Raw genomic sequence first — 61,675 nt, forward strand, 5'->3', positions numbered from 1 at the left:
GATATGTATAGATTTTTCACTGTGCCTTTTTCTTATACAACTGCATGAGAGTGTCAAATAGATTTACAGTCAGTTTCCTCCCAATGCAGAATTGCTGACTGCCACAATAATAACAGGCCACAGTAATTATTTCGAGTTTGTATCGACTGCAGTGGGGCAAGTTTCTCGCTTTGATGTGAGGCACCATTTACACCTCCTTATTATAATTTCTTTTATATCACCAGGCAAAACATTAACAAATCATTTTTTTTAAGTTTTAGTGGTGGTGTAAAACATTTTCTGTCTTTTTGTATATTGCAAAACAAAAAAAACAAAAAACTTTGTGCTGGGCATCGAATCATAAAGAATTTGTCTTGATGTTGTATTGGGGAGAATACTTTGGAATTGTATTTAGATACAGAATACTGAATACTCGACTTGTAAAATGTATTTTGTTATGCATTCCGTTACTTTGTCCAGAGTGGTGTATTCTGAATATTTAGAATACTTTCATGTTGATCTCAATTGTATTTAGAGTATGTAGAAATGTTGACTAGTTTCTTGAAACTTCTGTTGTGCAAATGCACCAGGAACAGCACATCAAAGCACATCACATGGTGCATAGTGCACATGAACCGTGACTTAAGGAGTTTTGAAAAATTTATTTGTATTTTGGAGGAGAGACAGACCATGGAACGTGATTCATTACAAAGCTAAACATTTCCCTAATTCTTTATTGTTAATGTTGTGCAATATGCAACTGAAATATAATGATTGAGCACTGCAATGTATTCCTTTTCTTTTAGCCAAGTACATACGTTTTCTGTATACAAGTATTCAGTTACTACCCAGTTCAGTTGTTTACAGTGACAGTGGATGTAATGAAACATGACAAACTCATCCTTGTTCAGAACTGGGATGTTACACATGTGTTAGGAAAGTTACAAGTGAGTTTGAACCATAGTTACTAAGGCCTACCCTCAATTGTTTAAATAAAAGAAAAAGTCAGGGAGAGGTTTTGATCATGTACTAATGTCAAAACCTGATCAAAATGGGCATAGGTGACATAGGCGGCACATAGGTAATCTAGGGGGCTGCATAGGGCACCATCTCCTGGAGGGGGCGTTTCATTTCTAAAAAGGCCATTTAGTTGCCTTGTGTACGAAATGCGAGGTATAAATATATTTGCCTTGCCTTACAGCATCGAAGACCTTCGAACATAACTTTGCAAAGCGATGGAGACTTTTGGTCTTTTGTGTCGGAAACACAAGCTTTCAAACGAGCTGGTCCTCCTACACCTCCGGGGAGCTCCCCCTCCATCTGCAGTGTGTGCACATTTCATGATTGCACATGTTCCAATTTAAACAAAAGGGAAAAAAAGGGTGATAAATATATACTGTATATAAAAATAATAATAATCATAATCATAATAAAATAAAACTGGGGTTATCCATATCCACAGTGTTTCCAAAAGGACTGGTATAGCCAAAAAGGCTTTGTGTGCTAGAAAAAATAAATAACTAAAACAGTAATCCTTCATACTCAGCCCGTCTCCCTCTTTCGCACTAAAAACTAATTCTGTCTATGGCCAAACTGCCTTTCTTGTGCAGAGTAGTATGCAGTGGCGTGTCCAGACTTTTTTCTGGGGTGGCCCAGGGGTGGCACTTGGTTTTCTTAGGGTGACATGAGGACCTGGACCAGAGGCACCGCATCAAAGATTGATGACACTAAATATTTCTGAGGTGAAATCTTACTGGACCAACCAACCAAAAATCCAAGCAGGGCAATAATGCTAACACTATAAAAACTGTGTGATTTTGTCTACTTATGAAGTGCCGGTCAGAATTAATATTTGCTTAGTATAAAGGGGTATAAAGTAGTTATAAAAGCCATAATGCTAGTGTGCTATCATTTTATGAGATGCTATGTATTTTATAAGACGCTTAACTGTCAATGCACTTAAATATATTAGCACTGCATAACAAAAGGCAGTTTCTATGCAGCCCCCTTGAGTGGGGTGGCACCTGGGACCAGAAGAAATCAGAAACACCCCGGTAGCATGTTAACTCGTGCGTGGATGTTTTAAACTTTGCCTTTGCCCTGCCACTCTGGTGACTGTTGCGCAAAAAGAGGAAGTGCACTTTATCATACCATCAAAAACACGCATAATATTCCTACGTTATTCTAATGTACAGTAAAAAAAAACCCATCAAGGTTAAGGGGTATAAAGTAAAAGCCTTAAAAAGAAAACGTGAAAATGTCTGAGTGGTGAAGTAAGGAGTGATGGCACCTGTCTCGCGCTGGAAACAGGGGGCACGGCAAACTCGGCGCGCGTAGAGAAGAAATACAGTTTTAATAAAGTCCCCTTCCCACATAATCAGATGTGTTTTATTAAATAGCTCCTGGGATCCATTGGGCTTATTTATGAGTGGCAGACGACACTAAAAGTGAATTGAGTTTGTGTGCTGAGGGCGTTGAGAGAGAGCGGGAGCGCAGCCTCATGCCCTCTACTTACCCTGATGAGCTCGACATGACTGTGGGCCAGTGGAGATAGCTGTCTCGCACACTATCCATTAGCTGACATTTAGCTCGCCCCGACAACTGCCCTCATTAGGGAATAGGCTTCAAAAATTGATAGCCGGCTCCGGAATTGGACTATGTTTTGTTGGCGTATCTAATCATTCTTATCGCGGGGGGAGATAGCGCGCATGGCACGTCTCGAATGGAACTTGCCGCTAATCCATTTAATTTGCTCCTAATGCACATAATGACTGGCGCTTTCCCTGGCGCAGAGCTGTCCGCTTAGACCTCTCCATGACAACAACATAAACAGCTCGCCCTCCCTCAGAGATTGGACCAATATCGAATGTGCTTAAAAGGGCATCTGCTTTGCTCCGGGTTTAAAGCATCTTTAAATTTTGAAATAAATGCCAAATGAGTGTCGGCTGCAGCATCTGGCGGGTCAAGTGAATGGAGTACGACTGACTCACTAACACCACACCCTATATTTTTGTTTATTTATGTGCAGTTGAGTAGTAAAGAGCAGGTATTATTCTTTTCGCAGGAACACAACTCTGAGAGGACTGAGGCTGCGCGATCACATTTATAAACACATTAATTTCAAGGGCTATGGAAATACCTGCACACACATTCCCTCCCTAACCACGCCCTAATCCTTCTACATCTGCGTTCATGACCTTTTCTCAACTCCCCCGCCCTCCAGTCCACACTTGGGTGCCCCTCCCCTCCCCTACAAAAAATTCCAACACGTGACCACGTGCACTGTGTATTTCCCATGTCTTGATGTTTTTATGTATGTGCTCTGCCTTAACTTTAACCTGATTGTAATTTTGCATATCTTCTAAGGCACATTGAGTTGCCTTGTGTACGAAATGCGCGGTATAAATAAAGTTGCCTCGCCCCCAGGAACTGTATGCTTAAGTTAAGTTATGTTATACTTTATTAATCTCTGTAGAGAAATTAGTTTGACCCATCCTCAAAGTCACTGGGCGACCTGTAGGAGCAGTGAGCTGGCGCTCGGGGATCCATCTCCATGATGTTGAGCAAGGTTGGTGGTCAGAAACACCTGGCTGGAGGATTAACTTATTGCACATGTTTTTACTACTAACCTACGCAGCCACGGGGAGAACATGCACACTCCACACAGAAAGGTTCCAGGTGGGAATTTAACCCGGGACCTTCGAAGTGTGAGGCACGAACGCTAACCGCTGTGCCACCGTGCTGTTTCTAAAGAGAAAACAACTTTGTAACATGGCAAAAAGTTGTGAAAAGTAGATTGCTTCTTTTAAAGATTGTGAAAAGGAGGGCTGTGTACTGTTGCATTTTTTTCCGATCGCGGCACTTTAACGATACTTGGTTAACGGTACTGACACCTGATACTTTTTTGATACCTATTCAAAAATATTTGTCATCTAGAATTAGGAAACATGACGATATTCATTCCATAAAAAAACATTTTTTTCAAAATTTGTATCATTTATATGAGCTGAAAAAACCTTCCTTATGCTGTCCCTGCCTCAAAACTTGGTCTCTGAAGATATCATATTTTTTTCGATCTCATGCTGGCATCGTTTAGCGGTACCCAGCCCAAGCCAATAGACACTAGTTTCATTCAATATGGTGCTGACTGTCCTGTGCAAGTCGGCAGAAACAGTTGGAGCTGACGATCTTCAATTTTTAGTCTGAGTTTGAAAGACCTGCACCACTCAAGATTTGCAACAACAACAAAAAACCTACAAATACATTCCCATAATCAAAACATTTCTGCATTTGATTGCATTTATAATCACGCTAAAGAAAAACAATGGCGTATCAGAAAAGCAATATCCCGAGGCTTTTCCAACTAAAGTCACAACTAAGCATCATTACAACAGTAGATCAGGGCGGCCTCAACGGAGCCTGAAGTTGCAGAGTTTCTCGCAGCACCATTAAATACTGGGAGGCGATATTTCAGTTTAATTGTTTGGTGCGTTTGTGTTTACCTTTTGCGCAAAGCTCTGCAGGCACGCGGGTTCCTCACACTGCTGAGAGAGCAAAGCCTCTCGCCTTTGCTCCGACACAAGCTCCAGCGCATTGTCTCTGCAAAATATAAAAAGGTAATGATAAAGCCACACGCTCTGAGGCTGGGGTGAATAATCTGATTAGACAAAACGCTCCTTCGTCTGCATTTGAATGGTCACGGCGAACTTAAGCCGTCACTGCACAAACTGTAATCAGCTTTAGTCCAAACACGCCGCAGAATCAAACTATTTCATTAAAAAAGCTTCAGGAGTTTCACAGATGTTTGAACCCTGATAATTTCTCACAACTCGTACCTCAGCTCAGCTATTATGAGAGCGGCAGGCACTTCATTTGATGTGTTCATTTGCATTTCCTCCTCTGCCACCACAAATTGCACCTTAAAGGCTCTGCATCAAAAGCTAAGTTTAATAAAGAAGGACATGGCAGTAATCTCATTCCATCTGCTTTAATCGCTTTGTTTCCAGGATCTGTGCTGCTGGAGGCAGTTTTGGCACTCTGCTTTTAAACTGTAACACAAAGCACAGGTTAGATGAGACTACAACCAGTTGAGGAAAGCAGCGAAGGGAAGAGTAATAAATAAATTCAATGTCACACTAAATGCAGGATGCAAGCCATAGAACAGAACCAGAAATCCTTTTCCCCCATTGAACGATTTGAACAAATAATTCACAAAGTTGGTTTAATAAGAACAATATATACAGATACATCATTTTGAAATCTGCATGTGAAGCAATATGCAATATGTCTGCAATTTCTGATGCATTCCAGAATATAAAGCCTATGTAAATTAAAATGCAAACTACTGGAGTAATTATGCAAAAAAAAAAAAAAAAAGCAGCAGCATTTGGACCCTATGCTGTGTGCTGGATGTGTTTACCAGTACAGACTTGGCAGCTAACCGAGTTCTTCCACTTTTCTCTTTTTTTCCTGTCTCTGTTTCCTGTTTCTGGACAGTGTTTGCTTGTTCTCCCTCATGGCGGATTTCTGTGGTCACGTTAAATTTATAACATTTATTCCATCCCCAACTCAATTCGCCTTCAAATGCATTCACAAAGGAAAGATTAGCTTTGCCGATTCACTTATGCATGCATGTTACAGGACGGCAGGGGCACCTGTGGAGAGGAATGCGGACCCCACACAAAGATTGCCGATGGCGCGGCCAGACCAGAGATTGCATCCATAACCCCCCTGCTGAGAAGCAGTGGAGGCAAACCCTCTGCTTCCAATTCTGAAGTCATATTAGACATGTTATTTGGAGAATACAGTATGTGCTGTGACAAAACGGATGCATAATTTCAGACACATTGTGCTTGTTTGTCGAAGCCTAAACTGCAGGGTTAGAGCGTTTCATACATGATGCATAAAATTCAAACATTCGGTATGTCTAGCAAGTTTATGATTGAAGTTGATGCTTGAGTCATATTCTCATCAAAAACATGCCTTTCAGTGTAATCCAGCATATTTAGTCTGTCTCGCTTTTCCACCAGGCTTATCCATGAGGCTCCCCCTGTGATTATGAGTGCTCAAATTGTCTTTCCTGCGCCATTTTGCATGTTTGACGGTTGGTACCGTAGTTGTTGGTAGCTTCATTTTTTCCATTTTTTCTACAGAGCGCTCTTGCACCTTCTGCTGCCATTTTTGAAACTCATTACAACTTTGTCCAAGTATTTTGTAGACACGTTACACAGAAATAGCAGCGGGAATGGATAGTCCTGATGCAGCATTTACATTGCACCACCGTACCTCAATGATTAATCCTCAGCCACCGCCACCACAAATCGTAATATTACACTGACCTCACCCAATGTCAAGCTCTGCCAGTGGAAGCCTGTCTCTAGACGCCCGGCCTGGACCACTCCACTGAGCTGTAGCTGGAGGACCATTTGCCTCCCTGTGGATTGGAGTCACTTAGCATCCATTTATCACATCAGAAATGAGCTCGGCCCGCTGTCATTACACTCAACCACTGAAAGGTAATCAATCTGTAGGCGATGCCCAAGGAAGCCGAGCGCTGAGTGATTGATGTAGGTATGAAACAAGACATAACAAAAGGTGGAATTGAGAAAATGCAAATAATCGGTAGAGTCTGGGAGAGAGCGTGAGTGTGCGCGAGGCTGTGGAGCCGCAGCCGGGCCGCTTCTTAACAATGTGGGATCAATGTGCTCCCAGTCTCAGGGCTGTATGAAAGAGAATACTCTGCATACACAGCGGTGGGTTTGAATGAGTCCCAGCATGGAGACATGATGAGAGGAAGATAGATAAGGCCATTGTGTTATTGGGGGAAGATATGCACACAGCTCCGTCTCCCAAACTGCTCCTCTGAGACCGAGCCCTGTCTTTGAAGCTGGCAGGTGGAACGGCAGCTACAGAAGCGCTGCATTCACTGTCGCACAGCATCCATGGAAAAAGTGACAGTGTGTGTGTGTGTGTGTGTGTGTGTGGTGTGGGAGAAGAGCCCACAGCACTAATGAAAGATTTTAGGATAGCAGCAGATGCAGCCTGTGGAAGGTGAAACGCGCTCCGTGCTGTCATCGCACAAACAAGTTATATATATGCACATTTTTATTACAGCAGCCCACCACCAGCATATGCTCTCTGCTACAGTCATGCTAAAAAGACACCAATCCACAATAAGCTAAAAATAAATTCTGACGTGGACAATACTACTTCTGTTCGACATCTTTATAAATCATGAGTGACTGCATTAAAAAGATCACTGGCTTGTTTCCCAGACCAACAGGCCTTTCTCACAAGTTCTCCCTGTGCAGATTTCCCTTGACAACTCCGGGTTTCCCAAAACATGCACAACAGGTTTATCCTTCACTTAGGTAATTGCTTCCAAACCTAGTTCAAAATCTTGACTGTCTCAGCTCCTGAAAAGTTGTCACAGTGGCATTGAGAGATGGGTCAAATGACGGGGACAAGTTTCCCTAAAGTGACAAAACCCTCAAGTCTGTTCACACTTGTTGGTTCGCAGACTCAGTGCTCCTGTTAGTTATGTCCTGAGCGTCGACGCCAGCAAGATCCTGAAGGTTATCAAAATAACCCACAGCAAAAAGACAAAATATTCGCAGGAAAGCAGCAGCATCCCAATGGAGATGAGGGGGTGATATCTTGCTTTCGGCAAAATTACGAGTCAGGTCTGATAGGAGCCCAAGTGAAGACATAAATATTCACCGCTAAAACACCTGTAATTAAACAAATGCTTGTTTTTTTGCTCCATTAATTGGGTAAATGTTACGCAGTGTGCCTTTAAATTTGCCTTGAGACTCTTATTAACAAGCCAGTAATTGATTAAAGCATACTAAATTATGTTTGGTGAAAATTGTGCACACATTATGGCTATTCATATTAGATTGTCATTCATTTGTTGCTTTGGGACTTTCTGTAATTATCTTGGTTCTAGGCTAATACAAAAATCTAACTGAAAATTGCTTATGATCATGAATATTTGATTCTCTTTTGAATGTTATTCTGCAAAAATGTACTCATTTCTTAATCTTTTCTCAATAGTCTATTTTAAAACACATAGACGGTCATTTATCAAAGCGCAAAAGTGGATCAGACATTTTACGCATTTCTCTCATTTACATATCAGACTTGGAGCCCTATCCTGCACTCACTATTTAGCACCTTTCTGAATAAATGACCCCCATACTGTACTATACTTCATTCTTACACTGTATTTTGCAGTTTCATACGCTGCTCTGCTCTTCCCTCACTGGACCTAAAGTGCGATCGCTCCTACGGGAAAGTGAGAATTCCGTGTGAAGTGATTTATTGGCGGCAGAGCTGTCCGCTGTTAAAAGCTGGGCTGGATGAGGTGAAGTCTTTGTATTCTGATGATGCGCAGGGATGACCTTTGACGGTGCCAGGAGGAAACACTGGATGGTGAGTCATTATAACCTTGAATGACAAGTAACAGTGGTTGTGCTCACGCTGATTCAAGGTCGAAGAAGCCACTGGATGAATGCATGAGAGGCCCGCCCCCTTTGGAATTACTGTGAGGCCTTTTCTAAGAATAGTGCCTACAGTAACAAGGATGTCTCTATTGTAATTTCAAACGGAATCCTTCAGCCTCCACATCGGCTCTTATGAATCATGCATTAGCTTTGATGTATTCGGTAATCATTGGGACAGCGCAGCAGGCCCATACAGCAGGACCCAGTCAGTCCCTGATGTTCTCAGAAGGTTATGGAGACAGCCCTAGTTAAAGTGTAAGCACCTTCCCTGACACTCATCCCTCCGCCTGCGCATTCAACGACGCTGATTAATGGAAATGTCTATTGGTGTAAAAAGCAGCGGTAGCCTCAGAACACCGGCTGATTTAGCAACCGCCATAAAATCCAGCCATAAAAACGGACTGTGAAAATAGACTTTTGTGTTTCCTGCTTTTTCACATTGCCAGCTTTCCACCACCCTTTACTATCATGGATTCAAAACAAGAATTTCGGGCTCCCTGTAAAAAATGGTGTAAATAGTCTGACATAAAAATTGATTACATTTGCTTATTGGTATAAATCAATATCGGACCTTCCATCACCCTCAAAAGACAAGTCGTGATGATTATATAAGAATAATGAATGAAGAGTTCACTTACAAAAACATCTACGTTTTTTTTTTTTTTTTTTTTAAAGCGTTTTGGGTTTTTGTAAACTGTAGGTGACACTTGTCAAACCAAAGCTACACAGCTTCATTATTTTTTATGACTCTAAAGCTCTGGTCATTAAAAACACTTGTATGCAATAGAAAATTATAAGCATACTCTGATGTTTTTCAATGGCACTTATCTGGTTTTGCAAAGGGGCTCTTCAATTGCATTTCATAAAACACTTTCCAGTTTGAGTTTATTTGAGAATATTGTGCTTTCTCACCATATTTATTGATTTAAGCATTGAACAAACGTAAAAAGTTGAAATCATGATTAAAAGAGCTCAATTTCAGTCAGTTTAAAAGAGTAAAGTATTGGAAGAAATATTCCTCCCAGGAAAGACTCACGGATATTCTCGCTAGGGCCAGACCGATATGAATTTTTGGGGTCCGAACGGTAGCCGATATATTGGCCGATTTTCACCGTAATGTTTATCCAGTCCCCTCCTGGAACCGCCACCTTAACGTGGTGGAGGGGTTTGAGCGCCCGAATGATCCAGAGGGCTCTGGTGTCGGGGCTTTGTGCCCCTGGTAGGGTCTTCCATGGCAAATGTTTCTAGGTGACGGGTCAGGCAAAGAGCGGTTCAGAAGCCCCTTATGAGAGACCAACAGGCCCGGTTTGAATCGTGAGGCCGTCCTTCTGTGGACCCGCCACCTGCAGGAGGAGCCATAAGGGGCTGGTGCAATGTGATTTGGGCAGCTCCAACAGCTGCCCCCACGACCTAGCAACAGAAAAGTGAAATAGATGTCTCTCCACTCCCCTGAGGCCTATAAAGTTGTGGGAGGGCTTGAAGCTCTGACTCCGATAGCCGATATTGAAAATAGCCCAATACATTCGGTATATTGGGCCATAATTCTTTCCGCGATGCAGTTTTGAAGTCCCGAACTGCCAGTTGAGAACTTTAAATTATTTTGATAACCTTTAAGCAAATATAGAAAGTTTGAGAATAAACATGACAAGAGAAAACACAGATTTCACACCGACAAATGTTCAGACTTTAGACAACTGCTCTCAATCATTGCTGTGCTGCTTTTGAATCTTTGTAGCTCTTTTCACTATGAGTCACTCAAAGTGCTTCAAAAGGGGGACAGTTTATTCACTCGCTCCATGCTCGGTGGTGGTAAGCTGCGTATATAGCCACAGTTGCCCTTGAGGAAGACTGACAATACGACGTCTGCTGCACAAATCTGTGCCCAGACTTCTGCATAGTTTCCACGATCTGAATCAGCACTCACAATGTGGTTATCCTGACGGGTGGGAAATGATGAGTCATAATGTGGAAAGGTAGACCAAAAAACCCTGACACAAAAGAAAAAATCCACAGCAGTTCTTAAAAGATGAGTACACCCTGTAATGCCTATAATAACAATCTAAGGGACAAGGATGGACATAACAGTGGAGTGACGTGTGGAGCATTTGCTACTTAGTTCAGAGAAAAACGCTCCTTTACCCTGCCGTCTCCTGCAGCTATTGCCAAACCGAAAGGTGAAGCGTGAAAAAAGCTGTAATAAATGGGTTGCAATTACGTGTAGCAAACCATATCAATCAGGCTGTATTGTGCTCTCCGCTCCTCAGAAATGGGCTCTTTTGTGGTCGGCCCCTTTTTCAGCCCTGACGGATTCATGCATGCTATGTGTTTGCGAGCATGTGCTGTGATTTAGAAGACCTCTGTAACCCCTAGTGTTCAATGGCCGTGGCCCCATCAGGTATATCATCTGGTATTCATGACGGGAAACCTGCAGATAAAAATAGCCCTGCTCATATCGAGAGGCAGCTGCTCTGACAGGCATGAAGGCAGCACGTGTGAGGACAAATAATGGAGCATCATGATGAAAGTGACATGAAAATAGAGCACACTCAGAGCCGGCGTGTTTCGTACAACAGGGCAAATACAAAGGGCTATCATCGGACCGAGAGGAGCGGCACAAAAACACTTTATCAAAAAAAGACAAAAGCCAGGGCTGAGGAAATGAGCTGGGCAAATATCCGTTATTGCTCCGGTGACGCGTGGGTGGATCTTCTCTGTCCAAACGCGGCTCTGAGTGTTTGAAACTCAAGACTGAAGTTACAGGTTTTGTACACATTCAGCTTATCGACACGCTATTCCTGGACCATGAGCTTATTCATTGGTGCTAATATTAGAAAAGGCGATGAGAGATTGTGTGCTGTAAAGTTTTAGTAAGGGCAAGTGGATCATACAATGTTGTTAAAGATGTCATTTGAGAGCCACAATTGCAAGGACACCATCATGTGCTATGAGGTACAATTATACACACCACCGTTTGTTCCCGTCAGTGCAACGTCTCTCTCTGAGAACCGGTCGCTTTGTGTGAAACAAAGGCTCTCATCCAGTGAAATAAATGGGCAGAGATTAAATTTCTTTTTTGTTTTTTTTGTTTTATATATTTGTCAAATATGAAACTGCAAAGGAAGTGATCTGTACTTCAGCTAATTCAAAGAGAAGATATTCAACACTATTTTAGACTGAGCACTGAGCTCCACTGTGATCATTACTTCATCACATTTGCTTATGTAACTTTTTGTTGGATCATAATGTAATCGAACCTCAAATTCAGGCACACTGGACCAGCTCTATACCCTTTATTGGGTGCTCGAGGGTTTGAGGGAATTTGCCCAACCAGTCCACATGTGTTTTGTGGATCTGGAGAAAGTGTTCGACCGTGTGCCTTGTGGTGCTGATGACCACAGCAGGAGCATGGTTCGCATTGCCAACAGTGGGTCAGACTTGTTCCCAGTGCGTGTTGGTCTCCGCCAGGGCTACCCCTTTGTCACCGGTTCTGTTCATTACCTTTATGGACAAAATTTCTAGGCACAGCCAGGGGCTGGAGAGAGTCCGGTTTGGGAACCTCAGGATCTCATTGTTGCTGTTTGCAGCTGATGTTGTTCTGTTGGCTTCATCAAATCAGGACCTTCATCGTGCACTGGGGCAGTTTGTAGCTGAGTGTGAAGCGGCCGGGATGAGGGGGCAGCTTCCCCTCTTCAGGTCAGTGGAGAGCATGAGATCGATAGCCAGAATGGTGTGGCGTTGGCTGTGATGTTGTCGCTGTATCGGACTGTTGTGGTGAAGAGGGAGCTGAGTCGGGGGGCAAAGCTCTTGATTTACCGATTGGTCTACGTTCCTACCCTCACCTATGGTCATAATATCTGGGTAATGACTGAATGACTGAATGTTCGCAGATGCAGGTGGCAGAAATGAGTTTCCTTCATAGGGTGGCTGGGTACAGCCTTAGAGGTAAGGTGAGGAGCTCAGTTACCCGGGATGAGCTTGGAGTAGAGTCGCTGCTCCTTCACGTCAAAAGGAGACAGCTGAGGTGGCTAGGGCATGTTCCGGATACTCCTGGTCGCCTCCCTCAGGAGGTGTTCCAGGCAAATCCTATTGGGAGGGGGCCGTGTGGAAGACCCAGGACACACAGGAGGGACTATGTCTTTGAGACTGGCCTGTAGTTGCCCCAGAACAGCTGGAGAAGGTGTGTGTGGATCGGGAAGTCTGTGTATCTCTGCTGCCTCCGCGACCCGGCCCCGGATAGAAGCGGAAGAAAATGGATGGATGGAAAATGTAATCATAGCTACAGCCTTTATTCTGTCTCTTTCATAGTGTTATTAAATAAAAAGTATGTAGCTTATGATGTGCAGCTAATGTACTACCTGCTAATGTTACTGCGCGTTTTTTTACCCAGAGAATCATTAATTAGGCTTAATGCTGAGCACGTTTAATCAGGATGAATATTTACCGAATAATGACCCTTGACAGAGAGTAGCAATTAACTGAGAATAGCTCTTATTGTAAATAAAATGGCTCCTGATCATCCATTGACAGTGAACTGACATGTTTGCGAGTAAGACTGGCCATTTTCCTGTAGTTCTGATCACTGGCTCGGAATATTTTCTAACCAGAACGAGAAAAGATCAGAGATTTTGCATCTGCTCCCATAGTGTAGAATGTTTTCACCCAGAAGAGGCAGGGACTTGGCAGAAGCTTCCAGATGTTGCTCCCATCTATGGCAACATTCCATGAGTCCCAGGCGATTGAATATTAAATGAAACAGTTTAAAAAGAAAATATGACACTTTTAAAATTGTCAACAGTCTGCAAAATCACGTCCATAAGAAAAAAAGTCATGACTGAAAGCCTTGAATAGTGTAAACTTTCTATTATGGATTCTGTCGTGATCCGCACTTACTTCATCACAATGCATTAAAAAGCTCGGCCGCTGTGAAACTTTCTTTTCGTCTACGCAAGCTGGCAGCTGATCCAGAGCTCGTTATTAAACTTGAGAACACCATCTTGCAGCCTCTTCGACTTTCTTTTTCAACGCCCAGAAAGCCGCAACAACACTTGACCTTTTATGCTCTCTGATCAGTGCCAACTCTGCATGTTTTCTGTTCAGCACATTGCATACTTTTCAACTATTTCAAAATTGCAAATCTCTCCTTTTGAGCAGCAGCTTTACAATAACACGAGGCCACGGCCAACAGTCAATCACTCTCCGTGGGATTCTCCAGAGAGAGGATGTTGCCTTCTCCTTTTAGACACCAGCTCCCATCCACTCACTTTATCAGGGCCATTATTTCATTATATAACGTTCAGGAATAGAAGAATGGTGCGTCCTGCCGTGCATTACTAATTTTTCCATCAGAAGTCTCATTAAGCTCCCTGCAAGAGCAATTGCAATTAATCACACTGTATTTCTGGTAAACAAACATGTCAGATGGAGCAGATAGAAGCCCAAAATAAATATGATTCATCTCCATCACCTGGCCACTTACTGTACTTTATCTGAGAGGAGAAATGGAAAGAGTAATGGACATGTGATTTTGTACTTATACTCTCTCTAAACTTTGACAGCATGGTGGCTGAGCAGTTAGGATCTTCTTGCTGTGAGGCAGCAGAGCCAAGTTTGGTGGGTCAATCCTTTTGATACTCAAGATCAAGTCTAGCTGAAGATGGCACAAGCGCACCACGAGAAGGTTCGGAATCGGTGAAATATGACTGACAAATTGACCAACTGGAAATAAATTATACATACCGTTAAAACTGTGATTCAGATTCTTGCACTAAATTGTATATGGAGCAAAAATACAAACATATTTTATTTAAAGGGTTGCAACTACTGTGTTTGAGATGGGCAAAAACATAAGCAAAATAAAGATGATTTTCTTGCTCCCCGCTGAAAGCTATTTTTCTGACTACATATAGGGAGTCTGAGTGAAGATGAATCTAAACTGCAGTGCGCACGTCCATATGAATACAGAAGGTTTGAAGTGTCCTTTGCTCTTCCAGGCGGTCCCAGGGGCTCACAGGTTTGCGTGAGTGTCTGTGTGCTCAAGGAGCTGAAAAGGTTAGAGCGGCAGCTGAAATGATACAGACGGGAGAGAGCCCGCACAGTGGGAGCCTCGCAGATGAATAAAGAGGGGCCTCTTCATGTTTAAGTCATGCGGTACGATGCATAAACACTAGAGGCTATATCACTGAAGAGCTGAGCAGAAGACTGAGGCAAAGGGCTCACAGAGAGAGAGATGTAAACCCAGTTTCAAAACATGTCCTTCAACATCATCCCGAGAGGTCACCATGTGATCAGGGAAGCCAAACAGGTCCCTGCGTCTCATTCATCACCACCACCACTGCCTCGGGAGGAAGTCACACCTCAGACAACACCAGTTCATGATGAACTGCACAAATAAGCAGGGACTAGACAAACTCCCAGCTCCATCCCAAGGAAGCATTTGAGCTTCTACGCATCTTAATGATTACATGGTGATTATTTGTAATTTTGTAATTTCAGTGTGCCATAAGGTGCAATAATATTGTTGTTATGGAAAAGAATTGATCAAAAATATATGGATCGACACAAAAACTGTCGCCCTCTTTGACTGAGTGTTCCAGAACTTTAACCTAAACAATATATCAACCAAGAACCAAAAGCCTATATGTGACTCACCTCATGTAGAAGACAAAGACCGTTGTGTGGAGTTTTAAAACTAGTTGATATCCTGTTAAAAAGATGACACTGATATTATGTTGTATATCGTTTTTGTAATATGAATGTTGTGTTTGGATAAAATGTTGCTATAGTTAAAAGAGAGTATGTAAACAAGTAAATAGTGACACTAATCCTCTCTGTAAGTGGTGACCCAGTTTTCATTGGCGACACAAGGACACTGCAGCCTCTGCAGATCAGTATTAGGAGAGTATTTCTGCTCTATTTGTCAAAGGGTTTATTGTTAGTAAGTAAACCAACAGAATTTCCCCTTTGGGATCATACCACGCATTTATGTTTAAGTTACACTTGGTTTAAGTAGCTGTGAAGCCAACCAAAACTGCTAAAGCTGTCACTGTGGCTCTATGGGAGACCTGCATTGTGCCATCTGACAAGAAAAGGATGCATTAGGAATAATAAAAAAAAGAAAAGTACTTTAAGCCCTGCCATCAGAAACGATGACTTTTAGTGCCTCAATTTCCTCACAATGGACATCTTCAGCGCTGTTTAAAGCTAAATGTACATATTGACTGATGTCGGGGTGTAAATTGAGCAGAACAGAAGTGAATTCTCTTAAAGCACACGCACATTAGCTGCTTAAGAGACGCATTACAAGGATCATATCTCCTGCTGGTGCCGCTCCATCTTCTACCCAAATGGGAATGGGGAGTTTCCATTCCTGCCATGACTGCTTGCAGATGATTGAAAGAGGTACGGCCCTGATTGTGTTTGCAATGTCTAAAGCTTTAACAGCACGGTCCTCTCGGTACCTTAATCCAGTTTATCCCTCTGCCTCAAACCGTTGTCCATATCTTGATTGTACGCTGACCTTGAGCAAGCAAATAAGAGTGCTCAGCTAGCATGGAGCATCATTTGGCAGTGCTGGACACCTTATGAAAGAAATGCTTCTCTATTACCAATATGAAACCATCAGATTCATTCAGCGTGGGCAGTTTCCCATGAAAAAACCCCAACACAAAAACACATTGGTTTTATAAGTGTAAAGGCGAGCAGCACGGCAGTATGCATACATATTGATGAATTCATAAAGTAACATTATTAACTCCTTGCATTGTGTGGAGCGCCCTCAAGCCTAACAACACAGTGCATTTTTAATGGGAAACTAAACAAAGAGCTTTTCATCAGACAGAATACATAAAGGCACAACTCCATCTAAAAGGTCCATAGAGAAAGACTGCATTCAGAATGCCATTTACATTCCTTTTGCATTTGTATTCATGGAAATATAGGTTCAAGCAAAACAAAGTGATATAGTATGTATGCTTTATGTAAATAAATGGAAGCAGACAGACTCAAAATGGCTTCCTGGTGTAGGAGGGGTTAGTTGAAGTAGGCGGAGTTAAAAGGAACAGGCCACCGTTTTCACATATTGAGACATGTTCTTACCTGAGCTTAGACAAGTTGATGCGTACTGGTCTGGTCTCATGGAAGAGCTTGGTCGCTTCTAACTTCACCACGTTTGGAGCTATAGGAATAAGCTGGGAGAGGCCAAATGCTGACGACGTATTTGGTCTTTTTACGTGACTGAGGGCACACAGTTCTTCCATAATGTGATGTGTTCTTACCTGAGCTTATATGATTGGATACGTACCTGCCTGGTCTTTGTGCCCGTGGAAGAGCGTATTAGCTTCCAACATTACCCCGTTTGGAGCTATAGGAATACATAGGGAGAGGCCAAATGCTAACAACGTCTTTGGTCGTTTTGCGTGACTGAGGGCACGCACAAAGACCAGACAGGTACGCATCAACTCCTCTAAGCTCAGGCAAGCACAGTATGTAAAAATGGTGGCCTGTTCCTTTAAGAACAACAATGCAGTAGAGATTAAAAGTCTACTCAAACAAGCCTGATCATAAAAAAAAAGAGAAAATTAAAAAAAAACAAGATAATGCCCCTCCCTTTAATGCACATGAATTAAACGGCAAAGACACTACTGCATATGTGCACTAAGTTGTGTTGATCATTTCTTTCCTACGCCAGCGCAGAAATATTTCCAAATATTTCAGCTTGAAATGCAGCAGCTTATACAAAAATTGGAAGCAGAATCCACCCCTAATGAATGACTGTCATCTCATTTAGAGTCCATTTGCGGGTGAACAGTTTGTCTCAAGACCGATTTTGACTTTTAAGAGCCACTTTCGGCTGATGCACCATTGAGAGGTAATCACCGTCTATTTACTTGGAATTTTTAAAAGCATATTTTTCTGTCCGGATCAGTCGGCGCATCTAGTCGCGCATCTGCTTTCTCCATTTCCTAAAACTCTTAAAACGTCTTCAGAGCAAACAACTTTTCACTTGAGATGGTTTTACTGTCACATGCAAAGAACATACAGAGAATAGACTGTGTTACTGGAAACACAAACTTTGACCAAAGCCAAGCTCAAAATTGTGGCGACAGTGGCAGAAGATAGTAGAGCGGGTTGTCGTGTGATTGAAGGGTCGGCAGTTCGAATCCTGCAGGCGCACACTGTCGTCGTGTCCTTAGTGTAAAGCGCTTTGAGTGCCTAAAGCAGGTATATATAAGTGCTATTTGTTTCTTCTTACATGCAGTACAAGTGTATGGGCGGCATTCTGTTTCCTTGACAGGCCGCAGTGCTGTGTAGATACCCGTGGCCTAGATGCATAGCTAATGCGCACAATCCATTCCCGACTATTTCACTATAAATAACCTGACTTTAAATATTTGATTGTTCTTATATTAATCCCTAAAGCCACCTTCACTTCCATTACATTTTTCAGAACTGTTTAATGGTTAATGTTTTTTTTATGGAGAGAGACACGATTCCTTTGTTTCTCCCCCTCCACTCTATAGCATCCTGTCTGCATTATGGAGCAATTACTCTTTATAAAAAGCCCATCTTGTTATAGGTTGTATATCTGATTCAGCATAACTGCTCCCCTGCACAGTCTGTTGAATTGGCAGGTCAATAATTGATTCAATATTCAAGACGGTTGGAAGTCAGGCAGCTACAACTGGAAAGTATTTTGTGTTCAGAGCCCCTCCAGCTGTGATTGTTCCTTTCACTACGACAATGTAAAAGGAAAGATTGGTTTAAGAAAATTAAAACACGTCAGGTATGCGCGCTGTAATTGGCAAAACTACATTCATTGCTGTTCAGACTGATTTTAATAGCTTAATAACCTCTGCTGCAGCGACTTTTTGAGTAGAACCACCGTGTTTTGACTCCAGCTTAGACAATAGCGGTGCTGATTATTGTTATTTTAATAATTTATGTGAAAGTATTTTTGGAGTAAAAACGTGATTATAAAATTGGATTTTTGGGGGGTTTACAACCAATGAGACGGATCTTGGAAATTCAAATCGAATCTGAACTCCCTGCCCTCCCTGCGCTCCCACCCCTCTCCACAATCAAGGATGAGAGAAGTATAATTTCAAATCATTCACAAATGGTTTGACAAATTAAAAAAACTTTGAATCTGGACAAAAAAAACAGGGCAAAGCTGAGCAGTAGTTTAAAAGCTAGATAGTTAAAAATGAAAAAACAAAGCAGGGCTATTGATTTGTTTCCTTAGAAATTCCCACAATTCCTACGTTTAAAACTCAACTCAAAGGGTGGCTTAAAGCAAAGCAGTCTCGTGACAATTAAGTGACTTTTACATTTCTTGTACTTTACTAATTTCTTGCATTGTATTTTCTGTATTTCTGTCATCTGCCTTGGGACTACGAATGCAAATTAGCCTTGTGGCTGTAATGTTGTTTCAATTCAGATGTTCATTAATGTGCATTGTCCCTATCCGATAAATAAATAAAATAAAATGAAATAAAATAGTATTTGCTGTCATTGATTATCTTTTTCCCCCTTAAGCTACAGAGCTGGAGCCACTCACTGATATGCTTGCAGACTCTTTCATGCACAGAGACAGGAACTGTCAGAGTAAGAGAAAGGCACACTTGGACGGTTTTTAATCCAAAAACAGCCTCCTCCGAAACATCTACAGCAGTGGGAGGTAGGTGGACACAAAATGTTTCCGCATGAGACTTAAAGATAGAAGCGAGTGTGCAGCGCTATTGGGGCCGAGAGGTCAGTGCGTTGCTCTGGGAGGACAGCGAGGAACGAGCCGAGCTTTTGAATCCAATATGAGGATCAGGACAAGCAGCGAGAGGGGAATGAAACCAACAAGACAGGCTGGGGTCTTACAAACTGTAGAGGCGAGACAAAATCCTTCTGGGATGCCGGCCAGGAGGGAGCTGTAGCAAAGACAAGAGATGGCTGGAACAGTTGGCCAACCTAAAAAGGTCAAGGAAAACAAGGTGGTCTGATAATGACACCGGCACACGCACTACACGTATAAGCACGGGCACGTATATGCACGTAGGAAGTAAGCATATGTCTATAAGATGTACAAATCTTGGGAAAGTATATTTACGACAGGTCCAATTTTTTAAAGATTCCTGCCCAGATCCTTGGCCTCTTCAACCACCATCATTCACTCACTCACAGTAACACCTTCATACACAGGTGGGTGAAGTGTTTTGCCCAAGGGCTTGATAACAACCCTCTGGTAATAAGACAAGCACTCCACCACCCAATCAAGAGAAGTGAGGTCAAGTTTTTACTACTTCAGAGAAAGGCAATGAAGCAAGAGCTGCAGATCCTTGGTAATAATGAGGAAGGAGATCAAACCCAACAGATGGACTCAGCAACGAGCAGAGAAAACATTTAGTAATGAACATCTGAAAGTCAGACTGGGGTCAAAAATCTGCCAGGAACAGGCACACTCGTTAAACCAATATAAAATCCTGTTTACACAACAAAACTGTTCATCAAATGGAACAAGAAGCTCATTTAACACTAACTGTAGATGAACTCTGTTAGTCATTCTCGGTTCTTACATATTTAGTCTATAATAAAGACAGTAGACATGGCTTTACTAATGAATGTAATGTAGCTCTAGCTCTATCTGCAGAAAAAGGACAGAAAACAGTGCTAAAATTCAGACAATCAATTTTCATTCACTTATATAGAGCCTTTTACAACCAAACAATAACAATGAAGGTCGCAAGAATAACATCTGCTTGTTTTATTCAGCGTTTATTGAGATGGTTTTGTCAAATGTGGATGACAAAGGCAGTCAAATTGCAGTACTAAATTGTAAAGATACACTAAGTTATTACGCTTCAGCTGTGTGGAATTAAATTGTATAATCAGTAAATATAAAAGCAAATTTCTGATTCAGGGCTTGTATTTTCCTGTACTTTTTGGAATGCTTCACAGCCTGTTCCGGGCTTGTAAATTGAAGCCGAAAGTGTGGTAATAAGCAAGTGATGCAGTCTAATTGAAAACGAGGGGGTGGCTAATAGTGTGTGGGAGAGGACAGGCTGGAGGAAAGTCTGGAGTGCAGTGCCGCATTGGGACGGCAGTGACTGTCTACTTTTCTGTGGTCAGAAGAGAAGCGAGATATGCTATTTGAGCTCAGCAATGACAGACATGGCATCATCTCGCCACAATGGTCAAAGTGTGAACTGACCCAAGAGTTGGAATCAGGTTAAATTGGCTGCACTGTTGAGCACAGATAGTGCAGTCAGACAAAGCAGCCTGGGTGAGCGAAGAGAGAGACTGGAGCACTGCAGGAATGAAGAGGGGAATATTCAAACAAATAGGCACACAGCCCAAGACTTGGTCTGTCCTTATACACTGCACTTCTGAGATTTGTTGTTGCTGTGTTTGTAACTGCTCATGCAGAGATGCCCAGACACATAGGCCTGTGACACAATCTATCCACAAGAGAAAAGCTGAGAGCAAGCGATGTTAGTACTGATCAGAAAAGAGGTGTTTAGCTCAGTGAGGGAGGTAATGTCAGTCTGTGTAACTCTGTCCAGCCAAGAGAGACTGCACAGCTCACTCCCACTGCACACATACAACCCACACAAGCAACAGGCTCAGATGGTCAATCTGAATAAAATTACAATTTCTATTTTACTAATTGCCAAGCATTCTTTTTGATGAAACTGAGGAACTTGCGATGTCACAAAAGATTCAAAAGACTTTTACTTTTACTGACAGATCCTCTTGATGTACTTTTATCTATGACATTGTATTCTATTATATTCTATTGTGTAAAAAAAGATATAAATGTCTGAAATACTTTTGCCATGAAAGTGCCAAGTGTTCTCAGTCAGTTTTCAGTCAGCAACAATTGATACAGTCAATCATAACTTGCTTTTGGCGACAAAAACAGCTCATAGTCCACCAAGTACTTCACAAGAGGAAGGCCTCAGAAGGTCAACCAGCCACAACAGAACATTGGTGGTGTTGTGCTCACTGCTGCGCTCAGCCTCTTTGTAGGCAAGGGCTGCAGGCATGGCGCTGTTCATGGTGCTGAAATGATGGAGAGCTTCAGCATTCTGTATTTTAAGCAGGCACAGTTATATGTGCCCTTCATTGATTTTCTTCAGTCAATACGTTTTTAAAGTTTTCAAAAGACAATCTGAAGATGTGACCTTTGTGTTAGATTTAAACAAATAGATTCACAAATATAAAATGAGGACTATTGGAGAATTCCAAATCCTGTGCTTTCTTTCAAGGAAATGTACATTTAATAAATAAGTAAATAAACAATGTAAATTGGCATAGATTTGATTTGTCACACAATTAAGTGATGTTAGAACTCGTGGCCTGATAATTCAGGCAGGATAGTTAAAGTGGTTACAGGACAGAGGGGACACAGGCTGTTTACTGTAAGCCTCGGTCGTTCCTTTACTGTATAAACGCTGCAAGCAGCGGACCGACCCTGCTGGACTCCAGCACCGCGGAGATGCGATGCAAATGAGACTCCCCCTCCTCCCTCTCCTCCCCCATCACCTCCCAACACCAGCACATACTCACACGCGCGCACGCACAAGTCTTGAACGAGGGTGCCAGGCTTTGAGAGAGCGACGGAAAGCAGCCCAGGCTGGGCTATGTCGAGCGAGGAAACGAGAGAGGGAGCAAGAAGCGAGAGGGAGCCCGCTTATATAACAGCGGCTCTGGGAAACGCTGGGGAGCTCAGGCAGACCATCGCTGGACAATAAGCGGGAATACAGCGATGTGGACGTCTACCAACAAATACGTGATCAAGCAAACCCGTGCGTAATGCTTCAGCGGTGAAGGTAAGCTGCACAATAAACTGCTCTATACTGTAAATGGAGGAAACACAGCGAGGGCTTTTAAAGATGGAAGACTACGCTTTCTTAAATAGGTGATATGTGTTTGCGCGTGTCGTTTACCCATTCAGTGTTTAAATCCAACCCGTCCGATGTTAACGAGACACAAAAACACAGAGGCTGTTCGCATTGGTATTTTGTTTTAGCATGTCCTTAAAACCGCTATTTTCCTGAAAGAGTCCAGCGTAACTTGATCAGCTGTTCTGACCAAAACCTACATGTTTTGTGCAAACTGTTGCTTCGTTTCTCGCTCGCACCGCACCCCTTCTCTTTTTGGGACCGTATAGTAAAGTGGGTCTAGTTCAAAAGCAACGTGAGAGGCCTGAAGTGAAAAGTGAAGCTGAAGGCGGAACGGAGCGTGACGGCCAGAGAGTCTCCGAGGCACGGCTGGAGCATCACCCCGCACAGCACACTGGACCACTAACGCCACTGAAATGTTTGATGGAGCGCTTTAGACGGGTCAGGACTTGACACATCTGCTTTGTAGACTGATTCGGAATGACGCGAGGGAGAAAGTGGGTTCTTCACGTCAGTATCATTTAAAAATAACCACCCACAGCTTTAAAAATACAATTGACAACTTGCATCTGCGCGTGTATTACTCTGCCCTGCTTTCCGTGGCAAAGGGAATAGAAATGTTCTGCATCTTTCTGCTATAATCCTCATTTCATAAGAGCTCGTAATGCGCTCTCCAGACACTTTTATCAAATGATGTCATTTGGCTCTGATAAGTAAGACTTACATTTTCTAAGCTGGGAGATATTGCATGTGTTAAAGAGGATCATTTCCGACACTGGAAACGTTTTAAAACAATCTGTGGAGTCATAGCAATCCATTTCTGTAAGATGTGGCATCTTTGAAGGTTATATTCTTCCAGACAACACAAATCCGATTTTATCCACACAAATGACTGTGTTACACACTTTTGGTGACAGCCATGAAAAAGCAAAACTGACTGAATAATGAAGCAACAGACACTTAACAATGTGTTGCAAGACGCTGCAAGAGAAAGCAGCCCGCATGTGAACATGAACGGTGCCTCTAATACCCCCAGCACACACTGCTCTCTTTGATAGTCGCTGCACATCGGACAATATCATACTGTTGCTTTAAATGTGAATACTTGTTTTTGTGCTTTAGGGGAGCTTCGGCACGGATCAACCTGGATCCAGTGGCCAGAGCTTTGAAAATTAAAGCTGCCTGTCCATCGTGACACGTCCTTTGCTCCTCTACTGTGCACGGTCTGGTGGAGCTGTGGCCATGAAGCTCACGTTCAGCAAACTAGACTGTCCAACAAGGCTTCATGTCTTGAGGCGGTGAGACTCCATCTCCTTGTTCTTGAGCATCGAGTAGAGACAGCGGAGCAATTGGGAATGGTGGTGCCTTTGTACAAACTGCAGTGTCTCCTGAAGCATGTTCACATGCTGCTTCTCTGCCTGGGCATTGCTTACCTGATGGCAGGCAGCCTGCTCCTGCTACAGCGCTCCAATGTGCGAGTGGGTCACTCTAGCCTGACCAACCTGCCGCCGCTCTCCCTGGCAGCTCCTCCTCTGGCCCTGCGGACTGTGGGGACAGTGGGGCTGGGGGTAAGGGCGCGCTCCAGGTGGGCCACAGTCCCGGTGTCTGGTGGGGCAGCCAGGCCAAGCCGGAACATAGCCGCCTCACGTAGCCTTGGGGTCCAACACTTGCACCGACGCTGGTTTCACAATCTACTGCCAGAGGGGTCTGAGCAAAGGCTATCTGTGTACAGGAGCCGGCACAAAGGTAACTGTACTGACAAAACACCAGCAATACTTTATTTTGGTACCAGCTCAGCAGACACCAGGCAGTGTTACACATCACGCTAAAAAAGAAAAACATGACCATACAAACATTTAAACAAGGTCCATAATGCATTTAGATGGCATCTTACGGGTGGCTGCTCTTGTAGATAAGGCACTCTGCTCACTGATCCTCTCTGAAGCGGAAGAGACTGGAGCAGTTAATATAAAATAATTTAGTGATTAACCAGATTAAAACGATCATCTGTCTTCACTATTACATGTGGGCCTCATCAAACCTCCTCAGAGATTTACTCTTAGTTGTATGGTGTCTGGCACTGCATTTGCCATTTTGTTGAAATGATTAATACAATGGAATTAGCCCCATTGGAGCATTTGTTCCTCCAGCTCATTTTTGAAAAGCGTCCTACAAGAGCGCTTAATCCTTTTTATAAACAGACACTACAAAGCACTCAGTCACTAAGTAGAGTAATACAAATGAAAAATGTCAAAGATATGAATGAAATCGGGTTCCATAACAGCCATCTGGCAAACAGTCCTTTTTGCAAATGTATTACTCCGGACACAATTAAATTAGCCAGGTCCATTGTGCCACATGCAAGAAAAAGAAAAGAGGAGCAGGCAGCCAGTAAGTGGAAGCTTATACAGCTTCCCTCTGTAATACATTTATCAAAGTGGGTCTTTCTAAACTTTATGTTCAAGCCACTGTATGTCAGATGTACATTAATATGCACTGACTTAATTAATAAATAAACAAACAAATAAACATGGCTATAAAACACGTGAACGGTGTACGTCTTACAGAGTTTTTTACTTTCCAGCTAATGCCACTCTCCTGCTGAGTCCTCAGAGAACTGCTACCTTAAGAGACCTCCATCTTTTTACAGGACACCAGAATCATTTCTGTAAGAATTTGAGCGGTGTCCCTCGATTAACCCTGAGCCAAAGCTCTCTGTGCTGTGATTAAAGCAGTGACCTGTCCCGCTGGGGGCATAGGCGGGCATCATGCCTTGCAGAGGTGCGTGCCACAGATGTGGGCTTTTAGGTAGCAGATGTTTACGTTCTCTGGACTCCCGAGGCATGGATGACTCAACACCAACCTTAGAGGTTGGTCAGATGTCAAAGGACACACGTAGTCCTTTAACTTACACTTGTACAAGCTCCAGCTCAACTTTTACAAATCCTGATTACAGATAGATCACATCAGGAATGTTTACAGCAAGTAAACAACTACAGCCAAAATCAATCAATCTACTGTATGTCTTCTAGACTTTCAAAACAAAATAATGAACTTTTTTCTGTCCTCCAAAAACAGCTTAAAACCATCCACAATGAAGTAGTTTCATGAAAGCAGTCTTCTTTAAGCAGAAAGTGGAAAAATATAATTGCCTTAGACCCCCGGAGCAATAATGTGTCTCACAAAGAGACGTGCATGCTGGCCCTATTCAGCGGCTGGTATTCATAAGAGGACTTTTATGTGTCAGCTGTGCTGAGTTTGATGTAGCACTGAGCTAAAGAGAAGGATAACATCAAAGTCTGTTTTTGGTTGGCATATTACACAGCGACCTAATCTCATCAGCACATCATAACAGTCTGTCAATGTCTATTATGTGGTACATGTTTCCCTCAACAGGAATCACTGATAAATGCTTCACTTAAACTGAACAACAGTCCTAGAAATTAGAATTACACATGGATAAATCAATGAGTTGAAATACCATAAACTGCCATAATATTTGGAGGCAGATATTTTTTTGTCTGAGTAAGACTTACATCAGTCAGAGTTAAGAACAAACTCAGCACATTCATTTCTGAAGATAATGTGAAACATTAATGACAAAGCTACTATTTCTTGCAGAACTGAATCTACTATTGGCTTATGTCCAAGCTCATTCCATGTCCTTTGTAGCATCTATTCATCCAAAAGGGTTTGTCTTTCACTGCTTAAGCAGAAAGCCAACATTTGTATTTGATTGAACAAGAATGTAGCAGAGTTTTCCTAGTGACTGTGAGAAATACACCTCTGCACATGTAATGTGTTACTGCCCACTTTGCGATGGGAATCCAGTCACCAACTCGAAACGTCGGTCATCTACGCCAAGACATGTCCAGCTGTATCAAATCATTAGACTAGTTTAGAAACGTTGTGACTGTTGGATGACAAGCATACCAATATACGTCTTTCATTTAACACACAGGAACTTACATGGGCTGCTTTCTACACAATGCAAGTGATCAAGCTCTGGGAGGAACCATACTTTATGACCTACGCAAAATGACCAGCGCTCTGTGTCAGGACACCTGCTCCGAAAGGTAATGTATTCATGCAGGCTCCTCAAAGGCTCCACAGAGGCCTGCTGTTGGAAAAAGCCTTGGATGTGCAGCGTCTTCATGAATGGCTCCTGTGTTTAAGCCAGAGGAGAGCCAGGTGGCTGGATGACAGTAAAAGATGAGGGGTGAGCGAGGGGAGAGTGAAGAGCAGCCAGGACAGAAGGCTGGATGCAGAAGAAGGAAGGAGGGAGCTGTGGATGAGTGAGGAAGCTTAATGAGCAGGCCACAGCAGATGCTGAATAAATCAGGCCTTAGAAGTGTGCTTTGGTCCAAGAATGGACACTTCAGAGCGTGTCAGTGCAAATGAAATTTTCAGTAGTATTCTTTAAGAAAGACTGGCCAAAGCAGTGAGATAAAGCCGAAAAGCATGTGTTTTTTATGAAGGCATCAACACCACAGAGTGATCTGCATCAGTTATTCCTTTTTATACAAGAACGACCCCAGACCGATGCATCCAGACAAACCTACTGCCCCTTCCCACACGTCCACATGGAAATCAGTCTCGCTTGTTACCTGAGTGCTCCAATTACTGAGATGAACAAAAGTAAAAAGTCAAAGCAATTTATGAGGAACCTTCAAAGGACACAAAAGAAAAGGTCAATTTTGATGAGGGCTCTGTTTTTCCCAAGGAGGCAGGATGAAGAGAGGCGAGTCTGTGAAGTACAGATGAGAGGTGACAGAGTTGAACTGTCACGGCGCATAGACCCCACTCCGGCCAGAGAATAGCGGGGTTTTCATGCTCAGCGGTGAATTATGAAAAGTTGTAAATGTTAGCTAATGTCCTGCGGGGTGGCTTAGCCGAAGGGCAATAGCTCGGGGTTATTGATTGCCTTGAGCGAGGGCACTCCAGTGTTGGAATCCATGGTTTCAGTGGAGGTAAAACTAGGGCCGTTGCCATAGCAATTAGCAATCCAAAATATTGCAGTAGGTTAAGGAAGTAATCACACCCCTTTGTTTTATACAACAGTCTACGCTTACGAAATTATACACTTCACCAATACAGATGCTGAACCTGTTTTATGGACAATAAATACATTATCACAAACCTAAACTTTAATGATTTTTTTTTCTATTTTATTTAGAATTTTACTATTTTTTATAAAAGGGTCTGAATGATCACTATGGCATTTTAGATTTTTCTTTTGTATTTAAACTATTTTACTCTTTAGAATATATGACAAGTCATTGAAACAGCTCATGAAACGCCGCTGTAATCTCCTCGTTTTGTGTGTAGCGGGTACCAGTTCGCCGGATTGGAGTATGGAGCCGAATGTCACTGTGGGAACAGGATCAGCAGCTCTCGCGCCCCTGAAGAGGACTGTAGCCTGATGTGCCGCGGCGAGAGGGGCGCCCCCTGTGGCGGTGTGGGACGACTCTCCATTTACAAAGTAGAGGAGCAGCTGCCCGGCCACCGAAAATGTGAGTCACTGCAATTTGATTCAAAACGCAAACAATCAAGAAAACGCTGATGAACAAGAGTAAGTACAAGTGTCGTGTGGAGGGTTATGTATTATTGCATTTGTACTTAACAATGATTGATTTACGATACTCATACTGCCCTGAACGATACCTATACTAAAATATTTGTCATGTTGAACCATAAAACAGAGGGATTTAGTTTCCTTATTTGAGCTGAAACAATCAAGCAACTGTTTTCAGTGCTGTCCCTGGACTCAACAACATCAATACTTGGTAAATAAAGGAAAAAAGGAAATCTGATTGATATTTTTTCGATACAAGTGGAACCTAAAGCCCTAGTCGTGTTATGAATCCTTTATTGTGGAGTGGAGTGTGTACTAAAGTTGAGTTAAAAGATCCGACTTAAAGCTGGGTATCTGATTTTTTCTGTTCAAAATGTGAAATGCGTAATTTTTTGGCCCAAACTCAAATTAATTATATGCAAGTTTCACACCTGCGTACAGCTTCGAGTAGTGGCAAAGTGGGGACGACCCCTAAAATAAATTGCACTAATTTAGATTCTTCTATCTTCCATTATTCAATAAAAATTTAGGTGAAGACAATGCCACAAGATGCTGTGTTTACAACATACTTTCGCTCTACAACAAAAAGTCAGGTAACCAGCTTTAATACTCACTATGAAAAGTTAAAGCAGAACTAAGTAACTCATGCCCCAGAGGTCATAAGCACCCATGCTGTTGTGCAGTTGTAGCACGTTTCATTTTTTTTACATATTAATTGTCCGTGAGAGTAAATGCTACGCTGACAGAAAAGTCAATGGGACAGAGGGATATTGTACATCCAATTACACAATGGAGATAATTTTTTTTCACTCAAATTTGGCTGTAAATACTGTGGCTCTAGCCCGCAGTTAGCTTTGCCCGTTAGCCTGTTAGCTTCTTCCTCGTGATTACATTAGTGTGTATTGCGCCACCGACCCGGTGCAGGGAACGTTGCAATTGTGGTTTTCTGGCCAGAGACACCAGGGGGAGATGAAAGAACCCCCAATCATCCCAATAACACTTGCATTACCCCCAGAGGGACTACGAAAAAGATTTAAACAAGAGACTCAGTTCTTCTTTAATGAAGCATTTGTTATTTTTTTTAATTTTTTTACATTTACAAAGATTCCTGATAATTTATTTATCATTTGTTTCTATAACCTCAGGATCAGTGTAGAAGAATTGAATGCAGGAAATTTCGAAATAGGTTTAATTAATAGTTCAGATATTCCACCTCCTCCTCCAGTTGCAAAAAAGTACAATTGCCAACCCATATAAAATCAGCTCATCAACCAAATGACAAAGATTCTTAAGTGCAACAAAGATTAGTATCTGTTGTCTTATCAGTTGACGGCACCGTCAGAAGCGAATCCGATGCAATAAAAGAAGGAAATAAAAACAGACTAATGCTTATCTTTACCTGACAAACAATTAGGAAGGCTTTGCAAATGTTCATAATGATGAACTAATGCCATAGAAATGCTTTAATTGTGTGTAGTTATTCGAAAGTGTTAGTCATTCGTGCCAAGGACAGAAGACGATACACGACTGACTGATAGGGCTGTTCTCTCGGTCTGATTTAATTTCAGATAATAACACAGGTGCGGTTTTGCATAAAATTATGCTTAGTGCAGCTTTAAATGTTGATTGATGGAGACCACTAAGGACTTTGACGTGTGTTTGACTTTCAGACGTGGCAGCTGCAGAACTTCTATCACTCACCTGGAGACTTTTCATGTCGCAGTTTGTTAATTTTAGCAGCATTAACTTCTTTTTATAGTCACAAACCGTAAAACTGTAGTTGTAAGCACTTTTGTTCAATAATTTCATTAGTATCACCAGATTGTTAATTTTGTCAGAGATTTTGCTGTTGAAAAGAAAGTAAAGATTATAACTACAATTAAAATGTATCAATATTATCGCTGATTATGAAATACAAGAACAAAATCAAAGCTCCCGATGAAAAAAACTAAATTTAATGTATTCCTTTTCGGTCAGAGAACCCAAACACATTCAACATCCCAGGAACATTTGCTTAAAGATTCATGCAACATGAATTTGTAAAACGTTTTGGATGAATACATTTATTATAGACTAAGCTGACAAAATTGAAAGGACATTTTGTTGACAACAAGAGTGGACCAACACTAAAAGTAATTATAGTCAAAAAAGGGAAAAATCCGAGGCACTCCGATACCTGGTTAAAAGTCCTTTTTAAGAAGGACTTTTATAAAGGACTTTTAACCAGGTATCAGAGTGCCTCGGATTTTTCCCTTTTTCGCCTATACTTACGTTTTGATCCTGAAGAGCACCTGACCTCCTTTACAGGCGATTCTACCCACTGAAGCGATCACTTTGTTCCTCTCAAAACTAAAAATAATTAGTTGACTAAATTTGGACTCAAACTATAAGGCCATACCGCCTTTGCTATGCCCAGTCCCATCAGACTTTGGAAGCTAAGCAGGGAAGGGCCTGGTCGGTACTTGGATGGGAGACCGTTAGGAAACAGGAAGCCTGGCGAATGTAGTGAGTGAGTGGTCGGAGGGGCCGATGGCGCAGACTGGTCCGTCAGTCTATCCCAGAGCAGCTGTGGCTACAATAGTTGAATGCCACCACCAAATATGGAGTGAGTGAATAATGCAATGTAAAGCGTCTTTGAGTGTCCAGAAAAGCGCTATATAAAACCGATGCATTATTATTATTATCATAACACTTAATTGTCAGAAGAGTAAAAACCTAAAATTTCAATGTCAAAATAACACTGGAATATACATATAAGACCACTTAAGATACAGCTTAACACAAATATGTCTTATTTTTCTGGCATTTTAGCTGACGTTTACGGTGAACAAACAAGGTAAAATGAAGAAAGCAGCTCTCAAACTGTGGCTTCTTACTCAGTGTCATCTTTAGGTCTATTTCAGACTCTGTTTAGACCTGGGTAGTGATCTAGATCTCTGCCCGGTAGAAGGTCAGATTTGATGAGGTGGTACTCAGGTGGTTTGAGAGCGATCTAAGGACTAGGGAATATGTCAAAGTGGTAAATACGTTTTTTCATGTATTTTCTTTTCATGAATTGCTCTCAGACTCTTAACAATGACAATGTTTATTTTGCAGTCAGGAACGTTCACTACCGCGGCTGTTTCCAGCTGCTGAAGAACACCATCGGTACATTCCCCGTTTACGCTTTCCAGCCCAATCTGACGGCCCAGTCTTGCATCGAGACCTGCACAGACAAGGTTTGACCTGGATGTGACTTAATAAACACTTTCATGTGTTATGTATTTAATTATTTTGATATAAATGACTGAATGTGTTTGATTATAAGGATTAAAGAGTTTCTTCTTTGGCAGAGTGAAGTGGCAGTGAAGTTTAGGTGATTTTAGACTCTTCTTTTCATTTTTATTTAGCCAACAATATTTTAGTCATAGTTTTAGTCTCATGAAAAACTTTAAATTTAGTTTTAGGCCAATTTTAGTCAGTAAAATTAATACTTTGAAGATGTAGTTGTGTATCCAGTGGGTAAAACCTATAATTGCTTTTACATACAGTGTTTTCAGAAAGTTGTCATCAATTACTTTGATTTTGTTAATAGGAGCGCAATAAAAAAACAAGTTTGTTATCCATTTTATTGTAAACAGTAAATAGTAAAGTAAAAACACCATTACAAATACTATAGACTCATTCCTATTAAGCTTGTGTTTTTGCACATTCATTAGTGTCCACCTGTCGTTCCAAACTCCATTAAAAACCTTGATTGTACAATTCAAGAATAATAATAATTTGAGTACTATTAGGAAAAGGTAAAAGAGGGGCATGAATTCTCCCTGAACTATCTCTACATTATCTCACACAGGAGAAAGCTGTATCACATTTCCTGTGCCCGTCTTTCAGGAGCTGCCCCTGGCCGTGTTCAGCAGGCCTCACTGCTTTTGCACGTGGGCGTCATCTCTGTTCAGTGCGAATCAGCCGTCTGACAGCCAGCAGTGTGTGGACACCAGCGGGCCAAACCAGACCGGTGCTGCACTGCCAACAGCTCACACTGAGGCTGACCATTACCAGGTCTATCAGACACCGGTGCTCGGTGAGTGGCTTCAATTCCACCAACACTCATCGTTAAGCTGCTGGTTTTATAGGCTCTCGATGACTAATCTGTGTAATTGTGGCTAGTCAACTATGAAATAATCAATGTTAACGCCTAATTTAGTTTTCAACGATTGCGAACTAGTCTACACACAGACTTAAAACTGTTTAATTGCAAATTAAGGAAAAAAGGGGCATATTTTACATTTACCAGCTGCATGCTCTGATCAAAACTGTAATAATGCGACAACCACTGTGCCATTGCCACCCATTATTCACTCTTTACATTTGCAAATGAAAGATAATGAGGCAAGTTTTTGTGTGAGAACAGGCGAGTTCTTCCCGTATACAAAAAGATAAGATTGTAGCTGCAGAATAATTGGGGAAACACTAGCCCAAATAAATGCATGTCATGGTGTTACTGTTTGAGAGCAGAACCACGTCTCAACTGCAACCCCAGCACATCCAAACCTGCACTTGCCAAATGTTTAAGTCAGGAAGTTCCTCGAGGTTCATTGTTATCTCTAAGAATTACGGTGATCGTTCGATGCTGTATCCTGCCTCCTTGCATTTGTTGTTGTCCCATCATCATAACTCGCCTAATAAATGTTTTGAATCCACCTTCTGTAATGGCGCGGTGCTGGCTGGTGAATTCATAATTGGTTCACCTCTTATTTCTGTGTTATCTCAATGATGAAACACTGTTCGCAGACTCCAGGTGCAAGGAGAGGATGTTTCTGCCTCAGAGATCCAGCTCCCTGGTGGCTCTGTCCAGTTTTCCTGGAGCCGGCAACACCTGGGTACGACACCTGATCGAGCTCGTGACGGGCTTCTACACTGGCAGCTTTTACTTTGACGGCACTCTCTACAACCGAGGTGCGTACAGCATACACAGTGTTTAAATGAGCAATTCAATCAGCGCTGAGTGAACGCGCCGTGTCAGGCCGGCTGACAGAATCAATTCATTTATTGGTTGGTGCCAGGTTTCAAAGGAGAGAAGGACTTCTGGAAGAGTGGCCGCAGCATCTGTGTGAAGACCCACGAGAGCGGTCAGAAAGAAATCGAGATGTTTACTTCAGCCATCCTGCTCATTCGAAATCCATACAGATCACTCATGGCGGAATTCAACCGCAAGTGTGCGGGACATTTAGGCCACGCCTCCGACGCACAATGGAAAAGTAAAGGTAAAGTTAAACTACAGGAATGTAATCTTCCTATAAAAGATTTGTTATATTGTGTACATCGTCATTGTGTTGAATACAATGGAGCTCAAAAATACCAGCCCACCTGTTATTCTTTTTCACCATAGAAAATGAATATTAAGAGACTAGTGGAAGCTAATTACTTTTCTCCCACTAGGTTTTTGAGTTTTATCTCACCGGGAAGGAGGGTCTAAGGGCTTATTTAGACATTACATCTGCATTTGCCTAGACACTATATTTGTTAGGACATTACATTACGCTTTATGTGGTTGCTCATGATGACCATGAGACTCACAATGTTGATACCAAAATGTATCTGAAAATGTAAAAACTGAAAGGTTGTAAAAACATTTAGTTGTATTGTCTAGTTCTTAAATGGTCACACTAGGGTCAGTAGTTATCACGTGGCTGATTTAGATTGTGCTTTTATTATTGTCTTTATTCTAAGTCTTTGGTTAATAATGAATGGAAAGTGTTCTACCAGAACTAGAGCATTTTTTGAGGTGTGGGGACTGCTGAGCTCTATATGTGACTGTTTCTCTTGTCTTGTCTTTAGAGTGGCCTGAGTTTGTCTCCAGCTACGCCCCCTGGTGGGCATCTCACGCACTGAGCTGGCTCAAGTTTGGCCAAAGGCTGCTTGTGGTACATTATGAGGAGCTCCAGACGGCGCTCATTCCACAGCTACGTCGCATTGTGTCCTTTTTGAACGTCACTGTTGATGAAGAGAGGCTGCTCTGTGCTCAGGGTAACCAGAACGGCCATTTTAAACGCTCTGGGTCACAACGGCCCTCATTTGACCCCTTCACCCCTGACATGAGGAGCGCCATTGACTCGCTCATTCATGATGTTCACCAGGCGCTTCAGAGCAGGAACTTTACTGGACTTCCACAAGAATACCTCCCAAGATGATAAGAAGACCCGTGACAGAGCCCGGCCTGATTTGGAGTGACTTACTAAGACGCCTCACTCACTGTGAACGGCCACAGCCACAGTAAACACAGTGATGAAAGTGGTGATGATGAAAGAGAGTATGTTGTAAAGCTCCCAGATGAAAGCTGCTGTGCCGATGCAGCAACAAATATGATGAATGGACAAGTTTGTTTATGGTCTAATCGCAGAGCTGAGATTAAAGAGTCTTAATGCACTAATGTGGAAGACATGGCTCTTTTATGAAGTCACATCTGTAAAATAGACATTTTTAACTAAACATCTACGCCATATGATGTTTGTATTGTGTTTACAAGGTGGCGACTCGCAAAAACCTACATTACAGATTCTGAGAGCCAGGAGATCTTTATTTGGAACATAAAGATCCATGCTATTTTTTTGCTGAAGTAAAAAGACAAAAACAAATGTGTTTTGTGCAGTTACTTTCTGTCAGAGATTACAACAACACACTGGCTACAAATACATGGTCAGAAAAATCTGGTAACTGGAAAAATCAGAAAACCCATTGATCAGATCTGATGGGTTTATATTCACATCAGAAATCAAGAGAATCCCCAAACTCCAGGTTCTGCATGTGCCAGTGCAGATTTGGATTTCTAAAGCAACTGAAGTATCTACCCTCCGCTTCCTACAGAACCAGGTGCAGAATGACTGTGCCCCATAGAGTCAAAATGCTGTCCATGTGGCATTCGTGTCTTGTGCTTGGAAGCCAAGTCGATACAGCACAGGTTCAAACTCAGCCAGCTATGGCTGAAACCGAAATTATGAAGAGGTCTAAGCCGGATGTGCATCAGCATCGGCCATAATACTTCGTGTCTGAATAGTGCTGTCCGTTAGGAAGGGGGTAGAGAAAGGACCCTTTGTGCTTCCTATCATATCCTTTAAGCTTAAGGACCCCTGGAGGTTCCTCACCAGTGGTTAGGAGCTATATGCCATCCCATAAGCCACCGCACCGCCACCGCACCCTGGAGTGACTCATGTGCAACCACCGTTGATTGACAGGCACACGTTTAATTCATTTTTTTTTTTTTTTTTACTTAATAAAAGTGACAAAATAAATGTTAGAGTCACCACAGCACACTCACATCTCACTGTTTAAAAGCTCCGCCTCAGTGAATTGCCCAAATGAAGGCAGTTTGTACATTCAGATGGAACTCAAGCCAGATAACTAATTTGCAGACTTTGCACAGCGGGGGAGCAGACCTCACAGTGTGTTAATGCGGCATCTTTCCCTGAGCATGAACCAAAGAACAGGATTTAGTGGAATATTTGACCAGAGCATTTTTTATTTCTGTGATGAGGGCTATAGCTGTGGAGGGTAAGTCTGAAACAGCTTTTAATCATCCCGTGTTTTCTGTGTGGCTTCATATCGTTACTGTTCATGTTTGAGTAATAAAAGTCAGTGATCAGCAGCAGGAGATTTTCTTGTAGTCCAGCACTATATGGGTGATGTTGTTTCCGCCGCTGGGTGAGGGCGGTCGAACTGTGCAAACGCAGCTGAAGCTCTAGTTCCTAACTGCGTAGGGACCCAATGGTTGACCCACATGACAAGGGGATAGGAGGAAGGATCAGGACTATCAAAGGTGTGGGATAAGGTGTACGCTCCGTCATCCCAGTTGTGTGTTTGGTTTGACTGGATTGTTTAGTTAGACCCAAAGACACTATCCACCAAGACCAAATGCATTGTCATTTATGAAATCCCATGCCTATCATGCAATAAAACATATGTGGGAGAGACAGAGAGACCATTCAGCACACGCAAGCAAGAACACCAAAAGGAATGCGAAAAGGAGACCGTTAGTAGACAAACAAGAACAAGAAAAAAAGCACTGCAATATCGGGTCATTGCAAGAGGGAGAACCACATCATGAATTGGGACGATGCCAGGGTCACCCGTGCCAAAAGTACCACCGCTGGATCAGAGAAGCCATCGAGATCAGGAAACGTGCACCAACATCCATGAACCAGGATGACATGATGATGAGTGTACGCCTTATCCCACACCTGGATGCCGTCCTGCAGAAGGCATCAGTCAGTGGGGGCGAAAGCTCTCCCTACTGACTGGTAAATCCATGTCAGCTGCCTACGACACGTCACTTTCACCACCAGGTGACGCTGCTGAGGAAAATCACAGGAAGTGATCAAAACTAGCAAAGCTGGTAAACAAACCTTCTGTCTGAGTAAAAGAACAAGCTTTAATCATATTATAGTAGGAATTTGGATTAAGCCTTTGTCCTACTTTCTGTAGTGATTGTAGTAGTAAAGTAAAATACAAAGATTGTATTTGTATCACTTTCAGCCTTTTCATAATATCTTTCGATCTTTATTCTTGTGACATTAGTTTGGCCTCTTGGCTGTATTTTCTTGGTTAGTTTATGCACAAGTGTGACAGATCAGAAAGATTTCAGATTATATGAATATCAGATAATGCATAATCAGATTATACGGTTTACATGCCACGTCAATAATCTGAGAACCCCAGAAATTATATTATGATCAGTTTTTGGTCTCCATGTAAATGTAGCCAGTGTAGCAAGAACTGGACTAACAGATTTATGCTATACTTTGATTTCTGTGGGGAACCTTAAGATATACAAGGAAGAAACATGTTTGAGCCTCATTTGAAAGCTCAGAACCTCCGTAATTCAGTGGGCTTTAAATAATAAGGGTGTGCAAGCAATCATTTGGACTTGATTTGAGACAGGTGCTGGGATTTCAGAAGCAAGAGAAAGTAATTTTAGGTATTGTGAAAACTAGGATCAGGTAAACCACAGTGCAGGGCTTCTTATGCTTTCTGAAAAGGTTAATCGCTAAAATGGTTTTGTAAAGTTGAACAGATCAACGTTTAACAAGTTTAATTATGCTGCTAAACTAACACAATGATCAGAGGCACTTCAGAACAAGTAGAGATCAGAACAACGATAAGGGGAACTGTTATACCTGAGGACTCATCAACAGTCTGCACCAGGGCCCGGATTTCAAACCTCTGACCTGTGGATCCATGAACAAACGCTCTAAACAACTGAGCCACTGTCGAGATTATACTGCCTGCAATTTGCTCGATGCAATTCTGATCTGATTGTGATTCATTGTGTGGCTTTAATGATAAAACGTCATTAGTAAGTAAGACAGGACATATGTTAAAGGTCCTTTGCCATGTTTTATTAACAAGCAATGAGCTAAATTACATTGCCGCTAAATGAAATTGTAAACTGTGTTCCAAAGTCATTCATAACTTTCCTAATGTATTTGTAGCATCAAAATTCTTCATAGAAAAAAAAATCAGGAATAGTGCCATTAATTAAATACTTAAAGGGACTAGATGCAAGTTGGTCATTTTTATACTCACTACTGCCACCGCAGGTCTTATGCGTAACTGCAGGTTCTATATTAAGCTCGTGCATGACGGCACTTTGGACCCGAATTAACACCTTTCTGAGTGACAGTGCAGGATTTTAGAGGCAGTTGTGATCAACAGGTCTGAGCTCATTCTACACATTAGTATACATGTTGTAGGGGGATGAAAATAGTTAATTTTAACATTTTGAAACTCTGTGTAGTCCCTTTAAAAAACATTGACATACCTTACCTTTAAACTAAATAGCAACTATACAATACATGATTGATTTATCTTGCTTAATTATTAGTTAATTTATTCTTTATGCACCGGCGGCTGCAGTTTAATTAACATTTAACAAACTTATGTGACAGTACACAGAGAGAAGGTTGTAAGAAATATAACTATTATTGTCAAGGACGTTGTAGAGAGTTTGTAAAGCGTTACATAAAATAGTCTTAAGAAAGACATGAAACCCTCTGACGTGACGCGGGCTGACGGTGAAGCTGTCATGTTGAGTCTTTTGCTTTATTCCCAGAGGCTTGAGTTGCATCAGTTTGAGAAACAGCTTAATTAGGGAAACGTTGCCATAAGGCCTCATAGTCAGGAGTCTGTCATTAAAAACTCAATCAAGTGACAGGCTGCGAGGATTTCAGTACTATTCACTATTTCTGTGTTGTACAAACGAGAAGCCATCATGACAAAACTTTATAACAAACAGACAGTCTTTAAGTATTCTGTTTGGCACTTTGGTACAACAAAAGTTCAATTAAAACATCAGAGCTTCTTCTTTATGTGACGGCGGCTCAAATCAGAGTGTGTCAAAACTGTGTTATAAAACAGGGGGTTAGTTATTTTAATCCTTAAATGTATCCATTCTAACATATAATCAATCGCTATCAAATTGAAAAATGCAAAGACTGCAATTATTTAGAAAGAAAGAAATCCTTTGAACGAAACAACAATGTTGTGAGGTTTAATATGTGTAACACGGCGAACCCTGTAGTTTCAACCTCTTTTCTAAACCACATGATTATTGTATTAGTTTAGCAGTTTGTGTCGAAAATGTTAACATTCAATTAGATCTTGATCTTAACATAAAAACTGCATTAGTAATACTAATACACAATTGCGTTGCATTGCAGCTCTAAAGTGTTTTTATGTGGGTCTAAACAAGGAAATAATGAATCCGCTAAGAACAGTTACCTGGAAATCATCCCTTCTTGGCTTACGGTGTCACTGAGCTGCGTTTATCTCAGATTTAGACGACAGTGATGTATTCAATGTGCACTGTGAAAACATGAGAAAGGAGAGGTAAAGGATAAAAGACACCAGCATTACAAAGATTTAGAGTCATGGATGCTCCGGTTACATTTGTAACAAACATGAGATGCAATGTAATATGGAGACAGATACAATCCAGTCAATGGAGCAAAGAAGTGAAATTAGTACACTCAGTTTATTGACAATGACGACATTCAAAAAGTCCAACAATGATTGTAAAAAGGTTTATGATCAGTTTTTAGGGTTATGATTAGATGATGGCAGACGTGATGCAAGTTGTGTTTCTGTCACACAGATCTTACACATATTTTTAGAAACTTGAAGGTCTTTCAAATGAGGCACCACACTGGCATATAGGCTGTAAGCTCTCCAGTTATTTGCATGATTATTGTTTTATTGTTTTATTAGGATCCCCATTAGCTGCCCGTTTAATGGCAGCTAGTCTTCCTGGGGTCCTTCAAAAGACTACAATTACATACTTTACAAAAAATACATTTGCACAACATGCTTTAAAGTGTAGACACTGAAATACAGTGAAACACAGTGTCAGTAAATAAACAACATTGCTGGAAAAGTCTAATTTTCACATGGTCATCTGCAGTAGTTCTCATGAAGACATGTTTAAATGTGTATTTATTGTGTACTCTGTGTGTGCTGACTGAGAGCTGATTCCAAGTAAATATTGCTCTGTAAAGCACTGTGGACTTCAGATGATCAGATAAATTAACAACCCTAACCCTAAGATAACAGATAACAGGTTAAGTATGTGTCTTCTCTCTAATAGAGATGATTTAGTGTCACCTGCTGGCAGAGCCTGAAACTGCCTTAAACTAACGTTGTAGTCATGTAGTAGGCAACTATATTTGAGGACAGTCACAAGTCAGCTGGCTCTATTTACCCAATACAAAAACTGCATATCCATCGATGCTAAAGGAGGCACACAACCCTGACATTTTTGAGGTGTTACTCATAACATACGCACACAGAATTAATGTTTGCTTACATTGTTGACTGCGTTGAGTTTTAGTCCATGTGCTGCAAATGGTTGATAGTGGACCATCCGAGTGGGCGTGGCTGGATAATATATGGCGGGAAATTAAGTGAACTCACCTGAGATTGGAGAATCAAGAAAAAAAAGCAGCCTTACAAATGTATATATGTTTTTGTAAACGCTACTGTAATAAGTTTCTGCATTAAAAACCAAAAGTCTCGGGTACAATCATAGACTGCTACAACACTGCTTTACCGCCTGTGACCTGATATAGCGATGCACACGTTTGTCCACAAGATGGCAGCAAAGCACTCGGTTGGGATTCTGAGGGCAAAGCGCAGCAACAGCCAGCGACACAGGCTTTCCATGTGCGGTTATTGTGAGTCTACCGAAACGTACAACTGATTTAATGAATGTACCCCAGTGTCGTCTAGTTTGAACTGGTACGTCTGCACTGGAGGCGGTCTGACAGAGCCGGCGAGGGGACGTAAACATCATCGATCTGGATCCGAGTTTTCTCCCGCAGTGCTGCTCAGCGCGCCTCGGATTGGTGGCAAAACGTTCAAATCACTGCATCCCAGCCTAAAGATGACTGGCTGCAAAAATGTTTAAAAAAAAATGTTATTAGGCCCTGTATTTTCTGATTTTATTATATTTATAGTCGTGAAATACACTTCATGTTGTATTCCACTAAATGCCTGTGTGCACTCTAGGCTAAGTAATGTGTATGAAGTTATATATGCTTTTTTTTTTTTTTTTTTTTAAATCAATCGTGAACTGGCTACCTAGTTCCCTGAAAGTTGTAACACAATCTAAATGTACGTGCCCTTTCATTTCATTAAAAAAGGGGGGAGAAAGTGAGACATAGGGCCTTTATTTTACAATAGCCTACCAGTTATACAAAAAAAAAAAAAAGGCGATGAAAAATAGGCCTTTTTTTTTTTTTAAACCAAGAAATAAACAAGTATTTGTATCATTAAAACACAGATCTGTTCTTACATTTTGCACTAAAGTCAGTTTATGTCTTGCAACAGCTCACAGGAGGCTTATTGACGGGGGGACAATGGCTGCAAAAAAAACACACCACTTATTTTCCAGTGATTATAGAAGTTTCTAATGGCTGCATCATGTGGTTAAAACTTCAGAACTGACTGTAAATGTCAGTACAGTATTGTTTGCCTTCAAGCGTTTTCCCATGTGCTCTTGGTTACACAGCTCATGTTTAACAGTGAGCCAAACTTAGAAATCTAAACCACAAATGGCAAATCCAGCATCGAACTTGTGTGAACTGAAGACAGCAAGCTACTGAGGTCATTGGGTTTATTTTTTTGACAAGATGTTAAACTAGATTCCTATTTATTACAATTGCAATCAGATGGGACTCTTTCTAAAAGTGTCTTTAATAGCCTGCAACTAAGGAGTAGCTGCCACCGACTACAAAATCCAGAAAAATACATGTAGATATTCGTGGGAAACATTTTGAGACAGTACGCTGCCTCATATCCAACACTGTGAAGAATTGTTCGATGCTGAATGAGTTTGATCTCTCCAGATCTGTTTACACAGATCAAAGATGTGGCTCTTGGCCTGCCCCCTTTGATCACATATTCATGGGGTTTTAAGTCCTTTTTGGAGTTGCTCTCATGTCACACTCAAATCCACCTCAAATAAATTGGTCTTGCCTCAGGACAAAAAACCGTCTGTTTTATACAAGTGTTGTGCACATGTGAATCAAAAACTTTTAACCATAACCATTCATTCACTATAATAGACAATAAACAATTATTGCCATGTTATGAGATTTGCTAAATATTTTAAGAGCAAAGTGAATAAGAGACATATTTTACAGTGACACTCAATGATAGATTTACCTTTGTATGTAAAATAGTATTGCAATAACTTTGTGTTTGCCCAGTGCATCAGAAAAACAATGTTGCATGTTTTGAGCTTAAACTTTTACTTTCCATTTTCAAAAAAGTGGAAATAAATGGTGGATTATACTACAATTCTTAATCCATTATACAAAAGCTATACAACGCCTAACAATAGCTTTCAAACTAAATTAGTCATGGTTTAACTCGGTGTTTATAATCCCTTTAAGAGAACAACAGGCAGGAACAGTTTCATTTCAGAGATGTAAACTGCGCTGGATACTGCCATGTCATAGTGAGATACTCCTGCAGCAATTCTCTGCCTGAGCAGTATAAATACTGAGGCTGTTTGGGGTGTTAGCAGTTCCTGTAAGAGATCAGACAGGGCAAGTGCATGATGGAAGATGTGACTCTGAGACAGTCGTGACCCGGCTCTGCTCTGTGCTTTGTTCCTCTATCAGGGGTTAATGGCTTTAATACATATAGTGTGGAGAGAAAGGAGACCGCAGCTTTTTCACCCATTCTGTGTCGAAGAAATTAGGATGCAGCCTCCGTTGTCAGCGGCGAGGAGCTGTCTGCCACTTTCCCAGCAGCCCTTGGGCCGGTGACAGGGAGATGGATGATATCTGCAGCCTGGTTGCGCTGCTCCCCCAGCGCACACAAACACAGCAACCCACACACACACACACACACACACACACAAACGCACACTACAGGCTGGATCCCATTCTGAGCGAACACACTGAGACCGCAAACAAAAACTCCTACTCACCACTCTCTTCCTCTTTCTTTCTCACTCCACAAGGAAACAGTATTTGTCTAATACACCTCTGGCTATTGCCTTTAGTGATAAAACCAATATCCCACATATCGAGGGGAACCAAGAAAACACTGACAATGTTAGGAAGACACATGTTCACAGATTTACAGAGAATAATCAGTCACACACAATTCATGTGGAGATGATATTTATTAACAGAATAAAGACTATTTATTTTTCATGAGAAGTCCCAAAAGATATAACATACTTTATATTCCACATAAGAAAACTGAAGCTGGGGTTAAGAGCAGTGACGCAGTCCGCACTTCCCGAGTCGACTCCTCTGTTGTTTTTGTACTTACCTAGTGTCTCTGCTACGCTGCAAATGTCCCTGCATTCGCAACCCAATCCAAAGGCCTGTGCAACGCTGGCTGCATACTAATCGGCACCAGGAAAGACCTCGGTCTGTCCTAGTCAGTGCCTGAAGGAAAAGCTTGCTTCTTCCCTCATGTTCCCATCACTCTGGAAACAGAACAGGGAGTTAGAATCAAAATGGTGCACAAACAAGACCAACACGGGGCACATCAGGCGAGAGGGGAGCGAGAGAGGGAGGGCTGTTTGGGGAAACATCCATCACTGTTTAAAGTGACTGCAGTGGGCCGGGCAGAGTAAAAGGTCGTCTGGTCTCTCTCTGTGCGCAGTGGGCACCTGGGCACAGCAGAGCACCTTCCAAATGACTCCAGGCTAATTCTGTGGCCCAGGCCGTCTGTTACTAAGCACTGACACTTTCACTGACCAAGCCGGGTAAAGCTAGCGCACGAGAAAACACAGAAAAATGTTCTATAAGTGAAAAACAAACCGCTTCAGGACTATAACCGGTCTTACCTTTAATCACAGCGACAGACAGTTGTAGAGCCTCATAGACCTGAAAGATGAGAATAGTAGTTTAGTCTATAAAAACGAAATACGTTTCGCTAATTCAAAAGCAAAACCATAGTTCATAAATATTAGATATTATGTGCAGAGCTGCTTCTACTGAGTGAGGAGGAACTATTTGTGTGTAAATCTGTCCCAGGCAGGGGAGAACTTCAGGGCCCACCTGGAATGTACAGAGGAGTCCATGTTCATCTGACTACATCTATGATTTAAAAAAAAAAAAAAAGAACTTGCAATGAAGTTCAAGTAATACCTTTCTGGCAACTCATTAATTTCTTGTGACTAAAGGGTTAAACGCTTTTGCTTTTTCTGGCAATTCTGGACCAACCATAGGTCACATTTCAGGCCTAGCCACTGGGCAGCCATCTTGCAAGACAGAGTATAATTATCCCAGCCAGTTACAGTTCAATAACTCCATCAAGCTGCTAGCCAGATAGCAGGTTTCCCTGGCAACGCCTCCGAAGAGAATCCCAGATCAGAGCAAAAAGGGGAGATAACACGGGCCTGGGGAGAGAGCTGAGCCAGGGGAGTGAGGGGAGCGAGGGGAACTCTCCCTGGACGAGTGCAGACCTTTAGACTGGGCCACAGCAGCAGCCCTAAGACCTTTCCAGTTGCTTCCGGCCTCTGGTCACACTCTGCTGCTTCTCAGCTTTGTTGTGTGGTTTTCAATCACACAGCTCTCTGTTCTACAGGCATAGGCCCACTGTAAGAATCCCCAACTGTCTTTTCAGCAGACTCTTCATCTGCGGTTTTGAAAAATCTGTGTTATTGATGTTTAACCATAATTGCATTGTAAATGGCTATACGATTCCCATCTTCAATTACCGATAACTCATGTGGCTTCATTCGAACCTGAGGCATTGACGCACAGGTGTATGAGGATGAGGAGCGTTCAGGTGGCTGTCTGGCCTCCTGCCGCAGTGTCTGGAATCTCAGACACCCCCAGCCCCCACCGCCTTCCCCCTGCCCCGCTGTTGTCAGCCGTACCTGCACGCCTTCACTGCGATAAGAGATCTGTTCAATACTGAGACAACACCACCGGACAATCAATGCCAAAAAACAAAACGAGCTCTCTAATTCACTAAACCCATCTGATTTTCTTGTCAGCTCGGGCCCAACCCAAATGTTAATCTGTCCATATTAGTTTTATCGGGTCGGTGCGGCAGCAAGCTGTGTTACATGACCACCTCTGAACAATGGAGTGTAATCTCTCTCACACACTCGCTTCTTCATCTGGAGCCTTTGGTTTATCTGGACCTATTCAAACTCCCAATCAATCTTTCCTTCAAAAGTAACGGAGCAGACGCACACTGAAAGCCTTGCATTTAGATTTTACAGTGATTTAAGACCTTCTGTGTTATCTACGGATAAATATCAACTTCAAACTTAAACCTTGCCATAACAATAATTATTATTACAACTACAAAGATTAGAAAATAACGGAACTGCTGAAGAAAGGGTTTCCACGTAAGGGAAGACACGGCAGGCAATTTTTTTTTATTTAATTGTGTTTATTTATTCATTTATTTGTGCACTCTTTCAAGTCTATTCTACATAATAAACGGTTTCATTATTTACTGAGAACTTTTCTCTATAGATTTAGCAAAGGAACTTGTAACATCAAAACCTTTCCCAAATGCTTTTGTCTCACACTTTCCCCAGAAGGATTTGTGGACATCTAATTCCTTTCCTTATGTCTCTAAAAAAAAAAAAAATCAAATATTATTAGAACATAATAAATAAAAATGACATAATAACAAACCCCCAATAATAACTACTTTATTGAAAGACTGAAAATATGTCCCCTCTGTGTCAAATACATGAACCGACTTAATTAAACCAGTCAGTTTAAACCTGATCAAAGCAGATGAATTGTGCGACAGTAAATTTCGTTTGGTGAACTTGTCTGACTTTGACCAAACTTTGTATTCCCTCTTCAGAGGAGTTACAAAGTAGCCAGGAGCTAGTGCCTTTTTACAGGGTGATATTTATTGGCTCCTTGGCGGTTTGCTGTGAGCGCGCCGCTTTGTTAGTGCCGGGGGAGCTGAGGATTTCATCAGTGGGCTGGGGTGCAGTGTGTCAGACAGCGCCTAATAAAAGTGTCTGGCTGTTTTGTGGGCACCAGCTCCGCTCTGGCTGTGCCGCGTCTGACTGCTCAGCACTTGTCGCACCGCGCTGGCCTGTTTGGTATTCACAGGGCATGGCACTCTTTCAGATGTTGCTGGGGGCTCTGTGGCATGCACACACGCACAAACACACACGTACACACACACTGACACAAACACACATACAAGCACACGCACACACACACGCACACTGATTAGTTGGCATCGGCTTTGTTCACTAAGAGACCAAGTGGGAAGACGGGACGCAAAAATATAATTAGGAGAGGGAGGCTGGAGACTGGGAGAGATGGAGAGGAGGGTAAGGGCGGAAATCAATTGTTTTGAAATGCATTCCTAATATGGGTAATTTAGCAGGAATGAGGATTTCAGAAAAGCATGATGCCTTCAGAAAAATAAAAACTTTAAAACCAGGTCAAGCCGCTATAGTGAAAGAATTTACACCTTTGAAAAGCATGAAAGGAAAGTACTGTTTTTGAAGAAGGCTGATTTATTATGATTGCATTGCTTTATTAAAGACCATTTTAATGTTTTCATTTCTATTCAATCTTGTCTTTTACCAGGCTGTCTGCTTAAATTACAATGTATGCCTGAATGGTGTAAAGGCCCCAGTTTAACTATTGATTTAGACCATTAACCAATTAGATTGTGACACCTAATGACAATGTGAGGGCTCAACAAATCATTCAATTAAACAACCGCATCGTAATTTTCCACAACAGGTTGCAGAAAGATCTCTCTCTAACCCAGTCTGCAACAAGGTAAACGTTGTACACAAATCAATCTAAAGATTCTACACTCATACTTAGTTTCCGTGTCATTTAAAGACTTGATGTTCAATAATAGATAGCATAATAAACCCGTTTGCCAATAGAAAATGTTAACTTGATTTACACATAAGAAGTATACTTTACATGTTCAGTGTGTAGCAGCAGATGAGTTTATTTTGCACCAAGCATGTGCATGAGGCTGCTGTGATCAGCCGCACAGCGCCTGCTCAGTAATGGAGGCTCATACTATATTGGCTAGCTCCGAGATGCTCTGCAGAGGTGCTGACTGGGTTAATCAACATCAGGGCAGGGAGTGTGGGGGTTGCAAGAGTTGTGTCCGACCATTTCCAATCATCAATTATTGTGGCACTAAGACACTGGGACATCGTTACATAATTTTGCCCTTAGTGTTTATCACCTGCAGTTACTTTAAATGTACAGCAACGTTGCGACCAGTGACCGCCCTGTTTTCAGCTATTCCAAACATCACATATGAGTATAAACCTTTGTCAATTAAACTCAAAACTAGAACTATTGCTTTTCGATGCACTCACATTTATGTCAACGTCCATCCGGCCATGTTCTTTACATTTTACCATAATAGGACGTCTTTTTGAGTTCTGTCCAAGTCCACAAAGACGAGGAGAAAGACGATTGTGCCCTCCGCCAGCGTCCCAAGAGCCTAACCCGTGATATTTTATCAAGAGAGCTCACAAGTTAGGGTCTCAGGGAGCAGGTGAAGTACGCCAGTCTACAGAGGAGCCGCAGTCAGCTGCAGGGCACTGTGGCACTGACACCAGTCCCTCTCTCTCTCCTGTGCACACACACACAGTGCCACTTAAAAGTTCCCGTTTTGCCCACAGGCAGCCCAGGCAAGAGCCAAAGCCTTTTTTGACACAATGGCTTCATTGGCTTCCATCAAAAATGAAAAGCCTCTTTGCCCTGGAACCAAGCTGAGAAAATGCTCCCAGGTTTCCAGTCTGTCATTGACAAATAACGTATTACTCAGTCACAGCGAGAGACCTGCACACACAAAAACACACAATGATAGAAATATGTTTATGCTCAAGCATGTAGAAAAATAATCAGATGCACCATATAACATTAGCAGCAGATAAAAACAATCTAAGATTAGATAAAGGGATCGACATGTATAAGCGATTAAGTAACACTAATTTCCACGACACTTCACTGAAATAATGGTCCAAACAGAAGCCAGACAGAAGCAGGGCTGCACTGGCAGACTGCACTGGCGCTTGTGTGCTAACTAGCCTTTGTGCTGGCAAAGGAAAAGCACCCAGACAAGCAACTGGGTTCGCCTCTTTGTCCAAAAGTGTGTCCGCCGATTATCAGTTTACATCTGTCTTTTCCACGGTGCTAGTTCCGATTCCTCCACTGGCTTCTTCATTCGTCTCAGTGCAGAAAACAACCACCTCAGCCTCTGCTTTCAGCACGGGGCAAGCAGCGATAGTATTCCACTAGAGATAAAATAAAAACACAGCAATGTGGCACTCCGCTTAAAATGAACATCAGCACAGAAATTCCACATAGGCTTCTTCGCAGTATAAACTCGCTGTACTATACCGCAGACTATAACCTGCCTAACTCAGCCGCCATGGCAGCTCGGCACATGATAAGAAGTTAGTGTCAAACACATCATTCAGTCAGAAACAAATTAGGATATTTTTCTTAAACTATGCATATATGAAAACAAAAGCAATCAATGCAGTAAATAACACGACCAATACAATGAACAAAATAAATATCCCCATTAAATTTGCCGACTGATTACTAACACACCACTAGCCCCCCACCCTTCTACCTTGTCCCTATCCCACAACCCACCTCACAACTCCTCCCCTTCAGACAAAAAAAAAATCAGATAGATGTCTCTGACTGTCTCCTTCTCTCTGGGGAGCAGCAGGCAAAGTGGAGGCTTCCGGAAATGAATGCTGGCTGCCACCCGACGTGTTGCCTCGCGCTCATTGCTCTGTCTGCCACTGTCTACGCCTTTTGTTGTCCGTGTGAGGCGGGATGACGAGCGCGCAGGCAGAGGAGAGAAGACGCTGATGAGGAGTCCACGAGACGACCGCCAGACGCAGGTCAGTGAGGTGGGACGCTCCCCCCGAACCCCCCAACACTGAATACTGTGCTTCATCCCAACACTTGCACTGTCAGCTGCATCTCAGCGTCTCGCCCCCCTCCCTTCACTGCTCACTCTACTCCAGACAGCGGGACACCAGCCATGTCGTGACACTGTACTCTACAACTTACACTTTTGTCTTTCTACAACCTTCCGCACTTTGACAAAGACAGCCTACATTACATTACAACTAAACATTGTCTTCTTCCTGGTTCTTCCGTGAAACACCTGCCCCCTCTCTCGTTTGACCCCACCAACACTACCCCCTCCCTCCCCCCACGGCCGCCCTGTACCTGTCTGCCTCCCGTCTTTTACTCCTGTCTGCAGCTGCTTTGGCCAGAGTGAGATACTGCAGCACAAGTGTGCAGCGACAGCCCTCGCTCTTCCTCTCCCGCTCACTCGCTCACACCCTCCATCCAGCCTTCGCCGGTGAACACGCTTCTCCCTGTGCTGATCAATTTCTTCTCTTTTCCAGCGGCGCACACACACACACTCACTGACTGCAGTGAACTGGTTGGCTACAGCGGAGGATGCGCTGTAGCAATCTTAGTATCTTACCACAAGCAGCTAGAACATAGAAAACTACTCAGCCCATTTATAACTGTACACAATATATACTGCACTGTATGCATAGATCATAAAAATGGTTCAGTACGAAAAGTAAATGCATGTTCTGCAGAAACAAACAGTGACATGCAGTTTTACAGACATTAGTGTCTGAGTGAAGACGAGCCTGACACAGGATGGAGTGCGACATTATGGCGGCTCTGCTATCACTGTCAACTAACACTCACGGACTGTCAGAGAATCAGCGATGTGGTCAGCTCCACATGAACCAAAACACTTAGTGTCACAATATTGTGACTGAGGCTGTATGCAGCAGGCAGACATCAGAGCCACACAACTGACTCAGGCAAATGAAAGACAATTCTTTGTCACGCTAAACAGGGCAGTGTCTATGTCTTCTTGATTTAGCTCTTTTACTTCACGATAAAACTAAACAGTCTTTGGGACACAGCTGGAAAAAACTGGCATAATGTTTCTCATTTTGCTTAGGTCTGAATGGGGTCTGCCCTTGAAAGCCATTTCTAATCTCTGGGCTTAATCACCTTCAACACCCTGGATAGATTAGGGTTATGACCCTGTGTGACTTGGAGGGGGCAGGGGACGATCCGCAAATGTTATCATTGATTGATTATGCCCTTTAATTCAAATGGAAAACACCGATTTTAACAGGAAAGAGCTAAATTGTGAAATGTCACTGAAGAAGTGCAAACGTGCAACCTCCAGTCCAACAGAATATACAGAACCAGGGCGAGTTACGACCTGACGAGGGACAAGTAAACGCTGCAGCCAATGTCAAAAGCGGGGCCAGGTTGAAGTCTATGGGGGATGGTTGGTCCTCGTAGATTGGCTTGGTGATGGTGCTGGTGATGCAGTGCGGGGGGGCGGGGGGCTGGGACTGTATGTTAGAGCCAGCAGGCGGCTACAGAGGTGATCAATCAGCTGTATTACCGCCGTGTCACTGCGGAGTCTGGAGCTGTCGCCGCATCCGCCCATGAGCCTCACTGCACAGACACAAACACACAGGCAGGCAGCACCAACTAAAGAGCCTTTGACTGGTGCCTCAGGTCACAACAAAAGCACATCTACTTTGCAGTCGCGCATGTGTGTCAATCGTAAGTTCGTAGTTACGTTTCGAAGATATTTAGAGCTTACTACAATTTCAGATTTTTATTCATGCATTTTGGTTTCAATCCAAACGTCTACAAGACTCTCAGTAAAGGTCGAGCTTTATTTAGATCATTTACAGAGCCAAGAGACGTAGCACACGTTTGAAAATACACCGCTTTCCTTTTTTTTCAGCACATGCCTAAAATAGCTCCACGCAGGCTGAAGATATCCAGACAGATATCCAAACAATGGCCTTATCTGAGTCAGTGCATGGCCAACAGACTGGGAAGAGGCGCAGACGCAGGAGCCGGGCGGATGGAGAGGGAAGGAGGGCGCAGTGGGAGGGGACTCTGCCAGCCAGCCCTCCGAGCAGCAGCCAGTCAGCGGGACATTAATGACCATCATGTCTTGTCACACAAGCTGTCGGCCAGTCAGCAGATCCTGCCCTTGTCCCTGCCCTTCTCCGATCAATGGCATCGATCTGTCTAAGGGGTCAAGGGGCAAGAGCGTATCGATACGGGGAGAGTGGCTGAGGCAGCAGGCGGCGAGGGGCTGACTCCAGACAGATCAATGACACCCCGTCTGCCACCGCTGTGTTATGATTATTCATTTGCCATTAACCCCACCACATTAAGGGAATATGTTTTCTTCAGGAGAAATAGTGCTTGAGGCGACAGCGCTTTATAGAAAAGTTAGATTTTATGAGGCGGGGAGCAAAAGCGCCGTCTGGCCAGACATGGCACTGAGTGTCAGACGATTTGTTACTAAGGTCACCACACCTACGTCACGTCACAAACAACAAACCAATCACTGATCTCACAGCAATTACAGAAGCAGGCAGTGACTGGCAAATTAAGGCTCATGCTCAGTTGAAGAGAATGAGAGTCCAGTAATTACTTCATGTACTTCCTAGTTATGTTCAGGAAGTTATTTAAGATTTTCTAAGCATTACTGCATCTATGTTTTTCCCTGAAGATTTACGTTTGATAAGTCCAGTCTAGTGATTCGTGATCATGGTTTGAGTAATTAACAATTTACTAAAGAAGGGGTATGATAATCAATACTGACTTAATAATGGATCTTGGATCATTCTATTAATGTAGTAGCGCTTTATCGGTTTGAAGAATAAGAATAAGAAGAGTACAACACCACTGTCAGGTGGAGGGTTATCTAAGACAGATAATGCTCCTTGTGTCTATTGACAGTAAACTTCAGGCAGGAAAGGACTGAACAGACTAACTAATGTTAGCATTTATTAGTTTAAACATCCACTAAACACTGACACAGCTGGGGCCAATGGGGTTGTACCGTGTTGCTGGGGCAGTCGGGCTGAGAAGCACCCGTCTGAGCAACACCTATTTCCTCTACACATGTGGAGCAGCACTGGACGACAGAGATGAGGACAGAATTTCACTTCAAATACACTCAGTTAAAAAGGAAAACCACCATCTACAGAATATACAGAGTGTTTGCACTGCAGTGGTGCTACAATGCTCCACTTCACAGTGAGGACACAAATATGAATGTAGACTTCTTAGGTTTCCAGGGATTTACCAAGATCACATTCTCACCGACAAACCAGTTCGATGACAATAGCTCACTCATGTTCCCTTTGAGCCTTGTACTGTGTCTGTACTTGAGTTCAACTCAAAGCAACATGCCCGAATCCTACCAGTTTTGTTGAGTCAAACTGCAGCCATTTCCAACAGTCATTGAAAAAAGAATCAGTGAGGCATTTATGACGCACCACAGTTAAACCTTTCGATAAAAAGTCCAAGCAGCAACATTACATCCAGTCGCAACAAGTGCTCAGAGGACAAATGATGCACATTTCACAAAGGTCTTCACCAAAATCCATCACACTAAAAGTGTCATCCATGACACAGAAGTACCTGAAAAAAATGAAAACGACAGCGTCAACTAAAGCAGCACAGTTTACTACCAAACTGTGGTATCTCTCAAGCTGATCCACATTTTACAGAGTGTAGCTTTGAGCCATATGAAGATAAATCCATTCAGATCGAGTCACTGGACAAAGCCACAGTAGAAAAGGCTGAAGAGGCGGCATAAACATTTGTGAGGTCAACACAGAGGAAGAAACGCCTTTATCGTAAGCTCAGTATCGTAACACACAAGGAGTTTCTAGTACAGCCACAAAATCATTCAGATGCACAGTGAAGACGGCAGAGCTGTAAAACCAGCCGGCGTGGATGTCAACAAGAAAAATCTGTTTGGCCCAACGTGTCGGGTTTACAGCGATTATTCATTTCATACTTGTGTTTATGTCAAACCATCTGTGCATCATAATATTTGGCACATGGTTCACATGTGATCTGCTCAGGAAACACTCCGGCCTTGCACCGAGTCAACAAACACGGAGCAACAGGGTGACAAGCACAAGTGTGTGAAACTGCATTTTCCACACAATTAGCCTCATGTCTCAGATGACGTTGGAGAGCAGCTCAATATCAGAACAAACTTTTCATACAAAATGTAACATGCACCCTCGCACATAGATTAAGATAATGATGGACATGAGGCTAAGCAAAGATGAACCAGGTGAGGAGGAGCCATCTGCACCGGGAGCGACACATCACCCACGGCCACCTGGGCCTCAACACAGGGCGCCCTGAGAAAGTGTGGGACAGACACCCAACCTCCACCCGGACACCCGCCGTACAGCTGCCCACGTAGCCACAGTCAACCACCACTCCCAGCATAGAGGGTTCTCTTTGCTTCTTCACGCTACAAGATGATTGTAAACTTGCTTTATGTGGTGTGATAAATTGTAAAGTGCATGTAATTCAAGGAAGTCAATTGGAAGTGTTGGCCCACAGCAGGGAGTCTGACGGTGGCTGAGCATTGCTAAAGGTCAGCTGTGAAATGAGACCCCGAGCGTGCAAAACCTATTTGCTCTACAGGCCATTAATGCCGTGAAAAAGGCACTGGTAACTTTTTCAATAAACCTTTAACATTGGATACTGTCTGGGATTACTCTGCAGATGCTAGGACTTGGATGTCATAAGTGTACTCCAAGGAAAGCTAGAAGGTTGTACAGTTAACTCCCAGGATGTAATTCTAAACCATACAACCTACTACCTCAACCCGGATGCACACACTAGCAATGTTTAAAGATGTATTTTTTTGTACAGCAGAACATTGTTATGGTTGGACTTTGAAGTTGCCATCATATTGTGCTCGTGAATAAAAGATTTTGACAAGGACTCCAAGTTGACGATATACATTTCAAGCGAAACTCTACAAGAAAACAAAAAAAGCAAAAATTAAAAAAGTTACGACGATCGCACCACAATGACAAAGACCCACAGAAGCGAGCTTGTGCTGACAGATGTGCCACAAGATCGGATCTACGGGTTTGTGCCAAGAGGTTTAGGCCAAAGTATCAAATGAACTGGATAAATAAGGAATACAAGCAGGGGTGGGCGATTTGGACAAAAAGGAATATCTTAATATTTTAAGTGACTTTCGCATTAGCAAACCATCTGGTTTCTGACATGTGCAAAAAAAACGGTACCTTAGTTATTGGTCAAAACCCGAGTTGACTTTCCAGTAAACTACAAAAGGTCAAGAATATCATGTTCTAATAGTTTTCACCCGCAGCTTTTTGTTGATTTCTTGTCATGTATGTTCAATAGTGTTATTTTGCAGACCTTCCAAACAACAATCTCGCAAATTGCCTTTTGTTAAAATACAAGTATGAATCACGTATAGTATGGAGCGTGTCATGAAAGGGAGCCAGAGAGTGTGCCTGGCATCTACATAGTCACTCAAATTTACAAAGTCCAAACAAACACAGGGATAGACATTCAAAAAAGTGGTTGACAACGCAAAAGTGAAAGTTCATGAAACAGATGGCACGGGGTTTGTAACTTACCTTCGCTGGTGTTTTCCACTCGGGGAGGGGACATCGAGCACACAAGGTCAGTTTTCTGTGTGCCTCCTAAAAACAGGAAAAAGAAAGTTGTTTTAAAACGTGCTTTCTACTTTGAACAGGAAAATCATTTAACAGCGCAAGTTTCCGTCAGCGAGCAGATATCAACCCGTATAATAACGCTTAATTCTAGATTGCTATTCCAAACTTTCCCGCAGAAGAGCCTTAGCAGACCTCTTCCTGGCAATGTGAGGCAATGTGGCTGTGGTGCAAAGTTAGCCAAGACCGCAGATAGCATTGAAAAAGAGGAAAGAAAAATTGGCTGGCTGAGAACGATGCCAGTGCGATCAAGCATGCTGCAGCCCGTTACCATTAACCAGACAAGTGCCAGAGAGCCTCAAAATGATGTTAGAAAAACATTATGGTCCCGTTGCGACAAAGAGAATTGAAGAGTAAGGAGAAATGCCACTTACCGGCACGGCTACAACCTGTTTCTGTTTTTGTCTAAACTTCTACCTTCAGTGGCGCAATGATAGCATTTTGGAACAAGATGAGATGGGAATTCAAAATAAAACGGCTGTGAGACTATGCTGAGCTTGCAGACAACACGGGGATCAGTTCAGCCATACTCAGTCCGCCATTTTCTCAGACACAAACAAGAAGAGGGGAAGGAAAAATTGTTCTGCTGGTATCATTGTACAAAACTCTTTTCTATGTCTGTGCGTGCGTTCTAAAGATGTTATGATTTCTTCACCGACAAAAATGCAACACTGCCGGCGAAGTATTCTGCAGTGAAGATATCTTTTGTCCAAATCTAAATGTTAGCCAGTCTGCCACACCCCCCTTACCAAAATCTGGCACATTTGGTGGAGAGGGGACAGCAGTGCAAAGGGTGGTGTTAGGAGTCATGGCAACCTGGGTCTGGCACGCAGCCAAGCCCCTCGAGGTGACGAGAGCAGGAATGCTTAGTGCCGTCCAAAGTCAACTCCATGGGTGTGCTGGTTGTTTAAGATTTCATCTCGAATGCCAGGATTGTTCTGACAGAGGAAAAACAAAGGCAAGAAAGCCTTCTGACTAATATTTAGTGATCCATAGAGACATTTACAACAGACACACTCCGTTACTCGAGTCCTCCTCTGTATACATTTCTCAAAGGAGCTATGTTAAGGACTACCTAAACGCTCTGAAATAGAACAACTCGAAGAATCTGAAGAACTGTCTTACATTATTAAAGTTATACATTTAATTTCACCAAAAGGACTGTATTTCTATCACTGAATGATCATTTAAAAGAAAGGAGCATTACAGAACAAACCAGGACAGACCTGACGTCACTTCATTTCTCAGACAAATGGAGTATTACATAGAAATGAACAGGTCACAGATGAATGCCAATTTGAGTCAATAATATTGAGGAGTGTGACCAGGAGACATCACCGATCCAGACGTAATGTGATTTTAATGCCAGTTAAGCTGTCTGTACGAAGCTCACATTATTAGACCTATCTCTATATCAGTCATCAGCAAGTGCTCGAAACAAAGATTACATCTTAGAATTAGCAGCCCTCTGCGATTCACACTGTGCAGCAGAGACAGACACATCCACAACAATTACTGTGAAACACTGCCTTCAACTTTAAAAGTGTGTCAGAGCTGTGCGCTCGCACACAGGAGGATTCTGATTCAATTATGTGTGGACTTGCTTATGTCCTTAGCATATTGCACACCTCGGGTGTAAGAGATGATGAAATCCTAACTGCATTACAGTGCTCACAGACGCTCAGGCTCAAATTAAATGTTCCTAAACATTTTAGAAGTTTAGGTTAACAATTCCAAACAAAAGTGTGTCATTTACTTTACTCACAAAAGAGAGCGTCTATGACAAACTCCTGCCCACTCAGGCACAGCAGAGACCAAATGAGGCGCTCATCTGTTCACATTAAACAGAGCCGCTCAGATAAAGCACTTCTAAATATTCCCCCACTGCGGGTCAGATCATATCCTGAAAGGCACGAGGTCAGGGTCAAAGTTCAGATGAGACGGAGGAAGCACTTCCCTGGGGGATGGCCCAAACCACTACAAACCAGACAGGGGTGCAAAAAGCAGACAGACCTCTGCACCTGACAATACAAAACACTCCCGACATCAACGGTTATATGAAAAACAAGCCCGTGTTGGAATATTATGTTACCACAAAAATCATTTTCACAACAAAGACAAACATATTGATAATGACAAACAAAAGCAGTTCAACACAATGTGAGGAAATCAAATGTGTGGTTAATTTTGTGTTTATTTATATATTTATCTGTGATCTGTTACAAAAGAAATAGTGCACACTTTATAATAAAACAATGCTAAACATTCTCTGAAATACATTCTTTGTGTGTGTTTTTTTTATAATTAAAGGAACAATTAAATAGAGTAATAGGGCTCTAAATGCAGTAGTGCATTAAACAAACCGAAAGACATAGATAAATGTCATTCCTATTATTAATATCTGGCAGCCAAATTCCTGAAGGATGTGTGTTTTTACTCCACGGTCCCCATGAATGAAGACAGCTTGCTATTTCTGGCTCCAAGCTCATATCTATATTCATTTCCTGCTGCCTGCAGCCAGAACAGAAAGAAACGCCAACAGGTCCATTCAGACAAGTTGATGCACTTGAGTTTCAGGGGACACAGTCATGCAGAGAGCGGGGCGACTGCAGAACTATATTACAACGCCGGCCCTTTTTACTTAAACACTCTCACTTTTGACAAATGACAAAAGACCAGAGGAAATTTTATGTCGATAAATGTGTGCATTACTCGAGAAATCCTGTTTTTTGGTAAACTATTATTCAAATCAAGAAAAAGCACACAATTTAGCAAAAAGTTTCCATTATTGAAAGAGAGTATGGTTTAATATTGAAGTGGAGAACAGTCTAGATAGAGCTGGGAGTGTCTGATAAAAGTGCAGATGTTTTGACCTGTTTTATTCTTAATATCTCTGTAATTACTAACACAAAGATTACAGTTTTCTCTCAAGGAAAAAGAACTAAGGTGCAAGTATAGCAGTGGCATTGTTCAATCACATAAAAGCGCTATTGTTGTGAGTTAAAAGGAGCTGAAGCCACAACATTAATATTTATGGAATGAAAAATGAACATATTTAGATTTTCTGTTGAGTTTTTTTATTTCAAATTGCTGCATCCCCCATAGTTACTTCGGCCCATGCCCTCCATGTCAAAAACAAAGCAGATTTTAGACACAGCCTATTATAAAGGGTCATCCTAGTGGTGTCTTCTGATCTCTCGCCTCGTGGCCTGCCGGGACAGCGCCTTCGCCTGACCCACCTGTCTGTTGATCCCGCTGCCTAGCACCAGACTAAACACTGGGATTTCTGCAGGGGCTGATTGGCCGCAGCTGACTCCCAGACGGCCAATCACGGCTCCGAGAGGGGATGATGGAGAGTTAAAGGAAGAGGAAGAGACTTTTGCAGGGCCAACCAAACCTCACAGTAACGGGGCATGCTGGGTAAGAAGAAAAAATATGCTACAACTGCTTCTAAAAAAAAAAAACCTTCGTGAGCACAATAATGATAATGAAATATTCAAATAAGCAAAAGCACGCAGCCGTTGCATCCCGAAGAGTCTTTAACGATAAGAAATGGACAGAGCTTGACACGGAATTGATTATGAGGCTTTGAACGGGGCTTCTATCAGACCGTGCTTTTATCATCGCTAAAAGGGATCAATAAGGAATTTCAAATGCTGGACTTTCACAAACATAAACGTATCCTACACATGAGTGCACAAAGTAACCTCTGGGGATCGATGAATATGGCATTACACAAAGCCGGAGGAACGCATCTTCTTAATTGACCTGAGCATTTCAAATTAATTCGAACGACAATTAAAATGGATCGGACTGTGTGGCACCTTTCGGCTGGGGAATCACCCGGAGCGCTTTATGGCGTGTGCGGCTCACCCCGCGACCCGGCCTTGTGGTTTAATTACCGCGGTTTGATCTCGATGCGTGGACTAGCGAGAAATAAAAGGCTTACTACTGCGATTTACAAAGCTAGTAAAACAACTCGCGGTTATTCCGTGTGTAATTAAGATACGTGTATGTTGTAAATAGTCGTCAGAGTCAATAATCGAATTACAAGTGTGTTCCTATTCGTCCTTCATGGTCCTGAAGTGATGATAATCCTAACGAAAATTTCTACTCATATGGACCATACCTATATATGTTAACGTACTATAAAGGTAAAGTCTGCAGCATGCACTCTTACTGGAAAGATGGGGCGCCTAAACCTGTCATATATTTCGGTTTATTACCTTCTAAGTTTAGCCATAGTGTCTGACAACTCAAAGCCTGGAGCTCTGTGGGCTTTCTGATTGAAAAATAGGCTGTGGATGAGCTTAAAGGCACACAGCGTAACGTTTCACCCAACGAATCGCATAAAATACATGCGTTTATTTCATTATTGACCGTTTTGTTGTTGAAAAATTCCTAAAAATGACCAAACAAACTCACTATGACCTGATTTTACTGGGAGTGGGGACGTCTCCAGCTCGTCTCCATGGAGATGAAGACTAAAGGCAGCAGAATATGAGCTTTAAATAGGTTAGGTCTTCATCCAAATCCATTCTTTGATTACACACCGCAAAAAGCATTACCTGTGTCTAGCTAGAAGAATCTTTTATTGTAGAATAAAAAATGTTTCGCAGTGTACCTTTAAGTACAGAAGACGTGTATATAAACATAAGCAACTTTTACTTTCTGCTAAATGTGTTTTTTATTCTTGAATAAGCATTAGTTATTTTTTAGTAGTTATGTTTAATAGTTCCTTTTTTTTTTCTTTATATCTACAACAAAATATCCACAATATTAAAGTGATAGTCTGGAAGTGTGAATGTTTTACAAATTGTATAAAATGTGCAAAATTTACCACCTGGTCTTAGATTTTGATATAAAGTAAGTAATAATATATTATATACAGTATATTATTTGTGTAAAGTCCCTCCTTCCTGGATCTCAGCAACCAATCAGAGTCAAGTATCCTCCTGTATGGACCAATGAGGCGAGCTCTTCCTGTGAACCAGCCTGTCAGGTCCAATCAGGAGGGAGGGGGAGGAGCTTGATCGTTTACTTTTGGAAAATGGTTAAAGACACTTTGCAAACGTATAGACTATGACTTTAAAGAATAGTTTAGTGACAATTAGGACAGTCATTTTTTAACATTATCATTGGATGCTAATACATCATTTGCTGGAGGAATTTCATAGCGTGTTGAATAAGAATCAGCCTGTAATGAGCTTCTGTATAAACAGCTTAAGCATAAGCAAAATAAATCAGTAAATGAGCAAAGTTAGCAATGCCGTTATCATTATCCACCATGGTAGCAGCAAGAATAAGATGAAGTGTAAATAAAAAAAGTTCAACAAGAATTCAAAGAACGTTGAGAGGAAAGTGATCATGTAATGCTTCAATTTCAGCATTTGCTACACAACGAGCAAAAGCACACGCACGAGCCAGGAATTGCTCTTGACGTGAATATAGGCAAAAGGAGGGGAAAAAATCACGCTCATTTACAATATATTAATAGAACTGGAGAGGATAAAATTGCACATTAGCGCAGGTGAGCTAAACATCAAGGGACTCATAAACGGCTTTAAATGGTGTTATAATCAGGAAGCCACAGTCGTTAATGTGCCATTATTCAACAGAAATGTGCAGCTGCATTAGTATTTTAAACACACAGTCCTCTGTAAAGCAGAGTCACTGTCATGGCGGTTTTTCCCCTCCAAAACGGGAAAAGCCAACAAACCTAAAATACATATGACACTGACAAAAATGTCCATATATTAAAAACGTATAGCCATACAGCATAACATTTCATTGCAGCTTTTATTTGATCTCAAGTAAACAAACATGAGATTTACATATATTAGATCCTCTTCCAAAGTCGTTATTTTAATAACTTTGCAAAATAATCATCATAATGTAGCAACATATATGCTGGAATGTCCCGCGCTGTGGCTTTAAGCTTTCGTTTCAAGTTGGATAACGCCATTACCAATATCAATATTCTCAGTGTAAGTATAGTCAATATTTATCCACAGTGCTCATTGGCTCTTACATTTCATCCTCGCTAGGGCCACAATTAACAGTCGCAATTAGCAAATCACAGATTGCAATTATTCAGGTTTGTGCACAAAAACAAAATATCCTTTCTCCATGAGGTCTTTATTACGTATAAAACGCACATCTTCACTGCATGTAATTCTTTATCAGTTTGGCATGTTATATTTTAGTCTTCTCTCAAATATGAACACTTTTGAACATGTTTATGTGCTCTGAGGACAAAATATTGCTTCCGAAGCATGAACTGCATGTCAAGACTTCAGAATAGGGCAGGGTGAATATCTATATAAATAAAAACGAGCAAAAATGTGCTGTCAAACATCTGAATTTACATCACTTTGTCGCTCAAAAGATAATTGTCTCGAACAGACGAAAAAAGGGCAGAAAAAACACTTTCCACATGTTTCTCTATTTCATTTTTGAACATTTTTTCCCCCACTCGTTCCCCCATTTCATGACATTGGAGATAAACTCGATATTGTAAATTTGCATATCTTACAAACAATAATTCCGATATTATCTTGTAGACGATATATTGCCCACCTCTACTTCAGAAATATTACAATTACATATTTTCTAAAACGATGCAGCCCTATTCCTGGCTACAAACACAAGATAACAATTGTCACCATCTATCAATCTCTCTTCACTGGCCATGAAACGAGTGGAGGACCAGGTGTGCACATTTCAGAGGAACTCAGAAATGTATGGCTCAAGTCATTTTCTGCAAGCGAGCGGGTCCTAATCGACTACATTACCAAGGACTTCCCATTACGGAGGCCGAGGAGGCAGTTATCATAATGATACCTTTTCTTGGCGTGTCCTTACCAAATGCTTTTCCAAAGGTAATCCCTCTGCACTCCCTCTCATTATCAAAGCAATCGTCTGACAATAGCAAAGGTTCTCAGAATAGTGCGTAAATTAGCGAGGGTCTATGGAAAAATGATTGCCGATCCAGGGCCTTAATTAGGGCCCTTACAAAACAATCAGAGACAATTAGGAGGTACCAGTCAATAAGCTGAAACTCATACAGAGGTGGAGTTGGGTTAATATGATGATGATTTTTAAATGGATAAGTGAGAGTAGATGGCTTTGGCGCACAGTCGGTGAGAAGAAGCGCCTCATAAAGAGAGTTAAATCAGCAGCCAAAGGGTCATTGGATTTTAACTAGTTTCCTAAGTCGTTTTTAAGAACTACATCTACACAAAGTTCACAAGGGCTATTGTTTGAAGGCCCATCAACAATAAAAGATAGGTTTGGACTTGATGGATCTCTCAGTGGTAAAATGTCACAGTGATATGAAATGATTATTAAAAACTTCATCCATGCACATTATTAACAGCTTTAATCTGCTGGCACACGCGTACAACAACTTTCACTGGTTGTTAATAGCGCGGCTGCCGGAAAAAGGTTAGAGAACAAGAAAGTGTTGTTCACACACTGGGAGTGTAAAAAAAGTGTGGATTATAATGAGTATTTTTAATGATGTTGAGATGAGAAGGGAAAAAAAAGCGCAAACACTTGATACGGTGGCAAAAGGTTTTCGCTGTAAAACGAAAATTGTGTGAAGAATTCATTCACAAATTTATGATACTGTTTC

General features: G+C 42.0%; 1 protein-coding gene and 1 long non-coding RNA gene across 2 annotated transcripts; one reads left to right on the forward strand and one right to left on the reverse strand.

The window, feature by feature from the left end:
• The first annotated feature begins 22,017 nt into the window (after window positions 1–22,017).
• wscd1b (WSC domain containing 1b) lies at window positions 22,018–34,519 on the forward strand. Its single transcript, XM_079565929.1, has 9 exons — window positions 22,018–22,300; window positions 23,495–24,118; window positions 26,334–26,448; window positions 27,701–27,885; window positions 31,044–31,165; window positions 31,821–32,010; window positions 32,721–32,885; window positions 32,993–33,193; window positions 33,768–34,519. The coding sequence occupies exons 2-9, from the start codon at window positions 23,728–23,730 to the stop codon at window positions 34,118–34,120; spliced, it is 1,722 nt and encodes a 573-aa protein (XP_079422055.1). The 5' UTR covers window positions 22,018–22,300; window positions 23,495–23,727; the 3' UTR covers window positions 34,121–34,519.
• Window positions 34,520–42,599: 8,080 nt separating this feature from the next.
• Window positions 42,600–54,015, reverse strand: LOC306970227. The gene is made up of 3 exons (XR_013793379.1): window positions 53,944–54,015; window positions 43,288–43,327; window positions 42,600–42,924 (listed from the first exon to the last, which is right to left on the reverse strand). It is a non-coding gene; the product is annotated as an uncharacterized lncRNA (long non-coding RNA).
• Window positions 54,016–61,675: the final 7,660 nt, after the last annotated feature.

Source organism: Gobius niger, assembly GCF_951799975.1.
Source record: "Gobius niger genome assembly, chromosome: 11".
NCBI classification, from domain to species: Eukaryota; Metazoa; Chordata; class Actinopteri; order Gobiiformes; family Gobiidae; genus Gobius; species Gobius niger.

Bases quoted from the DNA above. Each gene is read 5' to 3' on its own strand.
- wscd1b (XM_079565929.1), top strand. From the start codon at position 23,728: ATGGTGGTGCCTTTGTACAAACTGCAGTGTCTCCTGAAGCATGTTCAC. The intron at 24,119-26,333 runs GTAACTGTACTG...TTTAACACACAG, and splicing joins GTACAGGAGCCGGCACAAAG to GAACTTACATGGGCTGCTTT. The intron at 33,194-33,767 runs GTAAAGTTAAAC...TCTTGTCTTTAG, and splicing joins CGCACAATGGAAAAGTAAAG to AGTGGCCTGAGTTTGTCTCC.